This window comes from Dasypus novemcinctus, chromosome 9, assembly GCF_030445035.2.
Source record: "Dasypus novemcinctus isolate mDasNov1 chromosome 9, mDasNov1.1.hap2, whole genome shotgun sequence".
In the NCBI taxonomy this organism is placed as follows: Eukaryota; Metazoa; Chordata; class Mammalia; order Cingulata; family Dasypodidae; genus Dasypus; species Dasypus novemcinctus.
In genome coordinates, this window is record NC_080681.1 from 103,337,931 (window position 1) to 103,407,736 (window position 69,806).

The 69,806-nt window shown below is 49.9% G+C and overlaps 3 protein-coding genes across 4 annotated transcripts in view; 1 reads left to right on the forward strand and 2 right to left on the reverse strand.

Annotated features, from left to right (window-relative positions):
• Positions 1-552: 552 nt before the first annotated feature.
• Positions 553-18,068, forward strand: PEF1 (penta-EF-hand domain containing 1). The gene is made up of 5 exons (XM_004471315.5): positions 553-643; positions 10,910-11,222; positions 14,492-14,647; positions 15,178-15,321; positions 17,042-18,068. Exons 1-5 carry the CDS (start codon positions 560-562, stop codon positions 17,269-17,271), a joined length of 927 nt encoding a protein of 308 aa, XP_004471372.2. The 5' UTR covers positions 553-559; the 3' UTR covers positions 17,272-18,068.
• A 308-nt stretch (positions 18,069-18,376) lies between these two features.
• On the reverse strand, positions 18,377-29,970 carry HCRTR1 (hypocretin receptor 1). Its single transcript, XM_012530129.3, has 7 exons — positions 28,281-29,970; positions 27,921-28,099; positions 26,602-26,845; positions 26,104-26,219; positions 24,265-24,491; positions 22,854-22,975; positions 18,377-21,165 (listed from the first exon to the last, which is right to left on the reverse strand). Exons 1-7 carry the CDS (start codon positions 28,684-28,686, stop codon positions 20,975-20,977), a joined length of 1,485 nt encoding a protein of 494 aa, XP_012385583.1. The 5' UTR covers positions 28,687-29,970; the 3' UTR covers positions 18,377-20,974.
• Positions 29,971-63,701: 33,731 nt separating this feature from the next.
• Positions 63,702-69,806, reverse strand: part of TINAGL1 (tubulointerstitial nephritis antigen like 1) — a 9,583-nt gene continuing 3,478 nt past the window's right edge. For both annotated transcript variants that reach the window (XM_004471313.5, XM_004471314.5), the window contains 9 exons: positions 67,447-67,539; positions 67,079-67,193; positions 65,887-66,010; positions 65,646-65,796; positions 65,358-65,547; positions 65,195-65,240; positions 64,811-64,934; positions 64,098-64,143; positions 63,702-63,990 (listed from right to left, as the gene is read on the reverse strand). In XM_004471313.5, coding sequence (XP_004471370.1) covers positions 63,850-63,990; positions 64,098-64,143; positions 64,811-64,934; positions 65,195-65,240; positions 65,358-65,547; positions 65,646-65,796; positions 65,887-66,010; positions 67,079-67,193; positions 67,447-67,539 — 1,030 coding nt within the window. In that variant the 3' untranslated portion in view covers positions 63,702-63,849. The remainder of the gene's footprint in view (positions 63,991-64,097; positions 64,144-64,810; positions 64,935-65,194; positions 65,241-65,357; positions 65,548-65,645; positions 65,797-65,886; positions 66,011-67,078; positions 67,194-67,446; positions 67,540-69,806) is intronic.

Below are 69,806 nucleotides of genomic sequence, written 5' to 3' on the forward strand. Positions count from 1 at the left end.
AGGGCAAGTCATTGCCTCTCCAGACCTGTTTGCCCACTTATGAAAGATGAGGCACTAGATGATCTCATTTTCCTCCCAGTCTGACAGTTTGGTGGTTTTTTCCTCCGAAGTCCGTGGGACTGTACTCCAACCCAAGAACTCGAGTGTCTCATCATTAGAGTGTACAACGCCACCCACCTCCATCCTTTTCGGGACCTGTCAGGCGATTGCTCGTCGTCATGGCAAACGCCCGGGCCCTCCTCGGGCTGAAACTTGGAGTGACAACAGCAACTACGTCACTATCACGCGTCGCATTTGCCAGGTATAATATGGCCCCTGCAGTTCCACCTCCCAGGCTTCTCACTAGGCCTGATTAGCCCTGGGGCTTAAGCCAGGTTGGAAAAGGAAGGAGCGAGCGAGCCATTTCGGCATCGCAGTTTCCGGAATCCCCCACCCGCTTACGAGCTCCTCAGGCCTCTCCGGGAAGTACGCGACTGCCACCGTGTTGCGTCATACCCGCCGGCTGCACCCAGGATTGACAGTCGCGGAGGGCCAATCAGAAGGGCTTCCAGGCCACGCGATGGGCGGATTTGGGGACGGGAAGCCCCGCCCCTCGCCGACGTGTGACATCAGAGTCGCCATGGCCAGCTATCCGTACGGGCAGGTGAGTTGTGTGAGGGGCCTGCGAACCCAGGTAGGGGCTGCGCCAAGGCAAGGCCTGGGGCACCCTGCTCTTCTCTCTCTCCCTGCTTTCTCCACGCCTTCCTAACGCGGAGTTTCCTTTCTGCGAGACCTCGCGCGGGAGAGAAGGAAAAACTGACGGGCGGTCGCATCCGTCTCACGTCACTCAGTACCGTGCGTCCCAGAGGTCGCGTCGCGCCCCTTCTGACGTCTCACACGCGAAGCTTCGGGGACCTTGGACCCCAGGGATCCAGGCTGGACCCGGTCTGGACCCCACACTCTTCCAGGCTCCCTCTGGGGCTCTGGGCAGGGTCATCACCACTGACAGGACACTGGCTCTGTCGGTATCATTTGGGGCGTGGGATAAAAATACAGGATTCCGAATCCACCCCAGACAGAACTGCATTAGAATATGCAGGAGAGACTGTGGTTTTCGCAGCCTCCACAAGTGAGCTGGTTTGAGCTTAGTCCAGCACCTCCATTACACTCATAGGAAACGTGAAGCACAGAGAAGACACAATTTATCTTACGTCTCCGGCATTAAACAGCATAAGCAGTTAAACGGGTAAGAACCTGGGGCGGCCTGCAAATGCCGTTTCCCCGCTTGCCAGGCCATCATGATCCAGCCGAGAATACCACAGGAGGTGACTCTGGCCAGAGTTCTATGGTGGGTGACAGTGCAGTGTGGTGGTGAAGTGCAGTTTGGAGTCAGACCTAGATTCCAGTCTTGGCTCCACCACTGAAATAGTTTTGAGCCCTTGAGCAAGTTATTTTGCCCTTTTGAGCTCAAGTTTTTTTTAAAAAATAGGATCATATAAAGGTCTACCTTATAGAGCCGTTGTCAAGAGTAATGAGATGATGCTTGCAAAGCATTTCGTGCAACAAGTGTTACCCTTTGGTACTGAGATTTTTACTAGATTCCTAGAAGATCAGTGCTCGGAGGGCCCTCAAATATGATTTATTTCTGTCATTTTACAGAGAAGGAAAGTGAAGCCCAGAAAGGGGTCCTGAGTTGCCCTCGATCACACAGTAATTTAGGACATGAAACATATGCAGGAAATTTTGGAAACCAAGAACAGATGGGGTATTATAAAGCACTCAACTATGTATGGTTACTCTGCCAGAAGATGTGGCAAGAACCCTTCAAGGGAGCGCTGCCCCATCCAGTTTTCACAACATTCCACATGAAGTCCCCATGGGCATGCTAACAGGGTTGATTACCCCAGTTTACAGCTGAGAAACAAGCCCCAAAAAGTTAAGGGGCCTGTCCAAACTGATACAAAGCAAGTGAGGGTGAGGCCAGTGCTTAGAACTCCTTTCATTGTACACACAGGAAAGAGGCCAGCACCCGTGGGGGTTAGGGGGGAGTATAATCCTGTGCTGTTTCTCAAGCTCCGTTCCATTTTCCAAGTCTTGTGAGATGTTCATAGGTATTAATAGGGGAAGGATTCTGTGGTTAAATAAGTTTGCGAAACAAGAGGGTAAACAGTTAAATACAGCTGAATATGTTTGTTCACTACAGGACATGCCGGAATTCTTGATTTACTCATGTGCATTATAAATCTTCCAGACATGGGTAAAATATACAGTATTTCTCCAAATTATTTAACCATGGATCCCCACTCCCCCCCGTAGCTGTTAACTGTTTGTGACACTAGACTTCCTAAGGAACACAGTGTGAGAAAACACTGCCACAGTAAGTTGTTTCTGAGTATGATTTTCTGCATCAGAATCACCTGGAAGCGTGTTTAAAAAGCACACTTTTGGGTCCCACCTCAGACCTGTTAATGCACAGAAAGGGTCCAAGAACCTGCATTTTAATAAGCTTTTTGGGTAATTTTTCTGCATCCTAGAAGCAGTGGCAGAATTTAAGAGCCTGAGCCTTCAGGTTACACAGAAGTTGGATAGAATCCTAACCCCGCCACTTAATAATTGTATGCCCTTGTACAACCATCTAAGGATACTGAGCTTCAGTTCCTTGCTGTAAAAAAGGATGAAATAATACTTCATAGGACTGAAATGAGGAAGAAATGAGATTGTGCTTATAGGGAGCTTCACACATTGCTCATATATAGTATGTGCTGGTGCTTGGTGGCAACTCTTGCTATTGTGATTGCTGTTATCATGCCATGCTGCCCGGGCTTATGCTCAGGATGTATAATTCAAAAGGAACACTAAGAGAAAGTGTCTGGAATAGAAGAAAAAATAACTCCCCCCTCCTCCCCTCCCACCCCAGCAGACCTTGTCCATCTTTCTAGCTCCTGGTTGAAGGTGTTCCAAGAGGGAAATGGCTTGTTTTAAAGCACCAAAAGCCCAGGCAGTGTTCCCCCTTCCTCTTCAAGACACACACAGTACACAGCCCTAGAAGATTCCAGACAATTATTAGGAGTCAAAAGTCCTGTAACTGTAACTTTCCGCTGCTTCCAGCCCTGGGGCACTCAAGCATAGACTGGGGAAGCCAGATTGGTGGATTTCAATTCTTAAGAGTTTTCTTAAGATTTGGCTTCACATCCCATCTCTGACACTTCTTTGCAGAATGTTCTTGCAAAAAAAGCCTGAGGCTTGGTTTCCCCTTCTTTAAAATGGGTTCATAACAGTATCTATCTCAGAGGTTACTGTAAAATTAAATGGGGTATTAAAGTGCTCTGCTTGGTGTTTGGCATATAGTAAACACTCCAAATGGAAGAGCCATACACATATGTAAATTGTAGAATCAGAGTAAGTATAAAATGGGGGTAAGTGTAAAGAACTAGGAAAGCACGGGAGGGATAGTTAACTCAGTCTAGGGGTGCACAAAAGCTTCTTAAAAGAGACAATGTTTAAACTCAAACCAGAATCATCAGTAGGAGTTACTTGGATGAATAAAGGCATGGTATTCCGGGGAGAAGGAGCAGCGTGCTCAAAGGCCAGAAAGCAAGTAAGAGCCCAATTCTTTGGAGAAACTTTAAGGCAGGGGTCCTTAACCTTTTTTGTTCCATGGACCCCTTTGCCAGTCAGGTGAAAACCACAGACCCCTTACTAAGTCCACACTATACTGTGTATTATTTAATAAATATATTACATCGGCACTAACACGTCCCCACGAGAATAATGCTTTTTTGAATTTCAATTCAAGCTCACTGACCCCTTGTTAAGAACCCCTGCTTTAAGAAGACCAGTCTAGTTAAAGCAAAGAGGGGAAAGGGGGCAAGAAATAAGACGAGAGAGGTAAGCAAGGGCCAGATCTCAAAGGACCGTGTATGCCTTTCCAGGGAGTGTGGACTTCACCCTAAGACTAGTGGGGGAGTTGGAGGGTTTTGTCCCACGCGTGCTTTGGAGCGTTTCCTGCAGGGTGCTGAGGAGAAAGGGTTGAAGCAGGAGAGAATGGAGGCAGGGGAGAAGTTTCAAAGCTATTGAAGTAATCTGGGCTAGGGAGAGTGGTGACCCTGTGAGAAGGAGAGAAGTGGGTAGACTCGAGAGGCACTCGGGAGGCAGAACCGCGAAAACTAATTGAGGTGGCAGAGGGGAAGAAAGTGGAGGTGCCCAGGAGAACTCTGGGGCATTAGGTTTGGGTGACTGGGTGGAAGGAGGTACTGTTTACTGAGATGGGAACAGGTAGGAATAGTTTTGGAGGGAGGTCCAGGAGATATGTGGGTCTCTGCTCAGGAGAGGTGAAGCTGAAAGAAAGATTTTCTAGTGTCAGCATAGAGGTGGTAATTGAAGTCTTGGGACAGTTTTGGCTCATTGTTTATTGGTTGCTGGTTTCTGGCTGTTAAATATTTTAGGAGGCTGTGTGTGTAAACGCCCAGCCGCTCCTTCTGTCCTCTTGTGATTGTTTAACCTCTCAGCGTAGGCTCCTGCCTCCCCCATGGAGCACTTGGGAAAGGGGTTGCGCTGGGGGCATAGGCTCCTCTCTTCCCCATCAGGACTCAGCGTGGACCCGCCTTTGACATCTCTGAGCTTCACACGGGTCTTGCAGGTAGAAGACTGAGCCCTCAGAGCCAAAACAACAAAAACAGAAAAATAGGACTTTCTGAATGGGCTACTACAAGGGGGGTGAGCGCCCTCCCACTTGCAGGAGTGTAGGGTTTCCAGATGATCCTGTGGAGATTTCAGTGTCCACTGAGAGTTTGAACTGGAGAGGCTCTCAAACTGGGTCTAGATGCTGGAAGGTGGGTGGGGAGGGTGGAAAAGAATAAGATTGTTTTGCATCTCTCTGATTTCTGGGCTTGAAGCCTCTGAAAGATCACCTAATCCAACCCTCCCACTCCACTCCAGTTCACTGTAAAAATCCATCGTATTGGACAAAGGCATTTAGCACAGTCTCTGGCATTGAGTGTGATGGGTACTTATTTATTGAATGAATGAACAGAAGAGGGGTAATGTATTGGGATCATGGAGACCTCATTTTGAATCCCAAACTCTGAGCCTCAATTTCTTCATCTGTAAAATGGGATTTTTACACTTAACCTGTTAGCACTGTGAACCAGTGAGAACCAATTAAAACTGGAAGCACCTGGCAGAGTCTCAGTGTATGTTTACTGCCCCCCTCTCCAAATATATGCAGTGTAGCTTATTTGCAACTAAGGACTCAAGGGTGCTAGGCTTGGTTTTTCTGTGATAATTTTAGAAACCATGGCTACTGAACTCTTCCTGTCTTTTTTATTTTTCACAATCTTGTGTTTATCATCATGATACACTGTTGGAAAAACTCTCAGAAGGATTGACAGCATGGGGTATTACAGAGGAATGTGGAATCAGGGACTCTGGTTTTCATTCCTGGTTCAGACCTTTGTTAACAGCTCCGTGTCCCTGGGAACCATCCCACCATCTTCCCCAAACAATCCTCTCCCTGCCCCTCAGCCTGGATTTGACTCCACCGCCTTTATTTTCTTGTGAAAGCTAGAAACCTGAGTCATTCTGAACACTTCCCTCCCCTCCCTCCCCCCTCTACCTCTTCCCCAATCTAATTAGTTGCCAAGTCATGTCTAGTCTACCTCTGAAATAGCTTCAGAATCCACCCCCTTCTCTTCCTTCTCCAAGCCTGCTGTCTGGTCCAAGCCCTTCCTGTCCAGCCCTGGGCTCCTGCCTCCCCAGCTAGCTCCTCCACTCGGCTGCTGGTTTCCTCTCTAAACAAGGTTCTGATTACGTTCCTCCCCTCATGGAAACCCTTCCATGGTGCATTGTGTCCTCTGGCATAAGGGCTTTCAAGTGGTGTTCACGTATTCAAATATTTATGGAGGCTTGCGGGTGCCAGGCACGTGCCGGGCCGTGGGGTACCATGCTGAATGGCTGCCCCTGCGGAGCTCGCTGTCTGGTGGGGAAGATGGATGGACAGACAGAAACTACTGGAAGGCACCGGCAGCTCCCAGCTAACTAGTGTACAGTGGGAGAGGGGTTGGTTGAGATGTGTAGCGGGCCTGCCTTTCTGGCGTCACAGTGGGGGTTCTTCTTGCCCCTGCCCCTCAGCCCGTTCCCTGACTTCTCCATGCCCCCTCACAGGTCTGCGCCTTTGTCTCTCTTCTCCCCTGTCCAGAATGTCCTTCCCTGCCTGCCTTTTGCTTATGCATCTTTCAAGATCCAGCTCCTATATTACTGCTACCTCCTCCAGCAAGCCTTCCTTGACCCACTCATGCATTTGTTCATTTGTTTGCTCCTTTATTCATCCAACAAACAGAACAAATTCCTCTATGCTACTCTCCTAGCATTTGAAGAGGTTTTTCTGATGGCACTGTCCGGATTGTATCTTTTTTTTTTTTAAGATTTATTCCCCCCCGCCCTGTTGTCTGCTTTCTTGTGTCCTTTCGCTGTGTGTTCTTCTCTGTCTGCTTGCATTCTTAGTGGCACCAGGAATCTGTGTCTCTTTTTGTTTGTGTCAGCTCTTCATGTGTGTGGCACCACACCTGGGTGGGCTGTGCTTTTTCCGCGTGGGGCGCCTCTCCTTGCAGGGCACACTCCTTGTGTGTGGGGCTCCCCTACGCGGGGGACACCCCTGCGTGGCATGGCACTCCTTGCACACGGCAGCAGTGCACGTGAGCCAGCTTACCGCACGGGCCAGAAGGCGCTGAGTTCAAACCCTGGTCCTCCTATATGGTAGGCATGTGCTCTATTGGTTGAGCCACACTCGCTTCCCAGATTGTATCATAATTATCTGTCAGCTGCTCAAGGGAAGGGCCCCGTTTAGTTCCTACCCCCCACAAGATGACTCCCTTGTCTGCTCATTTTTTTTCTTGTTTTTGCGCCTTGTTTGCACTCGTTGTCTGCTTGTTGTTTTTCTCATTGTCTGCTTGTTTGTTTTTTTTTTAAGGAGGTCCTGGGAACTGAATCTTGGACCTCTTGTGTGGGAGGCTGGTACTCAGCTGCTTGAGCTACATTCACTCCCCCATTTAGTTTTGTCCCCATGGCTAGCCCAGAGCCTAGCAAGATGTTGTTGCTCTGTAAATGCTTGCTGAATAAAGTAATTTAACAGCTATGAAGTTTAGTTCCCTCACCTGAAAAATGGACTTACTAAATCTTCCTTTTCTCCATTAGCGGATTATTGGCAGGATTCTGCGAGTAGTGTTTGTGTATGTCAAAGTCCTTTGTAAACTGCACAAGTGAGGACTTTAATGCAGGGCGAAAAGGAAAGTGTTTAATTGCTGCCAGACTGTGCCAGACCCAGCAGGCCCCTGGAAAGTGGGAATAGGAAGGTCAGAAGACCTGCCTGGCAGCACCTGTTTTGCTGACCTGGGAGCGTTCGTTTCTCAGGTGGAAGGGCTGGGCCTTGGGTGCCTTTGGCCAGGTGCAGTTTATGGCTTTGCACCTGAGACTTAAGGTGGCACCTCTACTTCCTGGCTTGGTGTCCAGCTTGTTCTCTGGGTGTGCCCGACCTGCAGGATCCCCGCCTAGTTTCCAGCCTACACTGGAATCCTGTGCCCTGTTGCGTATGGAAAGAGCACTGGAGCAGGAGGCAGTGGGAGTTGCTGTGTGCTAGGCTGAGGGGTGGTTTAGCCCGTGTGCCTCTAACTCACAGTGTGACTTGGACAAGTCCTTTCCCCTATCCGGCCCTTAGTTCCCCTTCTATAAAACGAGGGGGTTAGGTTAGGGGCCTGGCCTCCTGAGTACCTCTCCTGTCCTGCCTCTCCAACCCCCCTGGGAATCTTGCTCATTCTTCAAGTGCCAAGCTAAATGTCATGTGCTTGTGGAAACCCTCCCTGGTTCACCCTCTTTCCTTTGCAGTCCCACAGCACACAGCTCATACGTCTATTTTAAACCCCTGTTTCCTTATGCTCTTTTGTTAGATGTTACAGAGAGCGCTTCCAGGCCTCTCATTAACCATGTGTGCCTTCAGGGCTGACCTGATGCCTCACTGGCCCTTATACCTCCAAAGAGTCTACCTGGCCCTGGGCTTTGCTGATAATACTGAATACAGTAACCATAACAGCAGCTAGGATTTTTTTTAATCGTTTGCTTTATGCCATGCTATTTATGTGATTTTTTAAATCTTAGTGATTTTCAGATTGTCTTTATTTATTTTTCTCTATTATTTTTTAAATATTACATTCAAAAAATATAAGAGGACCCCATATACCCCCCACCCCCCTCACCCCACTCCTCCCACATCAACAACCTCTTTCATCATCGTGGGACAGTCATTGCATTTGGTAAATACATTTTGGAGCACTGCTGCTCCACATGGATGATGGTTTACATTGTAGTTTACACTCTCCTCCCGTCCACGCAGTGGGCCATGGCAGGATATACAGTGTCCAGCATCTGTCCCTGCAGTACCACCCAGGACAACTCTAAGTCCTGAAAATGCCCCCATGTCATATCCCCTCATCCCTCTCCCTACCCTCAGCAGCTACCATGGCCACTTTCTCCACATCAATGCTACAATTTCTTCCATCACTAATCACAATAGTCCATAGTAGAATATCAGTAAGTCCACTCTAGTCTATACTCTATTCCTGCATCCTGTGGACCCTGGGATGGTGATGTCCACTCCATCTCTATATCGAGAGGGGGCTTAGATTCCACATAGATGATGGATGTCATTCTCCTGCTTGCAGTTGTAGGCACTCTTGGTTCCCTGGTGTGGTGGTTGACCTTCTTCACCTCCCTGTTAGCTGACTGGGGTAAGTCCAATAAACTAGAGGGTAGGAGTTGCAAGTCTGCTGAGGCTCAGGGCCTGGCTGTCACAGGGACAGTCCAGAGATTCAGGTCTCCTGAGTATACACCAACCCCAGCGCCAACCACAGGTCCAGTAAAAGTAACAGAAGAGGCATAGAGTCATTTTGAGGGTTCTATAGAACTCCCTTGGAATCCAGCAAGGGAGGGGCCCCACATTGGCACCAGGGATCTGGGCCCCTGCTACCTTGCTTCAGCCAGAGCAACTTTCCATTATCATTTTATTTATTTTGTTTGATCAAAGGGTTCTTTAGCTAAAAATTAAACTAACAAGTCTGCAGCATTTATTTTCTGTAATTCACAGTATAATCCAGGGAGGTAGAGATTCTTATATTTTGCTCGTGAGGAAACAGGCTCAGAGAGATTAAGCCACTGGCCCAAGGTCATGCAGTCTGCTGGTGAGAGCAGTTTTGGATCAAGATCTCTCTGTGATTTCATTATCTGTGAAGGAGTTTTGCTACTAGCTATGGCAGTTTCCAGGGAGGTAGCACTCCCATGATGCTGAGAAGCTTCTGGCTAGCCAGCCCCCTTTCCATGAAGTATGCATTTGGCCCTGCTGTTGAGAAGAACTATCCTACAACCTATCAAAAACAATAAAAAGGGAAACAGATGTGACTCAAGTAGTCGGGCACCCACCTACCACTTGCAAGGTCCCAGGTTTGGTTCCAAGTGCCTCCTAGAGAAGATGAGCAAGACAGCAAGCTGACATGATGGGGTGATGCAGCGTGGTGACTCAATGAAGAGATACAGTGAGGAAACATAATGAGAGACACAACAAGTAGGGAGTGGAGGTGGCTCAAGTGATTGGGTGCCTCCCTCTCACATGGGAGGGCCCAGGTTCGGTTCCCAGTACCTCGTAAAAAGAAGACAGAGAGCAGAGAGTGAGCACAAACAACTGGGGGGGGGGGATGTGGAGAAATAAATCTTTTTTTAAAAAAAACAATAATAAAAAGAGAAAGCCCAGTGTGCCTTACAGTTTGAACTAAAACATGTCTAGACGGTACCCCTTGAGCTTAGCTGAACTGTGGGTATGTGGGGGCTGTGCTCCTCCAGGCCCTGGGCTGGCCATTTAGAGAGATGGGGCTGGACACTCAGAGCCCCAGGGATCCCTGGCTGGGGGTGTGGAGAGGGAAGAAGGGAGGGCATGCCCCGACGTATGCGCTAATGCACAGATGCTCTGGACTTAGCAGCTTGGACACTTGCGTTCTGGTCCCAGCTTCTCCACATGGTCTGTGCGTGACTTTTCTGGACCTGAGTTTCCTCCTCATAGAAGGGGTTTAATATCAATAGTTAACATATATTGAAAGTTTCCTCTGTGCCTGGGCCTGTGATAAAGTACTTCACGTGACTGGTCTCATTTCATTCATATCCCAACCTAAGGTAGGCACTATTATTAGTCCTGCTTTATAGCAAAGGATACTGAGACTTAGACAGGGTAAGTCATTACTCCAGTCAGTAAGTGGCAGGGCCTGAACTTGAGCTGGGTTACTTTGATTCTTATCCACTGTACTTAACACCTGAGGAATAGGCTCTCTCCTGCTGCCTCCCAGAGTGGTGAGTGCAGATTGGGAGCTGTTTTTGCACCATGAGCTGGAGGAGGGTAAGAAAGACAGGCTGTCTAATGAATCCATGCTGTGGAGACTGAACAGAGTCAGGGGCTGTGTGGCGAAGACCATGTTTGTATTGTAGATCCTGCAGATAGAGATGGGGGACCCATAGGCTGAGAATTTGGAATTCTGTTTTGTTCATGTACCTGATCATTCATACAGTAAATATTTACTAAGCATCCATGCTGCACAGGGGACTGGGAATGAAGTAGCAAACACACTCCAGTCCTTGCAGAGCCCCTTGGTATGTAGGAAAAGGGAGTCAAGGGGGCAGGACTGGAGCCCTGATTGCAGGTCACTGGCAGTGTGGCCTTGAGTAAGTCACATCTCTAGGAGCCTCAGGTTTCCCAGCTGAGCAATGGGGATCATGATTTCAGCCCTGCCTACATGGTTAGTTGAAAAGATGTAGCAGCAGTGCTTTTTATCAGTAAAGTGCCATGCCATGGTCAGCTTCTGATCTCATCATTCTTTCCAATATCTTGCTCTACCTACAGGCCTGCCCAGGAGCTGGAGGACAAGCGCCTGGAGCCCCTCCAGGTGGCTACTACCCTGGACCCCCCCACGGTGGAGGGCAGTATGGCAGCAGACTACCTGCTGGTGGCAGTTACGGGGGTCCTGCCCCTGGTGGGCCTTATGGACCACCAGCTGGTGGAGGGCCTTATGGACACCCCAACCCTGGGGGGCTCCCTTCTGGAACTCCAGGAGGACCGTACGGCGGTGCGGCCCCAGGGGGCCCCTATGGTCAGCCACCTCCGAGTGCCTACAATGCCCAGCAGCCTGGGCCTTATGGGCAGGGGCCTGCTCCAGGTAAGTAGGGATCTTGGACTTTGGGCGTTTCAGCCTGGTTCTGAGATATCCCGGGCTCATCCTTGCCCTCCCTGTAGGTATGCAGGCAGTCTGGTCTCTGGCATCTGAGCATCTTGCCCCCAGCTTCAGCTTGTCCATCAGCAGAATGAGAAGTCTCTTAGTTTTACTGAGTGCCCAGCCCACTCGGTCCCCTCATGCTCACTTGAGTTAGCCCCTCACAGAATGACTGTTCTTGGGAGATCAAGCCACCAGCAAGGCAGCTTGGAAGCACTAAGGTGAACCCAAAGGGCCTCTGGGGAATGACACTGCAGCAAAACTAGCCACATCTTAGCATATATACCCAGGCAGGTGGCCCCGGGGGAGATGCTTAAACCTTGGGAAATCTGAGCCAGCTGCATTTATCTTGTCAGAGCCCAGAGCTTCTGGCTGTTTACATTTGGCTGAGTGGCTTCATGGTGGGTATCTTTGTCTTTTAAAATCTTGTTTGTAATGCCATCTGAGGTCACTACAGGGAAAGGGGTCCCTGGCTCTGAGGTTAACTTCTGGGACTTCTTACCCTCTGCAGCTTCCTCTTGCTTGGCTGCCACCGCCTCTGCTCCAGTGCAGCCAGTGAGCCCACCCCTGCTACTCTACCCGCCTACCCCACCCCAAGCGCTGCTGCTTAAAGCATGACCCAGGTGCATCAGTCACCTGTGAGGCCCCGCCTCAGATCCACCAAATCCAGGATCTGAAGTGTGAGAACCATGCTTTGGAAGACAAGTCTAACCAGGTGCCTTCCTGCTTAAAAGCCACCAAAGGTCCCCCACCGCCCACAGGAAAGCTCTTAAAGGTACTCAAGACCCACAGGGCCTTTCCTTCCTCCTCACTTGCCAGTGCTCCTTCCCTCACATCAGCCCAGGACTCCTTGGAGTGCTCTGAAATGCCCTCTGCCTTCACCACATGCTTTTCTTCTCTACCTCGAGTCCCTATCATCCTTTCAGACCCAATTTACATATCCCTTCCTCTGTGAAAATACCTGCATTTATGCCAGGCCCTTTGCCAAGAACTTCTTTATTCTCTTATTTAATCACAACTACCCTGGGGAGTGGGCTCATTTTAGAAATGGGGAAATCCATACTCAAAATTAAAGACATTCTGCCTAAAGTCACATAGGCTAATGGGAATCAGAGCCAGGATTTGAATCAAGATTGCTTTGATTCCAAAGCCTGAGCTCTTAACTTCTACACAAACCATGTAGACCCTACTGTTTTAAAAACTGCCTGTGCTCAGGCCTGTGGCCCCTGCTTCCCCAGGACCCAGCTGCTGTTCTAGCAAGGTGGGTGGGGCCTGCCTGGATTTCCCATCTAAGGAGGTCACACTAGTCCATTGGTCAGGCAAATCTCTTTCCTCTGGCCTCATCATTCGGGACTGGGCAGTGGTTTTTGTGCTTCACAACTGCCACTGGCCATCTCTGATATTTTCTTGTGGGAAGGTGGCCCTTTTGTGGCCAGTAGGCTTACCAGTAGGTAAGTTCAGTAGGTTTACCAATCCCATGTAACTCTGATTTTTTCCGAAGATAGACAGACTTCTCTTCTTCTCTATTTTCATTTACCATCTCCTGCCCCATGCCCCTCCACACTCCTTTACTTCTTTCCATAGGAATGATCCCTTTGTCTATCTCCCTTCATCCATGCAAAACTACATTAACTATGACAACAAGGATAATCAGCAGTTGTCTAGAATTTAAAGTGTGCCAGGTGCTGGTTTACGGGATTTTGTATACCAACTCATTTAATCTTCACAATGACCTGAAGCAGCTGCTATTGCTGATCTCATTTTACAGATAAGAACACTGAGGCACAGAGAGTTTTAAGTAGCTTAAACAAGGGCACAAATGGGAGGAACTGGGATTTGAACCAGGAGGCTGACTCCAGAGTCGGTGCTCAGATATTCAGTATGTATGAATCAGGCACCTTCCCTATCTGTGCCCAGTTCTGTGCTAGGCTCTGGGAACTCAGAGATGAATCAGGCTGAGTTCCTGCCCACAAGTTGCAGTGAGTCTAGCCTAGAAGAGGTTGGAAAGAGCATGTCTGCAGTGGAGCGTGATTAGGGCCATGGCGGGGTGGAATTGCAAAGGAGAGAGGAAGGAGGTCTGCCTAGGAAGGGAAGGATAGCGAAGGCTTTATGGAAGGAAGGGTATTTTATTTGGGTTTTGAAGGATGGACAGAAAATGTGTCCAAAGAGATAAGAGAAAAGGGGTTCAAGGGAGAGGGAATAGGGAGCAGAGGCTCTGGGGTGGGAAAATGCAGAGTGGCATGGGTAAGGTCAAGGCTAGTACTTCATCGGGCAGCAGCAAAGATGTGAGGGGGCTGTGCTGGGAGTAGAGGGGGAGGGAAGCTGGAGGGGTAGACATGACCCAGTGAGTGCCATTCTAAGGATGATGGCCTTTATTGTGAGGCAGTGGGGAGCCTTTGAAGAGTTTTCAGTGGGGGCAAGTGGATGAGAACAGTGGAATTGGATGGAGGAGAGTTGCTGCACAGATGATTTGATGAGGATTGGGGGTTTGTTACAGGTGAGCATATCTGAACCAGGGCAGATGCAGTGGGAACAGAAAGAGGAGGGGAGCTCTGTGTATGGAGCTGACAGAGCTGGGCATCTGGTTGGATGGTGGGACAAAGGAAGTGTCAGAGATGTCTACTGGGAGGCTTGGAGATGAGGGCATCCACCTGAGGTGACAGGGAAGGAGGACAGTGCCACCCACAATCTGGCAGCTCCTCATAGAACATGTCAGATATCCACCAGGTCAGGCCCGTATTGAACACAGGAATCAGAGATGGCTCCTGTGTGGTTCCCATTCCAGAGAGCTCCCAGCTGCTGTGACTCTCTGAATACTTTTCTCTGGGCTGTGCATGTTAGGTGCTTATTTCTCATTTTTGGCCCCCAGTCTGTGGAGAATATATAATCTCCTTTTCAGAGAATTCTTCATCTGCTAGGGTGGTGGGAGGGTGGGGGGAGGAACAGACAAACTCCCTATTCCTTAGATACTTAAAATCAAATAGAGAAAGTGGCTGGAGCATTGTCAGAAGAGCCTACAGGATTCACGGCTAGAAATCAACTGCAAACACCTGCGAGTCTGTGCCAGCCCTCTTCCTTCAGAGCAGGAACGCTGGCTTGGTGGAAGGCAGAGGGAGATGGGCTTGTGGGCTTTGTGGGTGGGGAAACCTGTAGCCCAGGGGGGCACTCAGTCCTGGCTCTGACCCCACCCCACCCCGACTGCACCCCTCCCCTAGGTGGCGCCCCTCCCAGTGTGGATCCTGAGGCCTACTCCTGGTTCCAGTCAGTGGACTCTGATCACAGTGGCTACATCTCTATCAAGGAGCTGAAGCAGGCTCTGGTCAACTCCAACTGGTCCTCATTCAATGATGAGACGTGCCTCATGATGATAAGTGAGTCCCATGGGCTTGAGCTGGGGCAGAGCCACCTGGGATCTGCCAGTAGGCGGGTAGGCAGCCATTCTGTGGAGAAGGATTGTCTTTGGTCAGGAAAGGTTTCAGGGAGGAAGCGGGGTTCAAGGCGAGAGTTCCTAGGCTGAGAGCTCTTGCCCTTAAAGCTTTTTTCAAGTTCTGGACCTGGCTGTGTCACAGACTAAGTCAGTTAACGTTTTGCAGAAAGGGATTCCAGACCCTCCTGGAGATGGCAGGGAAAGGGTCAGTGTAGGTCAGAGTTTGGGGGCTCAGCTGCCCAGCCTGCAGAGAAAATGGGGTTCTGGATGGAGCAGGGCTGAGGCATAGCCAGGGGTAGGAAGTGGGTGGCACTTGAGGAGGGTATATCTCAGGTACAGGGCAGCTGGGTGTAAGGTTTGGGGTTCCATCATGTCTCCTGCTCTAGCTCTGGGGAGAAGGTTGTCTCAGTAGTACCTAAGAACCCTGGATCCTCAGTCACAAAGCCTTCCTCGCCCCCTCTCTCCTTCCCGCAGACATGTTTGACAAGACCAAGTCAGGCCGCATTGATGTCTATGGTTTCTCGGCCCTTTGGAAATTCATCCAGCAGTGGAAGAACCTCTTCCAGCAGTATGACCGGGACCATTCAGGCTCCATTAGCTACACGGAGCTACAGCAAGGTGAGGGCTGTGGCAGGGGCAGGTGGGCAGGGCACAGCAAAGATAGACCTCTGTCTTCACTTCCTAAGACAAAAGAAAGGGCTTTTTTTCTAGCTTCTAGCCAAATGTCCAAGCTGTGCTACAAAGCGCCACCCTCAGTGCAGGCCTGCTGCCCACCCCTTCTGTGACCTGGCTTGGGCACTGAACCAAGATCTCAGGGCGATGAAATGCCTGTGTCAGAATCAGGGCTGGACCCACAGGTGATGGGATTCTGGCAGTGCTAGATGAGACAGCCTTGCTTGGCAGGATGCCTTAGGGATAGAAACTCGACGCCCCCGGGTTCTTTGAGCCCAGGGTGTGCGGCTTGTGTGGTTTGTTCCTAACATGTTCCTCAGTTTCTAACATGTAGAATGGAAAGACTCCTGCACAGGGGCTCAGAAAGAGGGTTTTGTTGCCAGCTCTGCTAGAAGGGAGTTTCTTCCCAGCTCTGGACCCAAACCACTCTAAATAGTTGCAGTTGGGTAAGATGACCTGAGGTCACAGCTCCAGGTCTGGCTCCAATTCTGGGCTCTTTGGGGCTGGAGCCTGCCGGCTGGGCTTGGGCTAGTCCAGTGAGTGGATGGGTGGCTTATGGGGTTGTGACATGTGGGGGAGAGAAGGGGCTCCCCAGAGAACCCCCAGCACCTTTACTCTGGTCATGGATTTCAGTCAGTCTAAGGAGGCCATATCTGCCCCTGGTAGAAGGGAAAGGAGAGGAAAGAGAGGTCCTTTACTGGTCACCTCCTCTTTTGTCATATCTTTCCATGGAATGCTGAGGGTGATAGTAACAACAGAAAAATAATATTTACTGAAGGCTTGCTACATGCCAGGTACTGAAATAAGCACTTAGAGTATATTATTATAGCACTCATTCTTTCTTTGTGCTAGGTACTATTTATTTTTCTTTAGCCTTAGATAAAGGAGCCCTTACTATCACCCTTTCACAGATGAGAAGACTGAGGCTTAGTATGGGTAATTTGCCCAAGGGCCCACATAGCAAATGGGGAGTTGAAATGTTTACCTGGTAAGTGAAGCAGAGAGGAAGAAAGGAAGCATCCCAGAGGGAACGAGAGAGGGAGCAGCAGTGGGCTGTGACCGTGGGACTGCCCAGTAGCCTTGCCAAGGAAGATGGTAGTGATTTTATTATTTTTAACAAGTAACACTTACTGAGTGCTTATTATGTGCCAGGCACTATGCCAGGTGCTTTACAAGATCATCTCCTGTAATCCTTACAGAGATTCCAGGGTAAGTAATATCCCCATTTTAGAGATGATATGACAGAGGCCTAGTGAAGTTGACCACCTTTCCCTGGGGCTGTCTGACTCTAGAGTAGGCCCTTGTAATGTCGATGTTGCACTGCCTCTGTTATCTGTCCTAGGCAGATCTGTATCCTTCTAGAATACAGATAAGTCAGACATGAGTGTGGATAGACTAGTGTCAAAACTGGAGCCCCACGAGCCCTTGATTGAACAGAAAATAATGGAGATAAGGAGAAAGAGGGATGGGGCCTGCCAGGTATGGGGAGCTCCATACAGAGCCCTTGTGCTCCTGACATCTTAGATATATCCTTGGGACTTCTGTCCTCTTTATGCTTCTGTGTCAATATCTTGATGTCCCTGAACTGCTGTGGTTTGGCAGAGCTGGCTGACAGAGGTGCTCACTGCAGGTTTTTGTGTGTCTGCTTTGTGTGCCCCCCATCCAGCTCTGTCCCAAATGGGCTACAACCTGAGTCCCCAGTTCACCCAGCTCCTGGTTTCTCGCTATTGCCCGCGCTCCACCAATCCTGCCATGCAGCTGGACCGCTTCATCCAGGTGTGCACCCAGCTGCAGGTGCTGACTGAGGCCTTCCGGGAGAAGGACACAGCTGTGCAGGGCAACATTCGGCTGAGCTTCGAGGACTTCGTCACCATGACAGCCTCTCGGATGCTTTGACCCAGCCCATCTGTAGAGACTGGAGTGCACCAGGGACCTCTCCTAGCTCCCTAAAATGGGAGAAGCATGTGGGCCTCTCTTCTTTTCCTGCCCCCCAACCTTCCCCCAAAAAAGATTCACCCTTGGTGATGCAACATTCTTCCCAAAGGGACTGGGAGTCTTGTGTCATAGCCACCGTGTAGTGAGGACCTGGGCTGAGTCACTCCAGTAGGGGCCAGACCTGAGGAGAGGACTGGAAGCCGAATGTCCTTACTGCCCTGAGGATCTAAATGGCACAGCTTTGCCACCAGGAGTGGGAGGCACCAGTCATTACAGTGGATTAGTGTCCGATCAGCTGGGCTCAGGCCTCTAGCGGTCCCTTCTAGTTCCAAGTGTTTATTGAACTCGTATTGTTGGTACCTGTGTTTCCTGACCCATGCTGTTTGGTCAAGTGAGCCCAGTTTCTCCCAAGTGGAATCTGACCAAGCACGGGAGATATTTGCCACCCAGGCCAGTGGCTTTGATTCTGCCACCACCAGTCCTTGTGTGTTAACTTCCAGCTGCCTGGCGGCTGTCCCTGCTTAGGGAGCTTGGATAATCTGCTCTCTGGCTATCTTGGCCAGGCAACTCCCCTCCTGAGCATGGACCCCTCACTTGCCCACTCTGCTCTCCTTGGCCTCCATTCCCAGAGGATAGTTGCCATCTCCCACCGCCAATGCTTTTTATTATTATTATTATTATTTGCCATTCTTTCATATGGGGCCAAAAGTCCAGTGAAACTGTAAGCTTCAATAAAAAAATGAAACTCTGGCGTTCCACATTTCGTACCATGCCTTCCCATTTACCTGTTAATTTGCTTGTGATTCATTCACTCATTTACTCTCATTCAGTGAATGTTTAAGTTCATACTGTATACCAACCCACATGGAAAGAAGCAGCTCAAAAGGGACATGGGCTATATGAGGTGCTCTCACTTGCCAGGGTGAAGCTGAAATGTAGGGCAGCTGGCTGCGGGGTCTGCCAGGTTCCGCTCAGTACAGCCTAGGCATCAGCTCAAGCAGCAGACTGGTTCATAGCCATTTTATGGCTGGCATTCTGGGCTGGAAGTACATGAGTAGCCATCCCAAACTTTTCACAGCAGGGCCTTTTTATTGTTTCCAGCCCTAGTTTTATCTTTCAGACAGCCCCCATTTATTAAGTCATAAGTGTTCCCCCATTTTTTAAATTAAGCACAGACATCTGTACAGTTGGGTCTTCAGATGAGCTTGATAACCAGTCTACATTGAGTGCCCTGCAAGCTGACATAATTTCAATCAAAAACCAAGACACCAGACATCCTTGTTTGCCAGGGGGGCCTTATCATTGGTTGAGGTTTTGATTATCCTTTGGCTTTTTGAAATGAAGATAAGAGCACAAAGCCCTGAGCAGTGCTCTCCCTGCAAGTAGGTGGTTGGCAGCAGGGGGTGGTAGCTTGGCTGTTTTGCCGCTCAGTGAGACCCAGCAGTATCTCAGGCTCAGCCAGTTCAGCTCCATTCTCTTCTGGGCTTCTGCAGGGTTAGAATCTCAGCTTGAGGAGGACTCCAGTCCCCAGAAGCAGCTGCCCGCATCCAGAGCTAGGATCTCCTCCATGCCTCCCCTCTGTGAGTCCAGCTCTGTTTGCCAACCTCCAATGACAGAGAACTCGGTGCCTTTCCAGACAGCTCATTTCCTCCTTGACTGGGAGAACGGTTTTCCTGATGTGGATGCCAAGTCCTACCACCTTTAGCCCTGGTTTTCTCTCTGGGGCCACCCAGAACATCACCCCTTTCCGCATGCCAACCCTCTAGCTATCTGGTGACTCACCCATTTCCCCAAGTCCTTCCTCCCTTCTCTAGGCTGGAGAGCCCCGCAGGCTCTTAAGCAGCTCTTCACTGAGCAAGCCTTTAGTTCCCCTTGGCATCCTAGTCACCACCCCTGAATTTTCTCCATCTGATCAGAGTCCCCACAGTGGATGCCCGAGGGCCACCATGGCATTACGTTCAACCAGCAGAGAGTGCGGTGGAACTGCAGCCATTAGGCGACGCTTCTGCTGCTGCTTTGCTTCCCCTGAGCCAAGTATCAGTGGAAACCTGCCTTTGGAGTCGTGCTGAACAGTCTCTCTCCTTGCCCTTGTGCTCAGCTGGGGCCCAGGAGCCCAGACCTGGGTTCGTCCTTGTGAGCAAGAGGCATTCTGAGCTTGGGGGCCAGCCCCCACACCCCACCCTGCACATTGCATCTCCAAGCCTGGCTACAGACTGCCAAAGGCTCTGGACCCTGAGGCCAAGCAGAAGGGGCAAGGCAGCCCGTCCCCACTGGCAATGATGGCAGGGGGGCTGGCACGTCATTGGGCCAACCGGGTGGCATACTTGGTCCACACCTCTGGGGTGGGGGCCTGAACCCTCCCACCCATGCTGGGTAAAGTGCAGTGCCGAAGAAGAGGGGTTGCCCCACTTCTGGGTGAAGTCTACGGGAGACCACAGCTCCATTAATCAAGTTAAGCAGACGTGGTGGTGCACGTGACCCAGGCGGCTTCTGCCAGATGGTTCCGTCCCTCTCAGCAGAGCAGCACTTCAGATCGCGAGCCATGGCCTGCTCGGGCATGAGGATCAGAGCTTCCGACAGCCCTCTAATCATCTTGGTGGCAGAGAGAGCACGCCTGGCTGAGTCTGTGTGGCTTTCTCTTTTTATTCCGAGTTCATAGAGAATAAATGCAAACCCTGATTTCCAAGAAGGTGAAGATGACAGTAAATCATCTGCCCACCAATTTACCTTCCACCAGCCATTGGGCTGGCAAGCAGACTGATGTGCCAACAAGTCCTGGGTGCCAGAGGATGCACTGCATGAGGAGGCGGCACCTCGTGCGCTCCAAGGCCCAGCTCTGAGCCTCTTGGGTCCAGTGGGGTTGGGGGTGGGGGGTGAAGAGCAGAGAACAGCATTTCAGTGCCTGCTGGTCCTCTCCCCTCCCCCTAGTTTCCCTTCCCTTCTTCCGCTCCTAACCTAAGCAGCAGCACAAATTTTGTGCAATGACAAGGAAAGGGAACATTCAGTGCCAGGCTTTTAATTACAATGGCTTTGGGCTGCTGGCCTCCATGCCAAATGGCCACGCAGAGAGTCGTTTTATCACACCACAAAGCCAACAGGCTCCAGGCTGTGGTGGTGCCCTTGGGCGGCTGGGGAGGGTGGGGCTGTGCTGTGTCCCCACTGAAGAGGGGCTGGGCCCAGGTGAGCTCACCCGGGCATCAGAGTGGCTGAGCAAGCGCAGCCGTGGGTTGTAAGAGAGCCACTGGACCAGATGGAAATGCCTGCTGAGTCCTTTAGAGCAGACTCCAGGAAGTCTGCCTATAATTGGACAGAAGAGGGGTTTTTGGGAAGAAGGCCAACTTCTGGAAAGATGATACTGTGGCCAGGTAAGAGGACTCAATAATCACGTCCATAGCACTTTACAAGGAGCTTTCCACTTTCTCGAATGTGCTCGATCCTCATCAGCGCTGCTTAGGACACAAGCGCAGAGAGGGAAAGTGACTTGCCCAGAGTCACACAGGCAGAAAACCAAGACTGGAGCCCATGCCTCTTAACTCCATCCAGCAGTCTTCCCACCAGCACACAGCTGCCTGCCCCACGGGGGTGGGGTAGATCCCCCAGGAGCCTGAGGAGCAGTTAGGTAGGGCCTGGGGTACACCTCTTGGAGCTCTACGGCAGCCCTTGCTCAGGGGAGCACTGTGGTGACGCTGGTGAGCACCACGTGTTCCGAGATTTTGGAGACGGAGCATCGGCTCTGCAAGGACAAGGACTTGTGGCTGGCGGAGGAACGGGGGCTGGGGGCCTTCAGATTGCTGCAGGGACCCAGGCCAGGCAGGCAACAGGAGAAGGCGGCCTTAAACTGCTCCCGGAACTTGCCTTAGGAGACAAAAGACACAGCTGTAATGAGACAGACACAGCAGCGAAGGGGCCTTGGGCCCAGGGACACCCACACGGCTCCAGCCAAGCAGTCTGCGGGGAGATGGGGGAGGGGCAGGGGGCTAGGTGGCAGATCTGGAATAGAGAGAGCCTGAGGCCACCTCCTCACTGCCAGGGAGAGTGAGGACAGAGGCTCCGAGGCAGGTTCCCAGGGAGAAATGCAATTTTTATCTGATTCCTTGACTGCGCTCTGGCTCAGAGCCTGGCTCAAAACGTGGTGTCTGGCTCAGGGGCCTCAAATCACCTCTGCCCTCCTTGGGGTGTGCACGGAGGGGACTCAGAGCTCATTATTTGTTGATCGGGTTTCCCCTTCTCTGCCTGTTAATAAGAACGCCGGCCGCAGCAGCCCTCGCTTAGGGCATTTACACTCTGTGCCGGGGCAGTGTGCTGGGGGCCATGTGGCCTCTGTCCCCCTCAATCATCCCAGCGTCCTGAGAGTTTGGAGCCCTTTATCCTCACTTCCCAGTTGAGATGGAGGGGCAGTGGTTTGCCCCAGGTCACCAAACCAGAAGTCAAAGCTATCCAATTCTAAAGCCCTTGTCCTTAAATGAGAAGGAGGGACTCCCACAGTCACCTCATTCAGGCAAAGCATCCCATGGGAATCATTCTGGCTTTTTGGTGGTTGTTTTTTCCCTGGAATTGAAACCTCCTTGATCATGTTTCATCATCCTGTAAGTCTCTCCAGTTCCCTGCGCAGGGCCAAGCACACAGTAGGTGCTCAGGAAATGTAGGCAAAACAGAGGGGCACATGGCAGGAAGTTCTGTTGGACATTTCTTCCGCTGCAAGATTCATCTCGCCTCTGAGCTGGAAACCAGCCAGCCAGCCTTTGTTGAGTCTCATTGAGGATTATCTTGACCTCTTCTTTAGAGACACTTTGTGTCCAGGCTTGAATCGTCATCTGGACCAGTTCTTTAGAAGAATCAGAGGTCTGGTGGTTGCACCTCTGCTGGGCTGGAAAGTGGGAGCTGGGGAGTGGAAACTGTGGGACAGAGGGGAGAGAAGGCCTAGGGGCAGTAGGGGGATTGGGCTCCCAGAAGGGAGAGCAAGAGGGCCAGCGCTGGAAGTCGGTGGATCCAGGGATAGTCCCCAAGATTCTGGCCACTCTGCCAGTATGCTTCTAGCCCTTTCCTGGCCCTGGGCTGCCCCTGCTGGCATCCCGCCCTCACCCCTGACAGCTCCATAGCGCCTGGTCCCTTCTGGCAGGTGCCTTCGGGTCATCTTCTCACAGGCCTGCTCCCTCTGGGGAAGATGGACTCATCCATCTGTGTTGGCCAGGGAGGTGCTGATTGGAGTCCTACTGTGTGTGCACACAGCGAGGGTGGAGGCGAGCTGGCCTAGTCCCTGTCCTTTCCACTCACTCGTCTGCATCATCTGCACAACTGGATCCTGGGTGCCGCTTGGCTTTCTGTGGCCACTTTTGGGGCGGTGGCCTGTCTCCCACTCAGACCAGGGCTCCAGGCAAGGCTAGGTAGGTCTTTCTCCTGCTGCGGGTTCCAGAGCAGGGCCACCAGCCTCGGAGGGAGATGGTATATCCTTCCCTCACCCAACCCTGCCCCTCATCCAGCTATGGCTTGGGGGCGGCTGGCTGCCCCCACCCCCTGGCGCTCCACCTCCCCAGCCCACTCACCACTGAGGAAGTTGTAGATGATGGGGTTGGCGGCGCTGTTGGCATACACCAGCCAGTGGGAGAAGGTGAAGCAGGCATAGACAGCTTCTCGGTCGCTGGCTTGGCGGAACATCCCGAACACCCTAGGGCCGGGTGCAGGGCAGTCAGAAGTGGGATCGGTGGGGGCGGGAGGTGGGGGCGCGGCTGCACACAAGCTCAAGCTGCAAGGCTGTCAAGTGTTAGAACTCCCACTGTCCACTGCCGCCCACCAGGTGGCCCCTGCCAGGGCCTCTGTGTCTGGGGTCTTGACCACAGGTGTGGGTTCTCTGGCACAGAGAGGATCGTGACCAGGGCAAGCTGGGGGACAGGGACCAGGGTACGTCTTCTCAGTCACTAGTCGTCCATCCCCTTGCCCTATCCCCATCTGCTTTCTCATCCCCACATCAATATGAGTCATAGACAACAACCTTTTTTTCAAGTGAGGAAACTGAGGTTCAGAGAGGTAAAGGGACCCGCCCAAGATCACACAGCCCGGAAGTGACCAACCACAAACTCAAACTGAGGTGGTCTCCTGTCAAGTTGCCCATGTTCTTTCCCCAGCACTGTGGTCTCTCACTTGCTGTGCCCCTGGGCAGGTCACTTCACCCTTCTGGGCTTCAGCGGCCTCTTCTGGAACTCTTCCTGAGACGAGTGATGTCAAAGTGCTTTGCAGAGAGGGCTCAGCTACTGCACCCATTGAGAGTTGCCGCTGAAGTGGTTTGCAGGAGGAGGAGAGCGGGCTCCTCCCGGGCCCGGGCTCTGGGCTGAGTACCAGTGGGAGCTCATTTAATACTGCCACTCACCTAAGTTTGCTGTCCCTTGATCAGGCCAAGCTGTCCCCAAACTGTCGTCCCCCCTCCCCCCCAAAGTGCTGTCCCTGCAGCTTGGTCCCTCGCTTCCTTCAGGCCTCTGCTCAAATATCACTTCCTCAGAGAGGCGCTTTTTTTCCCCAACCGTTACATCTAAAAATAAAAAAAACCAGAAAAACCAACCCTGTCACTCTCTAGTCCCAGCCACATTGGCTTCCCTGAGTTTTGTTTTGTTTTTCCCATTTGTTTTGCTTGTTGGTTTTCATCCAAGCAGCACTGGGAACCGAACCCTGGGACCTCCCCTATGGGAGGCGGGTGCTCAACTGCTTGAGCCTCATCTGCACCTCAGGAAGGGACTTTGACGATTAGATTTTGACAACTGAGGGAGTGAACGAACGAATTTTCAGAATCGCCGTAGGAGGCAATAGCCCCATTTTACTGGTGAGGAGATTGAGAAAGAGCAAAGAGAAATGACCTGCCCGGAGGCCACGCTGTGGACGTTGAGCCAGGCCTTTCCCCAAAGCAGGGGGCGCGCCTTGCCGTGGCCTCAGCACTCCCAGCCCCCCACCTCTCCCTGCCGGCACCTCTTGAGGACGTTGAGGACACTGATGGGCAGGTAGCAGAGGGCAAAGACCAGCAGCACCACCATCAGCATTTTGGCCGTCTTCCTGCGCGCTCGCATCTGCTTTGCCTCCGCCAGGAAGGCCCGGGCCCGCAGCGGGGGCTCCGCGCTCGGGCCCTGCCCGCCGTCCTCCGCCTGCTCCGAGGGCCGCTTCCAGTTCCTGACGAGGGCCGAGGTGGTGCCAGGGATCTGTCCAGCACACAGAGACAGCAGGGTGGGCGGCGCTCCCGCGGCCGGTCCTCTCTTGCTGCCCCCCGCTCTGGCTGGAGGTGGAGGTGGGCGAAGGGAACAAACCCTTGCAAGAGGAAGGAACCTGATATCATGGTAAAGGCTAGGTTTCGGGGAGTGGGTGTAGCTCAGTGGTTGAGCACCTGCTTCCCACGTAAGGTCCCGGGTTCAATGCTCGGTACTGCTTCAAAAAAGAAAAAGACTAAGCTTCTTCTAGATTCGCTGGGGAACAATGTACTTCCATCTTCCATCAGCTCGTGGTGAAACCATCTCACAAGCCTGTTCCACAGGGCAACTGAGACTCAGAGAGTGGGGGGACACACGCCAGGTCCCTCAGCTGATAAGGGGCCTCCTGGCTGCCCATCTCTCCTCTTTAAAGCTCCACCCCCAGCTTTGGGGGTGGGGGTGAGTTGTGCTGTGAGGACACTTGGGCCTAGGTGGCCTGAGCAGGTGAGCAGCATGGAATGGCCCAGGTCCCAGCCTAGGTCGCTGCCTGCAAGCCTAGGATGATTCTGGGCTCCTGGAGCAGCCACAGACAACCTGGATGCCTCTCCCACCACTGGGTCTGAGTTCAGCACATGGGGTGTAGGCCCAGCTCAGCCATTCACGCGCTAGGGGACTGTGGTTTGTGCACTTTCCTTTCCTGAGCCTCGGTTTCCCTGTCTGGGAGATAAGGATAGAGCCCTATCTGACTGGGGCTGTGAGGGGCAGATGCGCAAGTATTTGCTAGACTGCAAGGCTAGGTAGCTGGGGGCGGGGGAACCACCCGACTGGGCATTCCTAAAAGGCAGGGCCTGGGCCTGAGCCAGTCTGTGTCTCCATCGGGGCCACCCCGCGTGGCCTGGATTAGTACTGCCGGAGCAAAGGAGACAATGTCCCCGAGTATGTCATACTCTGGCCTGTAGCCCTCTCACTGCCCAGGCACTGACCCAGGACTCACTCCTGCTAGTACCAAGGGCCTTGAGCAAATGCCCCCTCTCCCCCCGCAGAAAAAAAAAAATCCACCACTGTGGGTCAGATTGTGATGGAGAAAAGAAGACAGGCACTGGGAGCAGCAAGGCTCTGCCCCTCATTAGCTCTGGCAGGCCGGGAGCCCCTACTCAGCATTTGCCAAGTGGGTAATACTGTTCTCTTGTTAGATAGTTGTGCTGATTTGGCAGAGTGCCTGATTGGGCAGGCAACGCAGAGCTGCTGTTATCATCATTGTTGTGGCACTCAGCTGAGCACTGGAATCCCAGATCTGGGTTTGAATCCCCGATCTACTCACTAGCCGAATGCTTTGGGGGATGTTACTTCACCTCTCTAGGTCTCAGTTTCCTCACATGTTAAAGGAGGATAAAAATAGTGTCTACTTCAGAAGAGGATGCATGATCAGCTGGGCATGGATGGTCCAATAAAGACAGCTATTAATAGGAGAAAGATTTGGTTGCCGGGAGGCACCAGCACTTTCCTGTCCCTGGGTCTTGCCACTCTGACCGCAGCCAGGATGGGCACAGAGCACGGGACTGTGTACTCCCTTGACCAGTGCCCCATTCCTTCCCAGCCCAGAGAGTAACACCAGAGTCAGCCTTACCTGGCGGCCCCACAGCTTGCGAAAGATCTGGAAATAGGCCATGGCCATGAGGCCCAGTGGGGCCAGGTAGGTGACAATGAAGAAGCAACTGTGGTAGATCTTGGGGTAGAGCTCATCTGCAGAGGCCAAGAGATGCAAGGGAGAGGCCAATCGGGCAGCCCCTAGCTTGCCCTGTAAGCAATGCTACCCTCCCCCACGAGGGCCAAAGCAAGGCCTGGGAGCAGCTGGGCCCTGTCCAGGTACTATGACAGAAGACCCTGGAGTTGGCCAACCTGGGGGCGTCCATCCTGGAGCAGATGTCTACACTAGAGGAATCACCCAGGAAGCACTCACCTTGAAGGTATTCCTGGCAGATATCTGCCACAGGGTGATCTCTTGGAAGATACCCACCCAGGGGGTACCTGCCCTGGAAGCATCCTCTGCTAGATGCCTACTGTAGGGGTTGATGGCCCAGAGATGCCCATCTCAGGGATGCCTGCCAAAGGCTTCTGCCATTACCTGCCCAGCGTTCGTCACAGACAGAGAAGAGCCGGGTGCGGTTGGCTAATTCAGGCAGCACGCTGCTGCATTCCATGACGGCAGCTTGGGGCACCATGATGGCCAGGGACACGGCCCAGATGCCCAGGATGGAGCCACGGGCGCGCCGGGCGGTGCTCTTGAACAGCAGTGGGTGGCAGATAGCATACCAGCGGTCCAGGGCGATGAAGCTGAGAGTCAGTACTGCCACTGACACGGACACCGCCTGGCCCGTGGGGACACGACATCAGTCTTCTTGGGGGACCACCCAGAGATGTGGGACTGGGTGAGTGAGGGGACTCACATCCCAGAGATGTACAGCAGCTGAGCGCTATGGGAATCCCCACTCCACACAGGCTCACACTGGCTGTGTGCATTAGGGCAAATCCCTCGCCCTTCCTGAGCCTCGTCTGCAGAATGGGGATATACCAGCTAGCTGCTGGGATTCTTGTGAGATTAAATGAAACATGCATGGGAAATGCCCAGCCTGAAACCTGGCACATAGTAGGTGCTCCCCTGCTATGAATAACCATAACTAACTGTTGGAACTTACTGTGGGCCGAGCACTGTTCTCATTATCTGAGATGGGCTATTCTTACTCCCATACTACGGATGAGGAAACTGAGACACAAAAAGGGTAAATCACTCCACCCAGGTGATTTCCCTCACCTGGCTGTCTCTGTTCTCAGGGTCAAGAGAATGAGTCAGTTGTAGGAAAACCTCAAAACAGTGGGAAGTTCAAGAGGCATCCTCTCTGCCCTGGGATGCAATCCCTTCTCCAGTCTGTTAGGAAAAGGAATCCTCATTCTGGGAGACAAGAGTTGTAAGTGGGCATTGCCTCCAAGGATGCTCTCTAGCCTCTGGGGTGCAGGGAATGGGTCAAAGGCTGCAACTGAGAGGCCCCCCCCTCCCCCAGCCTCTAGCCAGCCCTCCTTCCACCCCACTAATCCCATCCCACACACCCCAGAGTCCACCACTGGGGGAAGGAGGACCAGGGCCGGTGACCGGAGGAGAGGGGAGACTTTCCATGAGGCCCTCTCAAATCTTCCTCCCTGGGGAAGGGTGTGTGTGTCTGTCCACCACTGAGCACGCATGTTCCGGGATGCGACCGCCCGTGTCTGCTGTGGTCGTGTGTAAGCCTGTGGGCCTTTCCAGAAGGGCCCCTCTGTGTGAGTGTAGGATGGGGCCTCCCCTTACCCGCAGCAGGGATGGCACTGCAGAGGCCCTGAGCCACCGTGTCCTGTCTGAAAGGAGAGCCTATGACAGGGTGTTGGCGAGGGCAGCCCCTGGGCTGAGCTCACCTGTAGATAGGGGATGACCTTGCAAAGGGCGTGGCCGAAGAGCCAGGACTCGGTGATGTCCACCAGCAGGCTGGCTGGCAGGCAGATGGCTGTCACCAGCACGTCGGCCAGGGACAGGTTGACAATGAAGTAGTTGGTGACCGTCCTCATGTGGTGGTTCCGCCACACGGCCAGGCAAACTGCAGGCGGGAGGGGGCGCGGTGAACCCGGCGGCAGAGCCCCGCCCCCACCAGCCCCGCCCCCACCAAGCCCCTCCCGCCCCTGCCAGGAGAGCGAGGTACCGGGGAGGCAGGCGAGGCCCAGGCCCCCTCCGGTCCCCAGGGGAAGCCCGCGGCGGCACAGAGCCAGACCTAGACCTACCCAGCGTGTTGCCCACGAGGGCCACGAGGAACACAGCCACGTAGGCTGCGATGAGGACCCACTCGTACTGCTTGGGGTACAGATAATCGCGCCACAGGTAGCGGAGAAACTCGTCCTCGTAGTCGGGGGGCGCGGAGGACGGCTCCCCGCTGCCAGTGGGGACCCCTGTCTGGGCCCCTGGGGTGGTGGGCATCCTAGACTCTGCGGAGGGAGGGGGCTGGAATCTTGCACCCAGATCTTTAGGATCCGAGCCCCAAACCTCCTGAAGGCAGGCAGGCAGGGAGGAAAGGAGGAAGGTTTCTTCAGGGAGCGTGCAGGCACTGCGCAGAAGCTTCCGCTTAGTTCTCCTGTCGTGCGGGCTGAGGGTGAGCCCGAGATCCGTGGAGGAGGGCAGCCTGGGCGCCATCCCAATTCCGCGCACGTCAGCCGTGCTGCCCTTGGATGACTTACCTCGCCTCTTTCCGTTCAGTTTCCCCACCTCTCCAATGGAGTCCTAAAGGTACCTACCTCCCAGGGCGGGAGGAGCCGCGCGCTCTAACGCCTGCTAAGTGCTCCCCCCAGAACCTGGCTCTGGAAACGGGCTTCCAGGGCGCTGCAGGTCACCGTACTGGGGAGCCCCGCTTTGCGGAAGAGGAGATGGCAGCTCAGAGGTTGAGCCCCTTCCACTAAGGGGCTTACTACTAAGCCAGGTCTGTCTGAATCCAGCAAACACCTTAGATTTGGGAGGGAAAGCCATCCCGATTGAAAATATTCTCTCCTGAGTCGGTTCAAGACCTGGATTTAATAAGAAAGTCAAAGGGGGCGTGAGCGACCCGGGCCCTGCCCGCCAGACCTACCAGCCCCTCCCCGGTGGGGATGAACGCGCGCGCGCATACACACACACTACACACGCACACGCACGCACGGGCAGGGACCGACCACCTCCCGGAGGAAGAGGAGACTCGCGCAGCGGCGGACCCCTCGGGCGGCCCTTCCATAGTGCCCCCTGGAAGCCTGGGGCCGCGATGCGCCCGGGCGGTCGCCAGGGGTCGCTGGGCCGGCGCGCAGGCCGCGTTCCATTCATAAATCCAGCCGCGCTCCTCGCCCCTCCCTCCTCCAGACCCCTCCTTCCCCCGCCCAGCAGGGACGACCCGGACGAGTGTGGGAGGGTTGCCGGTCCCTGGAGACCCCGGCGGAGGGGAAGAAGACCCTTTCATGCGCCACCCTGCGCCGATGGACCTGCAGCCTCAGCGGGACATCCCAGCATCGCGGAGGCTGCGGGTGTCTGGGGGTAGGGAGGGCGCTAGGGTTTTCGCGGGAGCCCGCCGGGCAGAGAGCAGAGCCTGCGGGGGACCCAGCCTCTCAGTACCCAGGTACTCCCCGGGGACCCTTGGCCTCCTCCCATCCCCCGCCCCGAGTCCTTTGGAATCCCTACCCCGGGCCTGGGGTCCCCCCGCGCTCCGCACCTGTTGGGTCCGGGACCCCGAGTCCTCTGCGGCTGTCCCGGACCTCGTACTGGGGACTTCGCCTCCTTGCCGCGAGCAGCCAGGCGCCTGGGGGACGGCGCTAGGGGAGGGGGCCGGGGGAGCCCCCTCCCAAGGCTGCGCTGCCTCGCCTCGCTGGGCTGGGCGCGAGCCCCGGCTCCGGCGCGGGCTGTGGCTCTGCGCGGGCTCCGCCGGGCTGCGTGCCGCGGGGAGGGGGCGCTCGTGGCGGGAGGGGCAGGGCGGGGAGGGGAGGGGAGCCCCAGTCGGTCTCCGCTTCTTGTCTCAGCCCCGAAACTGCGAGGGCGGAAGGAGATGCTCTTCCTCCTGGCTTCCCACTTCCCGCTTCCATCCCACCTCCATTCACAGTTGAATCCGTTCATTCATATGGTCCTCATTCACTCAGCCTTACATCTCGGTCCACTTGGCATTCAGAGCGCACCTACTGTGTGCCCGCGGACCTTGGGCCGCTTCACAGGGTCACAGTGCAGAAGTCGACCCCAGCTCCACCCCTCCTCGCTGCCTCACCCGGCTGAGGAGGATGCAGGCACAGGTGGGTGGCAGGGGTGAGCCTCCAGCCGAGCTCGGCTGCTGCCGGAGGCCCAGCACGCCCATCTACCAGCGCCCGGGTTCTTTCTGTCCCTGTGTCCTTCCTTTTGTTCGTTCTGTTTTTCCCCTCCGAAGTCAGGATGGGAGGTGGGGACGGTGGGGCAGGGATGCGGGGAGAGGGACTCATTAATTCAACAAGTATTTACTAAGCAGTGTGCCAGGCAATGAGCTGTAAGGAGACAGTTGCCCCTTATATAGTCCACCTGAGGCATTATTTCATTTCATCAGTCCGGCAGTTGTTATTGTCCTCATTTTACAGATAAGGACACACAGCAGAGGCAGAGCTGGGATTCGAGCCTTTGCTCCTTCCAGATCCACCCAGCCTCTCTCATCAGAGAGAAGCTCCTGGGCTGGCTGGAGGCGGGCAGGCACTGAGCAGGAGATTATCCTGTGGTGTGATGAGAGCTGGGGTGGAGGGTGTGTGTCACAGAAGGGCTTGTCGGCTCAGTGCTGGGACAGCTTCCTAGAGCACCCATGTCTCCACAGAGACCTGAAGAATAAGGCGTTAGCCCTGCAAGGGGACTGTGGTGGCCGCAGAGGTACTGAAGGCAGAGGAAACAGCAGATGCGAAGGTCTGGCCTCGTGGGAACCACAGATGAGTGAAGGCTGCCCTTCTGGGCCTCATGTGGTCGTCTTGCCACCCTCTGCCTCAGGACAGGACCTTCCCACACATCAGCCCCATCCTCTTCCCTCACCCTCTGAGACTCCTGGGACGTGGCTCCTGAGGTGGAGCCTCCACCTTCCGTGTTGCAGCCCAGGCCCTTCCCACCGAAGAGCTGGAGACTGGCCACAAGCCGCTGGGCATAAAATAGGTGGGAGGGGGGCTGGGCAGGGGAAGGGGTCCAGGACCTCCTTCACCTCTGCAGAGCAAAAGCGTCATCTTCCCAGGAAGGACGTCATTCACCGAAGGCAGAGCTTTGTCCTTGGGCAGCCGCGTCATCTGTGCAGTGGGTGGTGGGTCCTAGCAGCCCTCAGAGCAGAATGCCTGGTCCTGCCTGGCCTAGGTGCTGGCAGAAGTCAGGGATGGATGAGGTGACTGGAGAGCAGCGGCTGGCCAGTGTGTGTGTGTGTGTCCAAGTCAGGGTTGTGAGTGTGTCTGGGGAATCCAGAGTGTGACTGTGTGTTTGTCTCTGAGTGTGTGTGGGTAGGTGACAGGTTCTGGGTTGATGACTGGGAGTCACCATGGATGTATCCGGATGTGTCTTAATTTGTCCCTGTGTCTGTTGGCATTTGTGTCTGGAGGGAACGTGTGTGTGCGCTTCTGTGTTTGTGTCTATGGAGAATGTGTGTGTGTGTCTGAACGTGTGACTTTGGCTTTGACTAGCGCCACAATGTGTTTCCCTGTGCGTGTGGGAATGTGAGTGTGGGCGTGCCTTTGTGTCCATGGCTCTGTGAGTGTGTGTGTGTAACTTGGCACATCTGCCCCCACGGTGATGACTCATCCTCTCCCCCCACATTAGCCTCCCCATCCTAGAGCTGCCACTGTTTGCTCTGTGGGGGCAGGGGAGGGGGCTTCAGCACGTGGGCGCTGGGAGGCAGATCATGTGGGGACACGCAGATGACAGCTGCAGGAAGCTAGGTGCAGCTGGACACAAAAGGTATCCGCTGAGGCCAGGAAAGCCCAGGGTCCAGGGTCTGGCTGAGAACCCAGCCCAGAGCCCAGGGCCCAGACCCTGTAACGCAGGGCCTCCAAGGCACCATGGGTTGGAGTGGGACAAGGGGTGCCCAGGTTCCCCCAGATCACTATACCTGGGGGGCATATGTCTCTGTGTGGGACAACACAGCTGGGAATCCCCCATCCCACATTCACAATGTATGACTCACAAAGCCAGCCCCTTCTCCCCTTAAGAGAGTTCCCTAATTGTTAACGCCCTCTTTGTACCCTTCATACTCAGAGAACGCCGTATCCCAGGACAAGGGAGCCTGAGTGATTCCTTCCACCACAAGGTAGCAGATCTCTCTTCTTCCTCAACAGACCCTGACGAGGAGCTCCAGGCCCCCGGCCCTGTGGTCCTCAGTCTGGCTCCCCCAGCCACGGCCTGAGGGAGGGAGAGACCAGTATTCAGCCCGGACATCTCTCTGCTGCTGTGGGCAAGTGAGGGCTGGGTGGGCACAAGGGAGAGTTCCTGGGGTGTGTGCCCAGAGGAAATCCTGGGGTCCACGGCGTTCAGGGGTGCTTTGGAAGACCCCTGAGGAGCCCGGGGAGGGGCCCTGGAACCTTGTGCCCTCCATCCCTGGGCTGGGCACTCAACCTTGGCACCCCCTCTGCCCATGGAGGTCTGCCTCAAGCCTTGGCTTTGCCGGAGCTGTCTGTCAACTGGTGCCCACATGACCTCTTTCCTGGAACCAGCCGGCCCCAGCCTTGCTGATCTAATCCTGAGCCTCTGAGCCGCAGGTCCCTGTCACATCCATCATCAAGCGTCAGCCTGGGCCCTGGCCCCAGGTGCTACCTCCCCCTCCCTTCCAATTCCAGTGCGACTTACAATAACCTCTGTCTGGCTAGGACTAGAGTAATCGAAATGTAATTGGGTTTTCAACTTGCTAATGCTGCACAGACCTGGGAATGTGGGTGGGAACGCTCTGGTAGGGCAGAGGAGCTTTTTAGAAAAACAGAGATCAAGAAACAAGCATAGTTGGGCAGACGGAGGGGAAGCCGTGACTGGGGTGTGCTCCAGGAAAGGGGATTTTGGGGGCTGAGTCTAAGGAGGCCACTGAGACAGCTGTGGTTGTTCAGTCCTAGGGCCACAGCACTGGCCTTTGGGAGCTCCTGGCAACATGTCCAGGCTCAGGGGAGGGGCTTGAGGTCAGACACCAGCCATGATGTCCCCGCTTGGGGAAAGCTGGCCCTCTTGGAGGGTGTATTAGTCAGCCAAAGGGGTGCTGATGCAAAATACCAGAAATCGATTGGTTTTTATAAAGGGTGTTCATTGAGGGTAGGAGCTTACAGATGCCAGGCCATAAAGCATAAGTTACTTCCCTCAGCAAAGTCTATTTCCACGTGGTGGAGCAAGATGGCTGCTGACATCTGCAAGGGTTCAGGCTGCCTGGGTTCTTCTCTTCTGGGGTCTTACTTCACTCTGGGCTCAGGGTTCCTCTCTTCCTGGGACTGGTTTCTGCTTCCTCTGTGTGCTTACGTCCCAGTGCTCTAACTTACAACTTCATTATCAAACTCCAACATCAAAACTCCAACATCAAAAACCTCCAGGACCAAAAACCCCCAACTCTGTCCCTCACCATGCCTTTTATCTGAGTCCTCACCCACCAAGAGGCGGGGACTCAACATCCTACTGATGTGGCCCAATCAAAGCCCTAATCATAATTTAATCACACCCAGGTACAGACCAGTTTACAAACATAATCCAATATCTATTTTTTTTTTTAAGATTTATTTTTATTTATTTAATTCCCCTCCCCTCCCCCCGGTTGTCTGTTTTCTGTGTCTTTTTGCTGCGTCTCGTTTCTTTGTCCACTTCTGTTGTCGTCAGCGGCACGGGAAGTGTGGGCGGCGCCATTCCTGGGCAGGCTGCTCTTTCTTTCACGCTGGGCGGCTCTCCTTACGGGCGCACTCCTTGCGCGTGGGGCTCCCCTACGCGGGGGACACCCTTGCGTGGCACGGCACTCCTTGCGCGCATCAGCACTGCGCTGCGCTTGGGCCAGCTCCACACGGGTCAAGGAGGCCCGGGGCTTGAACAGCGGACCTCCCATGTGGTAGACGGACGCCCTAACCACTGGGCCAAAGTCCGTTTCCCGCAATATCTATTTTTGGAATTCATAATTATATCAAACCGCTACACTCCACCCTCTGAATTCCAAAAAGACATTACAGGATCAAAAAAAAAAACCCTTAAATCAGTAACAATGCAAGTACTAAAACATACTACAATCAATCTAAAGAAATACAGTTTGTCTTGGGGCAAAGTCCCACCTAATGTGGACCTCTGAAATTACAAAACACCTTATCTGCTTCCAATACAAAAATGGACAGAAAAAGGATAAACATTTTCTTTTTTTTTTAAAGATTTACTTTTTATTTCTTTCTCTCCCCCTGCCCCCCCCACCCCCCCCCCCCCCCCCCGGTTGTCTGCTCTCTGTTCATTCTCTGTGTGTTCTTCTGTGACTGCTTCTATCCTTATCAGCGGCACTGGGAATCTGTGTTTCTTTTTGTTGAGTCATCTTGCTGTGTCAGTTCTCCATCTGTGTGGTGCCATTCCTGGACAGGCTGCACTTTCTTTCACGCTGGGCGGCTCTCCTTACAGGGACCACTCCTTGTGTATGGGGCTCCCCTACATGGAGGACACCCTTGCATGGCAGGGCACTCCTTGTGCGCATCAGCACTGCTCATGGGCCAGCTCCACATAGGTCAAGGAGGCCCGGAGTTTGAGCCATGGAATGAGGAGAAATTGGGAGGGAAACCTGAGTTATGGGTCCAGAACAGTTCAGCAAATCTGCAGGGCATCCTCCATTCGATTTCAAAGTCTGGGAGTCATTCTTAAGATGATGGTTTCTTCTCCTTGGTGCCTTATGGGAACCCACCCTTTCCACAGGCTTGCCCAATGGCCATTTTCTTGGTTCCACCCTCATCAAGCATCTGGGTGTTGACCAAGTTCCAAACCTCACCCTCTAAGAGTGTTGGGGTGATTGCCACACTTTACCCAATCTTTGGGTTAGAGTCTTAACCCCCTTATTACAGTGAGGTGAAGACAACATTCCCCCTAACCTTTGGCATACAGGCTCAACCCTCTCAAGAGCAATGAGTTGACAACCTGGCCTTCCATAATCCATGGGGGACAGGTCCACCCCTCTCAGACCTGTGGGGTACTGACCTTAATCACCCTAATCATTGAAGAATGTGTTCCACCCCTTCTGTAGCCTAGAACAGCAAAATTCACTCAGAACATCGGACAGGAACATCTACCCTATTCAACTGCTGGGGCAAACTCACCCTCTCTGTATACATGGGTGGGTTTCCTCTCTTAGCCCAAAGTGGTATCTTAATTCCAGATCTCAGCTTCCATAGTTTTCCTCTTGAAGTCATTTCCCTTCAATCTCTTCTTTCCATGTCTCTTTAATTCCAGGCTGACAGTGGTTTTGTTCATACAGCTCTCCCAAAGTCTGTTGGTTTAGCATGCAAGAAGCAGGGGTCCAAGCCATCAGACAGTAAGACTTTCCACAAGTCTTCAACATAACTGCATCTTAAATCCTGATTTACAAGTTCCAGGCTTAAGTCATCCAATGGGGCTTGATTTCCAGAGGCTTGGAATTTCCAAAATTTCTGTTTGCTGAGATCAGCTGAGCAATAGTTTGGCTTGAAGGGAAGGCGATGCAGAACTTTAGGAAATAAAGGACAGAGAGAATGACACGAGAGAGGAGATACAGGTGGGACTGTTGTGGAAGCTGAGAGATTCAATGATCACGTATGGAAAGCCAGGACTCAGTAATAATTTTGGGAAGGAAAATTTATTAATGACCAGCTGGGCTCAGGAACTCTTGTTGAAAACCCCAAGACCCAAATAAGATTTTTGGGTTCATTTTATACAGAGGATGTAGGAGTGAAGAGTGAAATGGTGCTTTGTTTGAGTGCTAGATAAGTTTGAGTTAACACATATTTCCCACATTCCAAGTAAGCTTGAATTAGCATATTGTGTTTGCATCCTCCCTGAATATTCAAAGTCTATAGAGCCTATATCACTTAATTGGCTTTCCGGGAGTGGAGTGGTTGGCATGGTTATGAAAGGTGGGGCTGCAGTTTTTACTGTTTTACCCACACAGCCCAGGTTATTCATGAAGAGATGCACAGCCCCCACTCATAGCCCATGTCAGGACCAGGGGACTCGCAGCTTCTGGAACAACTGCAACATCTACAATAAGGAACAACTGCAACATCTGCAATAAGGAACAGGTCATACAAAGTTCAAATACAGTTTAAACTCTTTTTCCCACATTTCCCCCTTTTTGTTTTTGCTAAGTCTATGCAAATGACATTTCACTGATTAACAAACCTTCCTGCATGATATTTTCACTTTTAGTTTTAAACAATACTCATTAAATTTTTTCTCAATACATTCAGTCCCAGGATGGTCAAACTTACAATAAGAGATTTACATATACATTCAACAAGGTACATTGATATACCACTTAGAGTTTATCAAATCACTTAACTACACAATATGTTACATTATTAAAATTCTAATTAGTATTCAAGCATTTTATACATAATCCATAACTGCAATAACAAACAATAAGACTTCCAACTAGGGAAGCGGACTTGGCCCAGTGGTTAGGGCGTCCATCTACCACATGGAAGGTCTATGGTTCAAACCCCGGGCCTCCTTGACCCATGTGGAGCTGGCCCATGCGTAGTGCTGATGCGCGCAAAGAGTGCCCTGCCACGCAGGGGTGTCCCCCGTGTAGGGGAGCCATGGGCAAGGAATGCGCCCTGTGAGGAGAGCCGCCCAGCGTGAAAGAAATTTAAACCTGCCCAGGAATGGTGCCGCACACATGGAGACGCAGCAAGATGATGTAACAACAACAAAAAAAGACTTCCAACTAGCAGACATTTAATAAATAGACTTTCATTTCTCATGGGCTTAATATTCCCAGACAGAAGGGCTATGTAGGCCAGTACTCGATCAAAAACAATCTCAGTATAGTGTTCTTAGCATCCTCACTGGACCTGGGGCCATGACCAATTCACAGGCTAAGTCAATATCCACCTTCTCCCTCTTTTTTTTATTTTTTAAAACAGCCTGCTGGAGGTCCTCCTACTCCCATGGTCCTCCTACTCCTAATTAACACATCTCAGTGAGGGATAAAAGATTTTTAGTATTCCAGCAATATTACAAATTCCATTAACATGAGAAAGCATTGTACTTTATCAATTATAGCTGATGATGTAGTTTCGTTTTATCCAACCAAACAACATTTAATAATTTGATAGAGTAGCAGGGACCTTACAGCTTGTCCCACTTGTTGGCCTATTCCAGGCCCTTAAAATACCATTGTCTCTGATGTTTCTTAGTGTCACTGCCACAGATTTCTTCTTTGCAGCCAGATTCATTGCCATCAGGCCAGGGCAGAAAGCCTTGAAGAACTGCAAAAAGTCTGTTTTTTACCTTTTCACACAGTTTTTGCACTTTTTGTATTCATTCAGGCTTGTTTTACTTTCACAAAACATTATCTCACTGAATGCTACCACAATACTTTTACAACTTGCTATATGCATACTAGTTTTGTCCTGCATATCTCCATACTAACCATTTTATTTTAGGACAAAGTACACCTTATAACATTTCAGTTAGCATTCCCACAAACGTTTTACCTTTTTCAATATTCACTTAACTTTTACATCTTTCATTTTATACTTATTAGTTCTGCCATTTCTAATTTTATAAAACTAACCATTCTAAGACAAAATATACCTTATTACATATCAGTTAGCATTCCCACAAACTTTTTACCTTTTTCAATATTTGCTTAACTTTTACATCTTTCATTTTATCATTCCTTTCTCTCTTTTTTCTCCTTCTTCCTTTTTCTATCTCTCTTTTTTCCTTTTTTCTTTCTTTCTTTTTCTTCCTTTTTCTATCTCTTTTTCTTTTTTCTTCCTTTCTCTTTTTCTTGCTTTTTTGAACAATCACACACACTGAAACAATTACAACACACACACTGACATTGAACAAACAAACACAAAAGCAGTTCCAAATCTATTAATCTAGAATTTCTTCATTGCTTTCTTTTATAATTCAATGTATCTTTTCCAGTTTTCCTCCTCTCAATTTCTTTCTTAATCTCTTTCTGTCCCAAGCCATACTTGCTTTATTATGTCATGCTTGAACAAGTTCTATAGTTTAGATACTTTGATGTAAAGCCATTCTAGTCTTTGGAATGAGACCCAGCCATGCAGTTTCCAGCATCTGTCTCTCCATCTGCACGACTGGAGGTTCTGAGTTCCATAGGAACTTTAGTTGTCTCTTGGCGTTCATGCTATGGCTTTAGCCAATGAGCTGGTACCCACACAGGACGTTCTCCATCTCCTGGGGAAATACGAGCAAACCCTTGAGGACTTTGAAGGCTTTCCAAACCACTCAGGGCTCTGCGCTCTTATACCAACTTTCATTTCACTCAAGGCGATCTTTCTTCCCTTCGGGCTCCTGTTCGGGCGCCAGTTGCTGAGCTTCCCTTCAGGCCCCACGTTGGGTGCCTGTTGCTGAGATCAGCTCAGCGATAGGTTGGTTTGAAGGGAAGGCAATGCAGAACTTTATGAAATAAAGAACAGAGAGAAAGACACAAGAGAGGAGAAAAGGTGGGATCAGGGGACTCACAGCTTCTGGGACTGAGAACCTAGACCCTAGTTTCCACATCGTATTTATTGGAAACTACCATGCAGCTGTTTGCTATCAGAACTGCAACATCATCTACGATAATAGGGAACAACTGCATAAGGAACAACTGCAACATCTACAATAAGGAACAGGTCATAAAAAGTTCTCATCCAGCATGTTGCTATAAGTTGCAAGCAGAAGCCAAGCTGCATTCTGTGTTTACTTTGGAAATTTCTTCAGCTAAATGCACAGGCTTGCCATTTTCAAATTCTGCCTTCCATAAAACACCAGAAGTTAATCTTGATATGTTCTCTGCAACTTTGAAACATGGATTGCCTCTCCTCCTTTTTCCAATAATAGTTTCATTATTGACTTCTAAGGCATCATAAAAGGTCTCTATAGGATCCATATTACTGTCAATAGTCTCTTCAAAGCACTAAGTCTTTTCTTACAAGTGTCTCACAATTCCTCCAAAAAGTACCCCTTACCCATTTATAAAACCATTCCAGCATTTTGGTAATTGCAAAAAGCGCTACCCCACTCCTGGTACCAAATTCTGTGTTAGTCAACCAAAGGGATGCTGATGCAAAATACCAGAAATTGGTTGGTTTTTATAAAGGGTGTTTATTTGGGGTAGGAGCTTACAGATACCAGGCCATAAAGCATAAGTTACTTCCCTCAGCAAAGTCTATTTCCACATGTTGGAGCAAGATGCTTGCTGACATCTGCAAGGGTTCAGGTTTCCTGGGTTCCTCTCTTCCGGGGTCTTGCTTCACTCTGGGCTCAGGGTTTCTCTCTTCCTGGGGCCTGTTTCTCTTTCCTCTGTGAGTTTACTTCCTGGTGCTCCAGCTTAAGACTTCAGCATCAAACTCCAACATCAAAAACCTCCAGCATCAAAAAAGTCTCCCACTCTGTCTTTTGCCATGCCTTTTATCTGTGAGTCTCCATCCACCAACAGGCGGGGACTCAACACTCTTTAATCTGTTAATGAGGTGACTTAAAATGACAGACTTTTATAATGTTGAGATATTCTTACATTCCTGGGATAAAGCCAGCTTGGTCATTTATGAATTTTTAAAACTATTGTGCCGAATTTAGTTTGATAATATTGTATTTAGGATATATGCATCTATTTCCATAACTGAGGTTGACCTAAAAACCTTCCTTCCTCATATGGTCCTTGTCCAGGTTGGGGATCAAGTTATACCAGCCACACAAAATGCAGTGGGTAGTTTTTCTCTTTTTCTATTTTGTGGAGCAGTTTATACAAGATATGGGTTGTCTGCATCCTGAGTAGGTACTCGAATAGGTACCTGAGCCCAAGGTACTTGATTGTCATAGCCACATGCAGTTCCCTAGAGCACACTCCCTTCTAATGGTGGGGCTTTGTGACTGGGTCAAGTTCACGGTGTCCTGCTCCTTAGTCCTTGGGAGGAATCCCCTCTCCTAGGGGATTCCTCAGCCTCTGCACCCACTGACCATTCCACAGCATGGCCAGATACTCTGGGACACCCAGAATGGACAGGAGAGGCATGAGTGAGGCCGAGAGCTCGCTCGTTACATGTGAAGTGGCTCCAACTGTCTACTTCATGGCTGTGATGACCGAGGACTGAGGCTCACCCTGGCTTTCACCCTGAACTAAGGCCTGCCCCTTCACAACATCGATATAAAGGTGATATATTGTCTTTTATAATTATTTCATATCCCATCATGTTCAGAATCTGGGTGAGGAGTAGAGGGACTATTTAAAGAAGACTCCGAGAGGCCCATACAGGCAGGCACAGAGAGAAGTTTCAGGCAGTTAATTAGAAGGTGATCAATCAGAATAATTAATTAGAGGCAGTATGGTACCCCGAAGTATAGTACATGCACCACTCTACTTCTGTAGATGATATTTGGTGGTGGATGAATAAATCTGTTATTTTAGTAGTTGTGTGTTCATTTTAATGTAGAATAGAAAAGATATAGCTATGGAATGATGAACTATAAAATATACAACTATAACAAACTTACAATTTTATAGATACAGTGTAAGATTGAGATAGTCAATTAAAAATAATACCATCAATACATAATAGTTGAGTAGTAGGCAGATGTGGCAATAATCAAAGACAGTAGCATGAGAATAGCCAAACTTTTTCCAATAACTATTTCCCAATAACTTGGGAAATATTCAAGTAAAGGCTTTGTATTAGTTAGCCAAAGGGGTGCTGAGGCAAAATACCAGAAATGGATTGGTTTCTACACAGCGTATTTATTTGGGGTAGGAGCTTACAGATATCAGGCCATAAGGCATAGGTTACTACCCTCACCAAAGTCTACTTCCACATGTTGGAGCAAGATGGCTGCCGACACCTGCCAAGATTCAGGCTTCCTGCGTTCCTCTCCTCCCAGGGCTGGCTTCTCTTTCCTCTGTGTGCTTACTTCCCGAGGCTCCATCTTAAGAGTTCAGCACCAAACTCCAACATCAAAACTCCAGCATCAAAAAGCCTCCAACTCTGTCCTTTTCTGTGCCTTTTATCTGTGAGTCCCCACCCACACTCAGCGCCCTACTGATGTGGCCCAATCAAAGCCCTAATCATAACTTATCATGCCCAGGTTTACAAACATAATTCAATATCTATTTTTGAAATTCGTAACTATATCAAACAGCCTCAGGTTTGTTTAGTGAATAACAAGCCAATGCCAGTCCTTCTCATCAACTTCTCCCACCCCACAGGGAGCAGGACAGATTAAGAAATGAGAGAGAGCTACGTTCTAAAAGCTACGTTCTTAACTAGGGGTCTGTGAGCTTGAACTGAATTTCAAAAAAATATTATTCTTGTGGGGACATGTTGGTGTGGGTGTGATATGTTTATTAAATAATGTACAGTATAGTGTGGACTAGGCAAGGGGTCTATGGAACCAAAAAGGTTAAGAACTTCTGTTCTAAAGTAGCTGAGTGCTCTTTCTCTAAAGTTCTCGGACTCCTGCTGGGAGCATTGGGATCTAGAGGAAATCCCTCTTCATCTTGGCCCAGGGTGGGGCCTGCCTAGTGTACCCTTAAAGGGAAGCCTTTCCTTCTATACACACTCCTAAAAAATGTCGTTTGAAGGTATATTCCAACAAAGCAGGGACATAATCCAAGAAAGAGAGAGAACAGATTCATAAAGCTGGAATTAATCCAAGACTGATGAATAGGAGCACCAGAGGGCCATGAAACCTTCAGTCACAATTAGAACAGGAGGTCAGAGGGCTCCAAGAAGAACATCTTTAAGAAGAAAATGAACTTTATTCAACAAATAATGTTATTAAGAAGCTGGACGATTTTAATGATTTGATTTTAAAAGCTTATGTTTCTTCTCTCAAGAAGAAAAGAGAACAGCAATTAGAAACTCCAGGAGAATAAAAAGGTGTATAAGGAAGTCATAGTCCAAATGTGAAGTGAATGAAAATGTACCGTGACTATGAGTACCTGCGGGAGTGCAGGAGAAGACATTTGAACTGGAAGCTGGGAACATTCCTCTTCAAGAAGGGTTTTACATGCAGAGATTTTTTTTTTTAAAGATATTTTTTATTTATTTCTCTCCCCTCCCCACTCCAGTTGTCTGCTCTCTGTCCATTCACTGTGTATTCTTGTGTCCGCTTTTATCCTTATCAGTGGCACTGGGAACCTGTGTTTCTTTTTGTTGCATCGTCTTGTGTAAGCTCTCCATGTGTGCAGCGCCACTTTCTTTCCTGCTGGGCAGCTCTCCTTACAGGGCGCACTCCTTGTGTGTGGGGCTCCCCTATGCAGGGGACACCCCTGTGTGGCAGGGCACTCCTTGCGTGCATCAGCATTGCACATGGGCCAGCTCCACATGTACACCCTAAGATAATAGTTCTTTTTCTATGGGTCCTAGTATGCTACTTGCCTCTAAAGAGAATAGTGTTTACATAATTACAGTATTTTAAAAAACACACACACTTGATTTTCAAATTTAGAAAATCAGAGCTAGACAACACATAAAACGAGAACATTTTATTTATAGATAGTGAACTAAATGTAAAGGCAAATGCAGTGCTTTAGCAAGAGGAGTTAGGAGGAAGGAGGGCAAAAATGATAAAGGATGTCTCATCTTACGCAGTGGGGAGGCAGGAGGCACTGTGTAAAATTGATGGAACGAGAAAGAAGAGCTGGAAGAATGAGGATCCAACCAAATTCTAGAGGGGAGATATATTTGCTACATTTCTCATTCTTTCATAGTAGGAATTGTGGCAGACACTGTTAGTTCTTCAAAACCCACCTTCCTTCATTGTTTAGTCTTAGAACCCTTAACATTTCAGCTGGACACATGGACACCCAGAGAAAAATTGTATTTACACAGCTACATGTGACCAGGTGACCAAATTCATGTCAGCTGGAGGTAAGCAGAAGTAATGTGCTCTTAAAAGGAAAAGCCAGGTTCCCTCTCCCTTCCACCCCTCCTGCAGCTGGAAGCAGATGTGACCGCCAGGTCAGACCCAGGCCCCGGGTTTGGCACCGGTAGTAACAGTGAACACCATGTGCTAGCTATGTCGGCCTCTTCTCTAAGAGCTTGGAATATACTAATTCACTCAACCTAATGAAGTTGTGCTCCCTACTGCTGCTGCAACAGATTACCACACACTTAGTGACTTAAAGCAATACAAATTTATCATCTGTCAATTCTGAAGATCAGAAGCCTAACATCACAGCGTGGGCAGGGCTGGTTCCTTCCGGAAGCCTTAGAGAAGAATTTGTTTCCTTGTCCTTTTCAGCTTCTCGTGGCTGCCGGTATTTCTTGACTCAAGGCCCTTTCCTCACTTCACTCCCATCTCTTGCTTCCGTCATCACTTCTCCTCCTGCTCCTCTGATTTCCTGCCTCCCTCTTATAAGGACCAGGCCCACACAGAGGATCCAGGACAATCTCCCCATCTCAAGATCCTTAACTTAAGCATGTCTGCAAAGTCTTTTTGGCCTTAAATGTAGCATTCAAAGGTTTTGGGGATTAGGACCCTGGCCTCTTTGTGGGGAGGGGGAGAACATTATTCTCTATACCACAGAGGTGAAGTGACTGGTCCAAGACCTCACAGTAGGAAGCAGCAGAGCTGGGGTTCTTATACCCCAGGTGCTTCTGGCTCCCGTGCTTTTAACCTCCTCTCCACACTAGACTTATCATCCAGCAGGCGTGGGTTTTGCTTTTTTTTCCTTTCGGTTCATGTGCACTCTCACTGTTAGTCCCCATTCTGCACCCCTCCCCCCCGCCTCCACACCCCCCCCAACCCCCCTCGCCCCACTCTAATCTAATCTCTTAGTTTGCCTGTGGGTCTCCCCAGCCTAAACAAGAAAGGCCCCTCTCTGCGTCCTCCGTGGCCACTGGTGTTGGTGGCGGAGTATGTGAGTGACCAGACAGCACAGTGTCGCCAGTCCTTCTCGCTGGGCCCAGCCCCTGCTTGATGATACTCTCTAGCTTTCTCTTTTTCAATCTTTTTTTCTAACTTTAAAGTTACATCAAAAATCTAGGGCATTTTCAGGATTTGGAGTTGTCCTGGGTGGTGCTGCAGGGACAGATGCTGGACATTGTGTATCCTGCCACGGCCCACTGGGTGGACTGGGGGAGAGTGTAGACTACAATGTAGACCACTGCCCATGTGGTGCAGCAGTGCTCCAAAGTGTATTCACCAGGTGCAGTGAATGTGCCACGATGATGGAAGAGGTTGTTGATGTGGCAGGAGTGGGGTGAAGGGGGTGGGGGGTATATGGTGACCTCATATTTTTTTAATGTAACGTTTGAAAGAAAATAAAGAAACAAAAAAAACAAAAACAAAAACAAAAAAAGAAAATATAGGAGATTCCCATATATGGAATTCCAAGTTCCTACCCCCTACCCCTCTTATATTTTTCCCTATTAATAACATCTTTCATTAGCGTGGTACATTTGTTACAGTTGATGAACACATATTGAAGCATGTTCTATATAGTTTACACTATAATTTACACTTTACTCCAGACAATTTTAAAGGTTTGACAAAATGTATCCATCACCGTATATCATGCGGAACAATTTCAATGTCCCCAAAATGCCCCATGCTGGGAAGCAGAATTGGCCCAGTGGTTGGGGCGTCCGTCTACCACATGGGAGGTCTGCTGTTCAAGCCCTGGGCCTCCTTGACCCGTGTGGAGCTGGCCCACGCGCAGCGCTGATGCACACAGGGAGTGCTGTGCCACGCTGGGGTGTTTCCTGCATAGGGGAGCCCCACGCGCGGGAAGTGCGCCATGTAAGGAGAGCTGCCCAGCAGGAAAGAAAGTGCAGCCTGCCCAGGAATGCGCCACACACACGGAGAGCTGATGCAGCAAGATGACACAACAAAAAGACACACAGATTCCCGTGCCGCTGGCAACAACAGAAGCGGACAAAGAAGAAGATGCAGCGGAAAGACAGAGACAGGCGACTGGGGTGGGTGGGTGGGGGAGGGAGGGGAGAGAAATAAATAAATAGATAACTCTTTTTTTTAATCCCCATGTTACACCTAGTGCTCCCTCTCCCTCCGCTCAGAACCTCTGGTGACCACTGGCTTTATATGAGTGACACAAGCTCTTCCATTCCTACACTCTGGGCCCCGGGACACCTGCTCTCCCCAGTGGCAGCTGCTCTCCTTCAAGCCTCCCAAGCCCTCTGTAGCAATTTGATATAGTTACGCATTTCAAAAATAGATATTGGATTATGTTTGTAAACTGGTCTGTACCTGGGCGTGATTAAGTTATGATTAGGGCTTTGACTGGGCCACATCAGTAGGGCGCTGAGTGTGGGTGGGGACTCACAGATAAAAGGCACAGAAAAGGATAGAGTTGGAGGCTTTTTGATGCTGGAGTTTTGATGTTGGAGTTTGGTGCTGAACTCTTAAGATGGAGCCTCGGGAAGTAAGCACACAGGGGAAAGAGAAGCCAGCCCTGGGAGGAGAGGAACGCAGGAAGCCTGAACCTTGGCAGACGTTGGCAGCCATCTTGCTCCAACATGTGGAAGTAGACTTTGGTGAGGGTAGTAACCTATGCCTTGTGGCCTGGTATCTGTAAGCTCCTACCCCAAATAAATACGCTGTATAGAAACCAACCCATTTCTGGTATTTTGCCTCAGCATCCCTTTGGCTAACTAATACAAAGCCTTTACTTGAATATTTCCCAAGTTATTGGGAAATAGTTATTGGAAAAAGTTTGGCTATTCTCATGCTACTGTCTTTGATTATTGCCACATCTGCCTACTACTCAACTATTATGTATTGATGGTATTATTTTTAATTGACTATCTCAATCTTACACTGTATCTATAAAATTGTAAGTTTGTTATAGTTGTATATTTTATAGTTCATCATTCCATAGCTATATTTTTTCTATTCTACATTAAAATAAACACACAACTACTAAAATAACAGATTTATTCATCCACCACCAAATATCATCTACAGAAGTAGAGTGGTGCATGTACTATACTTCGGGGTACCATACTGCCTCTAATTAATTATTCTGATTGATCACCTTCTAATTAACTGCCTGAAACTTCTCTCTGTGCCTGCCTGTATGGGCCTCTCGGAGTCTTCTTTAAATAGTCCCTCTACTCCTCACCCAGATTCTGAACATGATGGGATATGAAATAATTATAAAAGACAATATATCACCTTTATATCGATGTTGTGAAGGGGCAGGCCTTAGTTCAGGGTGAAAGCCAGGGTGAGCCTCAGTCCTCGGTCATCAAAGCCATGAAGTAGACAGTTGGAGCCACTTCACATGTAACGAGCGAGCTCTCGGCCTCACTCATGCCTCTCCTGTCCATTCTGGGTGTCCCAGAGTATCTGGCCATGCTGTGGAATGATCAGTGGGTGCAGACCAAGGACCAAGGAGCAGGACACTGTGAACTTGACGCAGTCACAAAGCCCCACCATTAGAAGGGAGTGTGCTCTAGGGAACTGCATGTGGCTATGACAATCAAGTACCTTGGGCTCAGGTACCTATTCGAGTACCTACTCAGGATGCAGACAACCCATATCTTGTATAAACTGCTCCACAAAATAGAAAAAGAGAAAAACTACTCACTGCCTTTTGTGTGGCTGGTATAACTTGATCCCCAACCTGGACAAGGATCATATGAGGAAGGAAGATTTTTAGGTCAACCTCAGTTATGGAAATAGATGCATATATCCTAAATACAATATTATCAAACTAAATTCGGCACAATAGTTTTAAAAATTCATAATGACCAAGCTGGCTTTATCCCAGGAATGTAAGAATATCTCAACATTACAAAAGTCTGTCATTTTAAGCCTCCTCATTAACAGATTAAAAGATGAAAGTCCTCTGATCATATAAAACAGATGGGGAAAAAGCATTTGATAAAATTAAGCAGTCTTTGAAAAATCTTAGGAAGCTAGGAGTCTTAATCTGATAAACGATATCGTTTAAAGCCTACAGTAAACATACTGCTTAATGGTAAAAACTTAAAAGCATCTAACGACAGGGACCAAAGAAGGGTGTTAATTATCACTGTTTATGTTCAAGGTTGTACTGGGTTCTCTAGCCTGTGCAATAACAAAAGAAAATAAATGTCATAAACCACTGGAAAGAAAAGAATAAAATGGTCATTATATATTTATAGATCATATGATTGTCTATCTAGAAAATCTAAGCAATTCTAGAGCCAAACTATTGAAAGAATTCATCCTGAAAGATAGTTCTCTGTGGGTGTGCTGCATTTCTAGATGCATTGCAGAGACACTAACTGCCCCTTCATTCTGGACTACCTTTTCAAGGATGTTTGTGCAGCAGCCATCCTTGGAAAATAGAATTAATGTCTCCCTGTGGTGGTTTGAAGTTGTATGTACCCTAGAAGAGTATGTTCTTAAAGTTAATTTATTCCTGGGGGTGTGGACCCATTGTTAAGTAGGAACTTTTGATGAGTAAGATCTTAAGATGTGACTCACATGATGTCCTTTATAAGAGAATGAGATTCAGGCAAAGAGAGAGAAAGCCACAGAAGCAAGAAGCTGAAAACAGTGAAACCCAGAAGAGAAGGGAGAGACCAGCAGACACAACCAGGTGCCTTGCAGAGGAATACAGGATCGTTTGCAGCTGGTCTTTAGAAAGAAACTATTGCCTTGATGATGCCTTGATTTGGACATTTTTCTCAGCCTCAAAACTGTAAGCTTGTAAGCTAATAAATTCCCATTATTAAGATCCAACCCATTTTATGGTGTCTGCTGTGAGCAGCTTTAGCAAACTGAAACACTCCCTGTGGAGCAGAAGACAGGTTTGCTTATTATCCAGTGTAAAAAAAGATAATGTCTCCCTCTACAGCAAAGGTCAGGCATTTGGTTCCCTAAACTCAGGATTCCTCAGCTATTATGCAAACCGATACATGTGTAGCATCCACCTGGGCCCCTACACATCACAACCCTATGGAACTTGAAGGACAAGTGGAATCTCTGACTCAGACTGGACCGTGAGTAGTAAGGTACTTAGTCTCTGACCCAGGAGTCTCATATCTTCTGCTACCATGGTAGCTATAGGTCTGAGTAGGCTGAAAATTCAGATCCTTTACATTCTTGACAGTTCAACCAGCCCACTTCTAATGACTAACAGCAAAAAGAAAATGCTATTTATTGAAGGTACCATTTACAATAGCATAAAACCTGTGAGGTTCCTAGGAACAAATCTAACAGAGGTGTGCAAGATTTTTACAGAGAAAATTATAAAATTTTATTGATGCTCATTTAAGAGGACCCAAATAAATGGAGAATTATACCTTGCTTGTAAAAGGAAAGACTCAGTTGTAAAGATGTCAATTATCCTCAAATCTATTCTATAAATTTATGCCCATTTCAATAAAGCGTTAAATATAGGGTTTTCTTTTAATGTTTTGGGAAACATTTCAAGCTTATTCTAAAGTTATATGAAGGAAAAAAAAAACCAAGAGTAGCCAAGCAATTTTGAAGAAAATGAACAAAGTGAGGAGAAGCACTCTTCAGATATAAAGACTTTTTTTTATAGAACTATATTGGCAGAGACATGTACAAAGCACCTTCTTATATCATAATGGAATGAAACTGGCAGTCAGTAATAGATGGGAAGGGGGGAAATTCACAAATGTGTGGAGGCAGAACAACATATTCTTTTTTTTTTTTAAGATTTATTATTTATTTCTCTCCCCTCCCCCTCCCCCAGTTGTCTGCTCTCTGTGTCCACTCGCTGTGTGTTCTTCTGTGACCACTTCTATCCTTATCAGCGGCACTAGGAATCAGTATTTCTTTTTTGTTGCATCATCTTGCTGTGTCAGCTCTCCCTATGTGCGGCGCCATTCCAGGGCAGGCTGCACTTTCTTTCACGCTGGGCGGCTCTCCTTACGGGGCGCACTCCTTGCGCATGGGGCTCCCTACGCGGGGGACACCCCTGCATGGCAGAGCACTCCTTGCGCGCATCAGCACTGCGCATGGGCCAGCTCCACACGGGTCAAGGAGGCCCGGGGTTTGAACCGCAGACCTCCCACATGGTAAATGGACGCCCTATGCATTGGGTCAAGTCCGCTTCCCAGAACAACATATTCTTAAACAATCAGTGGGTCAAAGAAGAAATTGTAAGTGGAATTAGGAAATATATTGAGACAAATGAAAATAAGAAACACACCATATCAAAACTTATGGGATACAGTGAAGGCAGTGCTGAGAGGGAAATTTATAGCACTAAACACCTGCATTAAAAAAGAAGAAAGCTAAAATCAAACATTTAACTGAACAACTGGAGAAACTGGAAAAAGAATAGCAAACCATTCCCAAAGCAAGTAGAAGGGGAAAAAAACAAGGATTAAAGCAGAAATAAATGAAATTGAGAACAAAGAAAACAATAGAGAAAATCAGCAAAACAAAAAGTAGGTTCTTCAGGAAGGAAGGAGGGCCCAACAGTGGGCTCCTGATACTAATGGCTATGCTTTTGAGCCTATGCACCTGCAATAAGAACAAGGCCTAGAGTAGCACTGTGCCTGGGAGTTTCCTCCTGACAGCCTTCATGTTACTCAAATGTAGCCACTCTCACAGCCAAACTCAGCATGTAGATGCAGTGCATTCCCCCCAGCGTGGGACATGACACCCGGGGATGAGCCTCCCTGGCACTGAGGGATCACTACCACATACCAGCTGAAGATGCAACTAGAAAATGACCTTGAATTAAAGGTTCAATGTGGACCAGCAGAATATCCCTGTCTACATATAATAACATGACTTCAAAATGCTGTTTGACCTAATGTAAGGGGGAAATGGAAAGGAGAAATGAGATTATAAGGCTATGAGTCTCTAAAAAAGAGTCTGGAGGTTGTCAGAAGGAATGCCCTTATGCACAACTGAGCAGAGTCTAAGAGACAGATAAAGTAGATACAACCCCAGGTATTGGTTCTTTTGAGGGATAAAGAGACCCACGGGTTCTATGGTCATGGCAGATGGGGTTCACTGCCATGGCAGATGGCCCTTCTTTGGAGCTGGTGTTTCTGCATGATGGAATTGGACTCGGAGGGGATCTCTTCTCACAAGACTTGCATGCTACATTATTGGAATTGTAGTTGGTGCTGGGGTTTAAGATATATTTAGGGGATTTGAATCTCTGGACTGATAATAAGACACCCAGGCCCAGAGCCTCAACAGACTTCAGCTCCTACACTTTGATTTATTGGACTTACCCCACTCAGCTAACATGGAGTTGAAGAAGGTCAACCACCACACCATGGAGCCTAGAGTGTCTACAACTGAAAGCAGGAGGAGTGCATCCAGTATCCATGTGGAATCTAAGCCCCCACTTGACATAGATGTGCAATGAACACAACCAATCCAATGTCCACAGAGAAAATGTGGAATGGGTGTGGGAAGGGTAGCCATGGTGGCTGCTGGGTTTGGGGAATGGGAGGAAGAGATGAGATGTGGAGGTGTTTTCGGGACGTGGAGTTGTCCTGGGTGGTGCTTCACGGACAATTACGGGACATTGTAGATCCCCCCAGGGCCCACTGGATGGAACGTGGGAGAGTGTGGGCTATGATGTGGACCATTGACTACGGGGTGCAGTGATGTTCAGAGATGTACTTACCGGGTGCAATGGATGTGTCACGATGATGGGAGAGAGTGTTGCTGTGGGGGTAGTGGGGGGTGGGGGCGGTGGGGTTGATTGGGACCTCATATTTTTTTAATGTAATTTTTAAAAATAAAAAAAAAAAGTAGGTTCTTTGAGAAGATCAATAAAATTGACAAACCCCTAGTTAGACTAACAAATAAAAAAAGGGAGAAGATGCAAATAAAATTAGAAATGAAAGGGGGGAAGTTACAAATGACCCAAAAGAAATAAAAAGGTTCATACAAGGATATGAGAAACTATATGCCAACAAACTAGACAACCTAGATGAAATAGACAAATTTCTATAAACAACCTACACTGATACTACAAGAAATACAATAACTCAATTTATAGAGATTGAATCAGTTATCAAAAATGTGCCAATAAAGAAAAGTTCAGGAGCAGATAGAGTCACAGGTGAATTCTACCAAGTATTTTGAGGAGAATTAACGCCAATCCTATTTAAATGCTTCCAAAAAATTGAAGAAGAGGGAAAATTAGCCAACACATTTTATGACACCAACTTCACCCTAAACCAAAGCCAGATAAAGATACTACAAGAAAAGAAAATTACAGACAAATCTCTCTGATGAACATAGATGCAAAAATTCTCAACAAAATACTTGCTAATAGAATCCAACAGCATTTCAAAATAATTATACACCTCGCCCAAGTGGGATTTATTCCTGGTGTGTAAGGGTGGTTCAACATAATAAAATCAGTTAACATATTACAATACATTGACAAATTGAAGGGAAAAAACCACATGATCATCTCATTCAATGCAGAAGAGGCATTTGACAAAATCCAGTGTCTTTTCTTGATAAAAACACTTTGAAAGACAGGAATTGAAGGAGCATTCCTCAGTATGATAAAGGGCATATATGAAAAACTCATAGCCAACATTGTATTCAGTGAGGAAAGGTTGAAAGCTTTCCCTCTAAGATCAGGAACAAGACAAGGATGCCCACTGTCACCACTGTTATTCAACATTGTGCTAGAGATTTTAGCTAGAGAAATTAGACAAGAAAAAAAAAAAAGACATCACAATAGGAAAAGATGAAGTAAAATTCTCACTATTCACAGATGACATGATCTTATATTTAGAAAATTCTGAAATGTCTACAAAAAAGCTACTTGAACTAATAAACAAGTTCAGCAAAGTGGTAGGATACAAGATCAATATGCAAAAATCATTAATGTTTCAGTATTGAATAATCTGAGGAGGAAATTAGGGAAATAATTCCATTTACAACAGCAACAAAAAGACTCAAATACCTAGGACTCATCTTAACCAAGGTAGTACAGGACCTATATTCAGAAAACTACAAAACAATGTTAAAAGAAATCAATGACAACCTAAACAAATGGAAAAGACATTCCATGTTCATGTTTTGGAAGACTCGGTATTGTGAAGATGTCAATTTATAGATTCAATACACTACAAGTCGAAATTCCAACAGCCTATTTCACAGAAATAGAAAAGGCAATTACCAAGTTCATTTGGAAGGGAACATGCACCAGAATAGTAAAAATCATTCTAAAAAAAGAAGAGCTATATGAGAGGAATTTCATTGCCTGACCTTGAAATATCTTATAAAGCTACAGTGGTCAAAACAACATGGTATTGGCATAAAGATAGACACATCAATCACTGGAATAGAACTGAGAGTCCAGAAATAAACCCTTAAACCTCTATGGCCAACTGATTTTCCACAAACCTACCAAGTCCATTTTAACAGGACAGTCTCTTCAACAAATGTTGCCAGGAGAACTGGATATCCATAACCAAAACAGTGAAAGAGGATCACAAACTCACTCCCTACACAAGAATCAATCCAAATGGATCAAAGACCTAAATATAAAAGTCAGGACCATAAAATTTCTAAAAGAAAATGTCAGGAAACATCTTAAAGACCTTGTGGTAGGCAGTGATTTCTTGGATTGTACACCCAAAGCAGCACAACAAAGGAAAAAAAATAGATAAAATGGAACCTCCTCAAAATCAAACACTTTTGTGCCTTACAGGACTTTGTCAAAAGGGTGAAAGGCAGCTGACTCAATGGGAGAAATATTTGGAAATCACGTGTCTGGTTTAATGTCTGTGATATATAAAGAGATGTTACAATACAACAATAAAAAGACAATGGGGAAGCAGATGTGGCTCAACTGACAGAGCATCTGCCTACCATATAGGAGGTCCAGGGTTCAAGCCCAGAGCCTCCTGGCCTGTGTGGTGAGCTGGCCTACGCACAGTGCTGCCGCACACCAGGAGTGCCATGCCACACAGGGATGTCCCCCACGTAGAGGAACCCCACATGCAAGGAGAGTGCCGTGCAAGGTGTATGCCACACAAGGAGAGCCGCCTGGCACGAAAAAAGTGAAGCCGGCCCAGGAGTGGTGCCGCACACATGGAAAGATAATGCAACAAAAAGAGACACAGTTTCCCGGTGCCACCAAGAATGCAAGTGGACACAGAAGAACACACAGCAATGGACACAAGACAACAGACAATGGGGGGGGGGGGGGCGGGGAGCGAAGGGAAGAGAAATAAAATAAATCTTTAAGAAAAAAGAGACAATGACCCAATTTAAAAATGGACAAAAGACTTGAATAGACATTTTCCAAAGAAGAAATCCAAATGACAAAAAACACATGAAAAAAATGTTCAACATCACTAGTAAATAGGGAAATGCAAATCAAAGCCATAATGAAATATCATTCCTCACCTATTAGAACGGCCACTATTAAAAAGACAGAGAACTACAAGTGCTGGAGAGGATGTAGAGAGATAGAAACACTTATTCACTGTTGGTGAGAATGCAGAATGGTACAGTGATTGTGGAGTACTGTTCGGCTGTACCTAAAGAAGTTGAATACAGGTTTGTCACGTGACTCGGTAATTCCACTACTGGGTATATACCCAGAAGAACTGAGAGCATGAACAGACATCTACACACCAATGTTCATAGTGGCATTATTCATGATTGCCAAAAGATGGAAATAAACCAGGTGTTTATCAACCATTAAATGGATAAACGTGGTGTAAACACATGATGGAATATCATGTAGCTGTAAGAAGAAATGAAGTTGTAAAGCATATGACAACATGGTTGAACCTGGAGGACATCATGTTGAGTGAAGCAAGCCAGATACAAAAGGACAAATATGGTATGATTGTGCTATTTAAACTAAATATATTGTGTAATCTTGGAGTTAATAACTTGGATATGGCTTACCAGAAAATAGAATAAGTTTAGAGAATGGAAAGCTGAGGGTTAACTAGGACAGCCTGGTAAAAAGGATGTGTGTTAATCTTTGGAAATAAATGGAAAAGGTGAAAGCATATCATAGTGTTAGTAACTAGCCATGCTGTTATACAGGTATGACAGTGGTTGAAAGGGAAAGTCTAAGGTCATGTAAATTACTAAAAGGAAAGCCAAAAAATGTAGGATGGGACTTTAAAGCATAGTAAAACCTCACGTGAAATATTAGTATAGGTACTATTGCATTTATAAGACCGTTTTTCTTTGAAACTGAACAAATGTATGTTAATGTTACAAGATATAATATCAGACCAAAAAAACATTATGCTAAGTGAAAGAAACCAGACACAAAGTACTATATCGTGTATTATTCCATTTCTTTAATATGTAAATATAAATCAATTTATAAAAATGAAATTAGATTAGTGGTTATGTAGGGTTGTAAAAGGATAGAGGAATTGAGATGACTGTTAAGCAATGTAGAAGTTTTCTTTTCGGAGTAATGAAATTGTTTAAAAATTTTTTTGGTGATGAATGCATAGCATTGTGATTATACTAAAAGCTATTTATTATACACTTTGCATAGATTGTACGGCAGTGACTATATTGCAATAAAACTGCTTTAAGATAAATAAATATGCAAGAATAGCCAGAAATAGCAGCTATGTACAGCAGGAGAAGCAGAGAGAGATTGGAAGGTGATGAATTTTTTGTCTGTCTGTTTTTTATTCATTATTATTTTTGAAATAATGAATTTGCTATAATAAAGATTGAAGTAATGAAACCACAACTATGTGATTACGCCAAATACCACTGATTGTGTATTTTGGATGGATTGTGTGCTTCACTAATATGTATCAATAAAATTGATTTGTTTGAAAAATTATTCATTGCTTATTTGAAATTTAAATTTGATTGACACCCTGTATTTTATCTGTTAACCCTATTTCTAAACTTATCTTGGAAGTAGACTACCTACATAATTTGTGGGGCCCTTAGTTTAAAAATTATTAAGAATTTCAAGTCAACAAGAGCAAAAGAGTTAACCCAGCTTGGATTCTTTCTGAGAACAGCACCCTGTTTGACCGCACAGGTTGTACTTTCATAAAGCCAGTCCTGCTTGAAAGTGACATACCATCACTTCTTCGGTATTTGATTGGTTAGAAACCAGTCACTAATTAAGTCTAGCCTACACATTATGGGAAAGGACTACACAAGGGTGTGAATTCTAAAATTTCTTTCTCAGCACTGCCTTTGCTGTATCCCATAAGTTTTGATAAGCTGTGTTCTTATTTTCATTCATCCCAATATATTTACTAATTTACACCAGGTTAAGTTTTTTCTTTTCTTCTTTTATTTGTCATTTTCTGGCTGGTGGTGGATTGATTGGGTTTTTTCTCCACTCCTTTTTTTTCCCCGCTACTGCTTTGGAAAACATTCTATTTCTATATCTTTATTAGTCATCCTTAAAATTTTAACATTTTAACTTCAGTTGACAAAGCCTAAAGTTAATATCATCTAGGACAATCAAGAACCTTAGAATGTTTTTAAATTCTGATCACTGCCTCTTGCCCGCCATTTTATTGTTTTCTAGTTTTTTAGTCCCACTTTTGTATTTTTATCACCCAAATCAGCCTTTACAACTTTTTAATAAAGCCACCTTCTTTTTTTTTTAACTTTTTATTTTGAAATAATTTCAAACTTACAGGAAATTTTCAAAAATAATACAGAAACAATCCATAGAACTCTAATGCACTCCCATGCAGAGACCCAGATTTACCAACTATAGCATTCTGCTACATTTGGTATGTCATTTGATTTAATTATATCTACCTATCATCTATATCTTTCTATATCTATTTGATCCATCATCTGTCTATCTTCTAAAGATTTGAGAGTAAGCTGTATACGTCATTTTCCTCTAATACTTAGCACTGCCATGTATATTTCTGTGAATAGGAACACTTATTTATGTAACCACTTTAAGTATACCTATCAAGTTGAAGAAATTTATCATTGATATAAAGCTTACAGTTCATAGCCCAGTTTTTTCACTTGTCCCAGTAATGTCCTTTCGGGCATTTCTCCTCAATTAGTAGATTCAATCCAGGATTGTATATTGCATTTAATTGTCATTGTGTCACTCTGTCTCTTTTTTAACCTCCTTAGACTACCCCTTTCAGCCACATTCACACTTAGAGATCCATAATGTTCGTTATACTCACTATAACGTGTTATCATCAACGCTGTCCATTTCCACACACTTACAAGCCCCTTCTTGTTTGAATTTCCCATGTGTTAAATATTTTTGCTCTCCATTTCTTGCAGGCTGCCCCTTCTTTTTGGACTTTTTTCTTGGATTTTTCTTATTATCTTAGACTGATAACTTGTCAGAATATAAGAGCCCATGGTATTTTCTAGTGACTTTTTTTTCACTTTCTTTTTTTTTTTTTTAAGTTACATAGATCACACAAAATGTTACACTAAAAAATGTAAGAAGTTCCCATATACCCCCACACCCCCGTCCCACTCCTCTCACATCAACCATCTCTTTCATCAGTGTGGCATATTCATTGCATTTGATGACATTTTGGAGCACTGCTACACAGCATGGATTATAGTTTACGTTGTAGTTTACACTCTCTTCCAGGCCATTCAGTGGGTTATGGCAGGATATATAATGTCCTGCATCTGTCCCTGCACTATCATTTAGGACACCTCCATGTCCCGAAAATGCTCCCATATCACACCTCTTCTTCCCTCTCCCTGCCCTCAGCAACTCAGTGGCCACTGTCTCCACATCAATGATACAGTTTCTTCCATTGCTAGACTCACAATAGTTCTATGGTAGAACACCCGTAAATCTACTCTAATCCTTTGCATCCCTAGTTATAACCTTTTTCTTTGTTCCCATTATTGTGCATTCTGTGTCAAAGACTTGTTTATTTTCTTAAGTCCTTTAAAAGACTCAGCTCAACTTTTTATTGTTTTCTATATCACTACTTTCTACTTTATATTTATTCCTTCCTTCTACTCTCTTTGTGTTTTCTGTTTTCTCTTCCTGGAGACATGAGTTGGATGCTTAATTCATTTGTTGCCAGTCCTTCCTGTTTTTAACAAATATATTTAAAGGTATAATTTTTCCTTTAATTTCCACTTTAGCTTATTGTTCCTCAGTTCTAAATATCTTGTAATTTTCATTATTATTTTCTCCTTACTCTATGAATTATTTAGTTATTTAATGAGTTTTTAAGTCATCAAATGTATTGGATTTCCTTAGCCAGTTGTTTATTGTTGATTTATAATTTTATAAATAATAAAATAATTGTTGATTAGAGAATGTGACTGAATGATATGGATTTGAAAAATTTTTAGACTTCCTTTATAACTAAGCATGTGATGTTTTTTAAAAAAGGCTTGAAAATCATGAGCTTGAAAATCATGGGTATTCTGTGTTTGTGGGATGTAAGACTTATGTTTATCTAGTAGATTAGCATCTTGATTATATTGTTCAAATTTCTGTATCCTTTCAACTTTTGGCCTCTTGATCCATTAGTTTTAAGAAACTTGAATTAAAATCTCCTGTTGTTTATAGAGTTGTGAATCTCTCTTTACAGACCTGTGAGATTTGTTTTGTAATTTTTGCCAAAATAACTATGTTGCCAGATGCGCACAAATTCAGGATTGTCATACCTCCTCAGCCCAGGTTTCTTTCTGGGAGGCACTGGTTAGGTTATGGGTTAAACAACTGTTAGAAAAGATCCTAAAAGGCTGGGGTTGGTTTAAATAAAAAAGTTTATCTCTTATTCATGTGAAAAGCCCACAGCCACAGTTGGGTGGTGAGTGAGGGGCCCAGCAGGAGAGGAGTGGGAGCGGATGGGTGAGGGCCGGGATTTATTCCTGCAAAGTCACTCTCTGTCAGAGGTCGGGCTACCTCTCCCTCCCCTGTGTCTGCAGGTCTGGGGAGGTGAAAGCCTGCTGCTGCTGGCCTTGGATTCATGCACTCTCTCTTGTGACTCCCCTACACCCTGCTGTGTAATTAGTCCTTTTGAAAATAAACTCTACCCCAATTCTCCTAATTAGAGTGCGCCATCTGTTTCCTGTGGGGACCCTGACTGTTGCAGGCTGGCATCATGTTTTTAAGAGTCTCTGACTCTGAAAGCCTTGAGGCACATGTACCGGCCATAGGCCCCAGCACTGCCTGCTCTCCGACACCTGGGCTCCGGTCTCTCGGTCTCTCGTCTAGCTGCCTAGTTTCAAAGGCGTGGAGCCTGTGTTTATGGCCCCAGGCCAAGAGGTCTTTTCACCTGCAAGTCTCAGGGGCGGTCTGGCCTGGCTGGGAAAGGAGCTGCTCAAAGTTCATCAGTCACACCCTCTCTGCCCACCTCCACACAAGACTCAGCTTGGCACCAGTCGGATGGGGCCACAGCTTATGCAGGACCCAGACTCAGCCTGGCCCTTTAAGGTGACTGTACGTTTCTACTCTGGTCCATTAGGCAAGCTCATTCCCCTCATTTCCTTATTCTGAGGGGAATCCTCAATCTGGGGAAGCTCCCGTGCAGAGATAACAAGGATAATTATCCCCATTTTATAGACTGGAAAACTAAGCCTCAGAGTGGAAAGTAAGCTTCAGGGGGTCCGGTAGAATGGGATTTGAACCTGGGACCTGGATCTGCCTGGCTCTGTGTTAGAGCTGGTCTCTGGAGTCCAACGGCCTGAGATCCATTCCCAGCTCTGCCGCTTCCCGCTTTGTGCCCTTGTACCAGTCTTTGGGCCTTGAAGAGCAATAATGAGGACTCAATCAGAGAATATATGTAAAACATCCAGTACATAAGAAGTGCTCAGTCTTGGGGACCTCCTGGTCCCTGGCACTTCTCTCTGCTGCAGGAGGGTGAGATGTGAATGAAGCCACCAGGGGGCACTGCTGCCAAGGTCGACACTGACTCTGGGCTCTGTTTGTCCATCCATCAGTCCATCTATCCATCCATCCATCCATCCATCCATCCATCCATCCATCCATCCATCCATCCATCCATCTTTCCCCCCTCCCACCCTCCCATTCTCCCGACAACAGCATCTGTATCTCTTCCGTGCCCAGTGCTACTTTGGCAACACTGAGAGCACAGAGCAGGGGAGGCACAGCCCCGTTCTCCAGAAGCCCACTGTCTGAAAGGGGTTAATACAATTGTTAATGCAAGTGCATGCGCTGCTGTGATGAAGAAAGTGGGGTGAGCATGGGGGCTCAGGGGATGGACCATGACTGTCTGGGGAAGTCAGGAAAGTTTCTCAGAACAGTAAGCTTTTGAACTTGACTTTGTAGACTATGCAGGAATTTGGTTCCTACTCTGTAGATCCTGACACCTGCTTACAGCCCAGGCCAAGCCTACCTGAGTATTACATACCCCAGCCCCCACTCCGCCCCGTCACTACCTCCTTACAGGTGCACCCTAATCATCAGCTTCTGGGAGTCCCGAACTCCAAGTCCTGGCTGCCTGGGCAAAGAGTTGGGGGGTCAAAGCGCCTGCTTGGGTTCAAGGTGAAAAAGACCTTGTGTGTGCACCTGGACACAGCTGAAGGAAAGCTCAGGTTTTGGATCCTGACAAGTGAGGTTCCCCACCACTTCCTAGCTGTATGGCCTTGGATGAGATATTTCACGCCTTCCCATGCCCTCCCCAGCCTCAGTTCACTCCCTGTAAAATGGTGGTAAAAGCAGCTCTTACCTATAGAGCATGTCTTAAGTATGGCTCACCCAGCACGCCCTCTCTGATCTATAGAGCCTGGCATATTCTGATTCTGCTAACCATCTCACCGCCTCCCGCCCTGGGGACATGCTGGGGTCGTCCCCCACCAAACCTAACTGGATGTTCTCCTGGAAGACTTGCTCAGACTCAGCCCTGTCTCACTTTGGGAGGAGATTGCTCCTGGGTATTAGTCTAGGCCACTGAATTTTCATGAGGTGAGTGGAATTCTAGAAAAGATATGCCCCAGGGTCCGGAAATGAGTCACCAGGGAAAAGCAGGGGGTAGGAGAATCCCTCACTCCTTGACCAGCTAAGGGTATTCCTCTGGCTTGCTCTACAAATTCAATGGAAGGCAGCATGGTCTGTAGCCAGCTCCCCCATTTATGAGCTGTGCGACCTGGACAACTCATCCCCCTCCCGGAGATTCCATCTCCTTATCTGTAACATGGAGGTAAGAGGAGTCCCTGCCTGGTGTAGACATATTTCTATGCTCTGGGTGTAGACATATTTCCATGCTCTGCCCTGCCTTCCTCCTTTCTCCTGAAACAGCAACCTTCTATGGGGATCTCCATCTCCTGTGATCATAGGTGACTGGCCCACAGATGGACACCTGACTAGAGTCAGGCCAATCAGAAGCCTTCCCTGTTTTGTTTGTTTGTTTGTTGTTTGTTTTTAACCAGAGCTGGGAAAATGTCTGTGGCTGGGAGGATGCGGGAGTTGTCATTGGCCACACATTCTTCCTCATGGCAGAATTAGTCTGTAGAGAGAAAGGCAAAAAAGAGAGCTGCAGAGAGAGAAAGTCCAAGGAGTCCTAGGGTCCCTGGTTCCAGCTGTTCCTGGGTCCACTAGCTCACCCCTGAGTTTGGAGGTTCGTCCCTCCCTTACGTTCTGGGAGTCACCTCTTTGGTTGGCACTGGGGTTCCAACTATACATTTCCTGAGAGGGACGTGGGCGGGATTAAACGAGCATAAGTGTGAAGCGCTCAGCCCCAGCCCGGCCCACTGCAGGCTCAGTAGGCATGAATTCTTTTCCCTTAATGGGCATCAGGCAGAGGCAGGAGGTTGGCAAGACACCAGGGAGATGTGAGGCATTGGCACTGGTGAAGTGAGGGTAGTGCAGCAGCTCCTGGGAGACTGGAGTCACGTGCCCGGGGACCCTGCAAAGCCTCATGGGAGACCAGTGAGGCCCAAGAGGAACACTGGGTGGGAGAGGGTGGGGCTAAGAAAACCCTGCTCCATTTCTTTGTGAGGGAAGACGTTGTCAACAGGCACCTACTCTGTGTGTGGGATTAATGGTGGGGTTGCTGGGAGTATAGAGGATCAGTGCCAGGGAAGGCTTTCCAGAGGTGGGACATTGGCACTGGGTTTTGAAAGGGGAATACAGGCTTGCCAGACAGGGAATGGGCAGGGAGGGACACTGGACCATGGCTACCGATCTTAACCACACCATTAGCACAGAGCTCAAGAGGACTCTAGAGTCAGACAGCCTGCCCCTGCCACTCCTTAGCTCTATGACCTTCAGCAAGTTAACTTCTTCATGCTTTTCTGTTTCCTTAAACGTAAAATAAATAGGTGTGTTTTTGTTGTTGCTGTTTTTGAAGATTAAGTGAGATAATATATGTAAATCACTTAGAACAATGTGTTGGAGGAAACCTGTGGTTAAGCACTTAGCAAATTTTGGCTCGCTATGAAAGCCTTTAAGTTATGAAATCCAATCCCCTTAAAATGATCCTAGCTGTTGCCACGTTGCCGTTTTGTGAGCCCTTAATAAATTCCAAGCATTGGGTTTAGATGCCTCGCCAATAATCCCACGAGGTGAATGAGCATATCATCCCACTAAAGATGGAAAATCGGAGGCTGTGAACCAGCAAACAACCTGTCCAGGATTACACATAGCCACTGGGTCAGGTCAGGGGTTCTAAGCCCGGTTCACGTCAAGACCCATGCCCTTGGCCGGGAGAGAGGAAGGGACTTGCCCCAGCACGCACAGCAAGGGGCAGGTGCTGGCATTTATTTACAGAGCCATTCAAGGTCAGAGATCGGACTCAAGGTCAGGGATCGGCTGGCGCGGGAGGTCTGCTCTTTTCCCAGCACGTCCACGATCATTGTCAGGGTAGCTGAGCCTTCCCCCGCCCTCACCTTCTGCCGCTCCAGGCGGGGCCGCGCGCGGGGAGGCGGCGGGGGAACTGCCGCGACCCCCGCCGTGCCTGCGCGGGAAGCCGGGGGCGCGCCGCCTGCCTCCCCGCGGGGCGGGCGCCTCGAGACGGGCCGCGCCCCTGTTCCCCTCCCGCCTCTCAGCTTCCGCCAAAGGGCCTTGCAGAAAATTCCAGCGGCGCCGGGCCGAGCGGCCCCGGGCCGGGGGTTTTTCCAGCGGGGCGCGCGGCAGGGCGCGTCCCCTCAGGGATCCCGCCGCCGAGGTCCCCGGGGGCCTCGCCGCCCGTGGCTCCCCGGGGACGGGCGGGCCTGCCGGAGCAGCCGGGCTCGGGACGTCCCGGCCGACAGGAAACGAGACAAAGGCCCGGCTTATCGCCTCCCGCATTCCTTTCAGGTGATGCCCTCGAGGACGCGGGGCGGAGGGGCTGCTGCGCGGCGGGAAGCGTCGGGGGGGGGGGCCCTCTGTCCTCCCCTCGGGGCCTCGGGCTGCCCCGCCTTCCCCCTCTGCGGGAATTGGGTGCGTGCGGAGGATTCTCGCGCTTGGATGGCCCCCTCCTCAGGCTCAGCCCCCTGGGCTCCAGGAAAGGGAGGGGCTGAGGTGGGCGCCGGCTGGCATCTGTGCCTGGAGGGGTGGGGCAGGGTGGGAGTCTCAGGAAGGGGGAGAACGGGTCTCGTCCACCCTGTCATTCAGCCGCCGCGTGCCGCCGCGGCCCCACCGAAGAGCCAGACCCAAGGCACTTCCAGGTCCCGGGACGGGGTGCAGGCGCCCAGATGCCTGAAGTGGGACAGGTGCAGAGGGGTTCAGGGAGGGCGTGGCCGGGAAGCACCTCGCCCTGGCTCGGCCCTCCCTTCGCACCTCAGTGGCCTCAGAAGATACTGCCTGAATGGAGGAACCCTGGAGGTGGCTTTGAAACGGGCGCGTGGGGTGGTTGGCACTCTGGGCAGAGGGCACAGCCAATGCCTGGTGGCCCACGCGTGTCCTGCACCTCCGCGGAGCCCCGAGGACCCGGAGTTGCCTGGAGAGGAACCTGGCTGGGCAGATCCTGGTGGCCTGGAAAGCCAGGCCGAGGCCTGGGCTTGTTTGCTGGCCCTGGGCTACTGGGGAGGCAGGGGGAGGGGAGGGGACTTCTTCGCCTCGGTGGCTTGAGAGGCTGATCTGCAGAGACAGAGGCCGAGACCCCCTTGCCTGCTGGGCACTGGCGCTGGTTCTGCTAACTGGTGGGTTGCCCCCCCCATCCTCGACTGGCACTGGCTCGGTCTAAAAGGTGGTTCCCATAGGCCCACTCTCCTCCCGGGGCCAAAGGCCAAGCAGTCCCTGCCGCCTGCAAGTGGGTGAGTGCCCAGGGCCCCTGACAGTTGGTGCTGAATGGAGTGCTAAGAATGCCAGTCCACACTCCTACAGACCAGCAACACCTCAGGCAGTCCTTTCTGTTGGCTTCCCACCTGCCTACCTCAACTCTAGCCTGGCTTCCCACCCCCAGAGGCTCCAAGTTCCTTAGTTTTTCAATACTATGGTTTTATTTAAAAACTGTGAAAAGAAAAATAAATATCTTTGGAGAATAAGAGTATGGGTAGGGTGGGGTTAGTGGGGCTGGAGACTTGGGGGTGTCCTGGCTTAAGTGGTCTTGGGTGGGAGTGCCTGGGGTCTGGGATCTGCAGGCCCCAGCTCCTCTGCAGGCCAGGCCCTGCCCCGTCCCCGCTGGGAGGTCTGGGGGCTCCGCCAGCCTCGCCTGCCCACGGCTCCCAGGCTGGGCGCTGCATCAGCGGAACCTGCTGTGCCCGGAGTAGCCCCACAGCGTCCGCCTGCCCTGGCAGCTCCGTCGGGCAGGGCTGGAGCGCAGCTCTCCCGCCGGCTGCCCATCAGCTGGGACCCTGGGCCGGCCCGGCGTGGTGCTTGCGGCTTCAGTGGTGACCCATGTCCTCCATGCCTACGCGGCCCCAGACACCCAGCACGAAGCTCTCAATGTCACACTCGTTGGTGCCGCGCAAAATGCGGAAGTGTCCCCTCTCGCCCCAGTCTGGGCCCCATGAGTTGGCCGCCGTCTGGGGATGAGGGGGCTCGTAAGGTGGGGAATGGATGTGGGGCGAGGGAAAGAGGTGGGCAGGGGGAAGGAGAGAGCGGTCGCGGGGCACGCTGTGACGGGACTCACCCAGTATCTGAGCGTCCTTCCATCAGGCAGTGTCTCCTCTCCCCACCTGTGGGGTACGGGGGACAGGAGGTGGGAGAAGGGCGCTAGTTCCATCTGCTCTCAGAGACGCCCTTAAGACCTGGGCAAGTCTGTCCCTCTGTCCCTCCCAGTGTCCACCTCTGTTCAGTGGGTGTATTCCAGCCCAGCATGGGGGAAGGCACCGAGAGAGAGTGGGGTCAGGTTGGCAGAAAAAGAGGGAGCTTGGGCCCTGGCCCTCTAGGGACTGCCAGGGACCAAAAGGAAGAGACAGAGAATAGGGGAACCTTGAAGGCCCCAGACATCTACTGCCAGGTACTTTTCACTGATTGATTGAAATCAGTTAGTCTAACATCTCCTGTTGTATCGGAGGGGAAAACTGGGGCTGGGGCATGACCTGCCCAGTCACTCAGTGAGTTGGAGAGTTGGGGCAGGTGCTGTCACGGGGAGCAGTTGAGCTCCTCTTGAGGTCTTGTCTCTATTTCTATCCTAGTGGGTAAGGAAGGACAGAGCCTAGACAAACTTTGAAGGGCCGCTACTCTCAGTGGGCCCCAGAGCAAGCGCCCTCTTCTTTCTGAGTCTCGGTTTCGTCCTCTTTGAAATGGGGAGAGCAGCCCTGGCTTTGCAGAGAGACTGAAGGATTCAAGGCAGGCTCCCGAGACCCCAGTGCCACCCCTGCTGCCCACCAAGCCCCTCACCCTGTGATCTTGACCGAGTGGGTCCCATGCCGGCGGTATGGTTCCGGCCTCCCAAGGCTCACTGGCGTGTGGCTGTAGATGCCACCCTGGTACAGGAAGAAGTCCTCGTGGACCTCCATGAGGGCTGTGGGCAGAGGTCAAAGTGGGAGCCCACCCATCGACATGGCGCTGATGCCTAAGCCTGAAGATGCTTGCCAGGCTTCTCGGTACCAAGACTTCATTCCCCCTCCAGGTGCTGCCCGTGGGGAGGGGACACGCACCCCCCCCACACACACACTCCCAGTCCCACTAGCCTTACTGTTTAACATTACACAGACCACTTGTGCCTTCTGAGCCCAGTCTCAAGCACGCACAAAATTCTGGGGCAGGGCGAGGGGCATTTACCTTGGACAGGGCCATTCTCCATCAGCTCTTTCATGATTTCCTCCTCCTGGAGGGCAGGGGACAAGGGTTGGGTAGGAGAGAATTCATTAGGGGCCGAGGCTCTAGCTTTGGCCACTCCCCATCACTCTTTGGCCTCTGCCCCCTCATCCAAGTGCAGACTTACGCTGGAGCCGAGGCGGTAGGCAGGAGTGACCTGGTAGATGTCATTGGCGTGGCCATGGCCATTGGGACAGCGGGCAGTGGCCTGGCGCTTTCCCCGACCCATGGCCCGGCTGTGCATCATGCAGCGGGGGGCAGGGCCGGCCTTGTCCCGCCCATAGCCTGAGAACGGGTAGCAGTGGTCAGACACGACCCTGGAGGGCAGTAGAAGGCAAGGCCGAGTGGGCATGGTGCAGCAAGGCTAAGGCCCTGGCCTCATGCCCGCTCCTTGTCCACATTCCCTGCTGCTCACCCTCGATGTCGCAGGAACCACCAGGCGCCGTCAAGACGCCCCCCGCGACAGCCCTGCTGGTTGTGGGTGTCACAAGACAGCAGGTGCTGGGGCGACAGGACCGGCCTCATGTGGCCCAGAGAATGGATTGAGACACGATCGGATGCCACCGCTGGGGAGAGGGGGAAGGCAGAGGGGCTGTGAGGGGGCTGGGGCCTTGGCCTTCGTTTCCCACCATGCCAGCCCCCGGCCCCGGGCATACCCGCCGTGGAGAAGGCCCAGGAGCCTGCACAGTTGCCCTGGTCGAGAGGCTCTTGGGTCAGGTCGGGCCACTTCTCAGAGGCCTCAAAGGCCACGGGCAGCACCTCCCCTGGGCCCAGCACTGTCTGCAAGGCAAAGATCTGTGCGTCTGCCTCCTGCCTCTGCCCCAGCCTGCCCCTTGGGGGCCTCTTGGTGTGGAGGGCCATAGAGAGGCAGGGCAGTCTGCAGTTTTATCGTGAGCCCTCGTGCTGCTGAGGGATTCCAGCAGCTTCCCACTTGGACTAGAGTGGAACAACCAAGCACCATTTAGTGCCTCCCACTTGCCAGGTGGGGCAGTGACTGATCCTGTTTTACAGATGAGACAACTGAGGCTGGGAAGAGGGAAGTAGACAGACCAGGGCCGGCTAGTTTTCCATTCTCAACCCCTGCCTCTTTCCTCCTCTGCCCCATCCTTCTTCCTTCCAGGACCTTGGGCTGCAGGCCGGAGACCCAAAGAGGAGGGGAGGGGCAGGGTCCCATGACTGGGCAGGCAGCCAAAGCAAACAGCAGCAGGCAGAAAATAACCAGCGGCCCAGGGGAGTGAGGGCAGCGGCAGGGCCGGGCCACCCCAGCCTTGGCTGAGGCTCCTCTGCAGGAAGGCCTGCTCCGGCAGCCCCTGCCTCCTCCCTGCCTGCCACCGATGGGCAGGAGCTCCTGCGGCCTGGGCCTGGGCCCATCCTGCCCATGCTCTCCCTCCCCACATCAGGTGGTTCAGCTCTGGGTCTTGCTTCTCCCCCCGAGGGATCCGCTGGTGGGAAGAGAGGAGCCCCCTCCTCCCCTGGGGTTCTCCTGAGTCAGCACTTGTTCTGGAGAACTGCTGCTCTCTGGCCAGGGCTGGAGGAGTGTCTGTCCTTCCCTTCCCAAAATATCAAGGTGACCTCTTGGCCCCTTGAACCCTGACCCAGGCAGACTGGAACCAACAGCATTTTTCCCAGGCTCCGGAGGCCAGGGAGTGGCTGATGTGGAGGCCACCAAACTCAGAACCTGAGGCTCAGGTCCCCTGGGGAAGACCCAGAGAAGGGGAGTGCCTGGGGACGCAGAGCCCATTGGAGGGGACAGGCCCAGGCCCTTGGAGGGGCAAGGCACAGGGTGCGAGAGTCCCGGGATCCTAGGCCATGGGGAGACAGCAGGCTTGTGGGCAAGGACAGACTCACGTGAATCTCGTTCATGTTCATGACGGAGGAAGGTGGCCGGATGGTGCCCAGGCGGTATCGAATGCCCTCATCCAGGGTCATGCCCCAGAAGGCGCTGTGGTTCCCAGCCTGCCAGCTGAGGGAGAGGGGATGGAAGCGGCTCACGGACCTGGCAGGGCTGGGGGCTCCTGGAGGCGTGTGCACGCGAGTGGGAGAGACGCATATGGGCTGAGCGTACACCGAGTAAAATCTGAGATGGGGGTGCTTGTGTGCCAGGACGTGTGTCTTGGGCAGAGTGTGTGTGTGGATGCACTTGTGCAGGGTGCATTCCTCTTGTGCAGGGTGCATTCCTCTAGTGCACACTGGGGGCCTTTCCGGGGCCTTCTCACCCATAGTTGCCCTGGTTGATGGCGTTGATCATGTCTCTGTCCACCAGGCATGGCTCCTGGTCACACTCCCACTGCCCAATCTCCTGGCAGGTGCTGCAGAGAGAGGAGGGAAGAGGTAAGGGGGAGGGGCTTAGCGGACCCTCTGAAGGCATGAGGCCCCAAAGGCCAGCTTAGCCTGGGGTTCTGTGCCAGCAGCTACGAGAGAAGCCCTAGATCAGGGGTTCTTAACCAGGGGGTCCGTGAGCTTGAATTGATGGGGGGAAAATCAACTTATTGCCTTTATTTTCTCTGACTGAAATCTAGCATTTCCTTCACTTATGGGTGTATGCTATAAATAAATTACAGTCTATTCATTTCACCTGACTGGCAAAGGGGTCCGTGGAACAAAAAAGTCAAGAACCCCTGCCCTAGAGGATCCCATCCGGCCCCATGGCTGTTAATGGTAATTGAGTGTTGACAATTCTCTGGACTGTTCCCTGAACTCCAAATTCAAGGATCTCCCTGCCACTCAACATTGCCCCTGGCGTGGCCAACAACGGGTCAGACTTCGCTTATCATGCAGCCCAAACGGAATTCCTGATCCACACCGCTCCCAAGCCTGCTCCTCCCACAGTGCTCCCCATCTCAGAAAAGGGCTACTGCCTGGCGCTCAGGATGAAGACCAGCGTGCCACCCTTGACTCTCCTCTCTCACCCGCTCATCCTCCTGTTGGCGCAACCTTAGAAACGAACCCAGATCCAAACCCAGTCTCCTGGCTTGCCCCACTGCAGCCCCTCGGCCCACCTTTCCCCCCACGGCTGCTGTGAGCCTCCTCACTGCTCTCTCTGCTTCTACCCTACCCCTCCGGTACATTTTTAACACCGCTGCCAGACTGATCTTGATAAACTTAAGTCCTACCTCGTTATTCCTCTGCCCACAACCCGCCTTTGGCTTCACATCGCAGATGCCCAAGTCTTTACCGTGACCACCAGATGCGGCGTGATCTGCCCTCATCCCCTCCATCTCCATGCCCTCTTTGCAGCCCCTCCGCCTCCCCTGCTTTCACAGCTGCAGCCCTGCCAGCCTGCTGCTGTAACACACCGGCCGAGCTCCCGCCTCCCGGCCTTGGAGCTGCTCTTTCCACACCCCATGGCTCCTTTCTTACTCACTCCACGTCTTGATTCAAATGTCATTTTCTCAGAGACACCTGCCCTGGCCACCCTATCTTAAATTTCAACCCAATCCACCCCCACTTCCTATCTCCCTTCCCTGTTTTGAATTTTTTTCTCCTTAGGAGGCCTAAGAAGAAAAACCTATCTGACATATTTATATTGTTATTTATTTTGTTTTACCTACTTACCTATAGATTCTAAATTCCTTGAGGGCAGGTATTTTTTTTTTGTATCTTAAGTGCCTGGGAAAACAAAACCTAGCACATGGTAGGCACCCAAGAAATATCTGTTGAGTGAATGAATGAGGCATTGTAGTAGAGTGACTGGGTGCTTGGGTGCTGGCATTCAAATCGGGTTCCAGTCCTAATTTCCAAGTTAAGCGAGTTCATTAAACTCTCTCTGCCTCAGTATTCTCGTCTGTCAAATGAGGATAACGATAGCCCCACTTTCCAGGACATGAAAGAGACGCGGCTCATCAGACATTTGTGCAGGGCCTGACTCGCTGTAAGTGCTTCACTGCCATCTACTTCTACTGTTCTCCTCGCACGAACCCCAGACCCCCGTCTCTGAAGGTTCAGATTCCGTCCGGCTGGCTCTCGTCATCTCCTCTGGATGTGTAACAGGCATCGCCACCTCAAAATGGCCAAAGCTGCTTTCCCCCATACCTGCTCCTACCCCCAAATCCTCAAGTCAGAATGGAGAATGGAGAAAAAGGCACCTCACCCACCCGTTGTCCAAACCAAACTCTGGGTGGTCTGTGGAGCCCCCTCCTCATCTGTCCACCTCTCGCCCCTCCACTGCCACCGTCCTACCCTGCGTCCCATCCCCTCTTCTTGGACCATGACGATGGCCTCCCCTCCCTTCCTCTGGTCCCTCCTAGACTCCCAGAGGTCCATTCCCAACCCTGAACCCAGAGAGCTGGTGGAAGAGTGTAAATCAGCTCGGGTGCTCTCTGAGGCTTTCCACGGCACTTAGAACGAAATCCAGAATCCTGGGCCCAGCTGCCGAGACCAGGGGACGTCGCCCAGGCCCAGGGGACGTCGCCCAGGCCCAGGGGACGTCGCCCAGGCCCGGCTGCTGAGGCCCAGGGGATGTTGTCCAGGCCCCGCTCTAGGCCCCGTGGGGCTCGGACGCCCCAACCTTTTGCCTGCTTTCCCCACCACTCTGCCTCTTCAGCTCCCTGGTGGTAGCACCTTCCCTGGCTCCCTC

What these genes read in the sequence shown, in the direction of transcription:
- HCRTR1 (XM_012530129.3), bottom strand. Translation starts at nt 28,686, where the DNA reads ATGGCGCCCAGGCTGCCCTCCTCCACGGATCTCGGGCTCACCCTCAGC. An exon ending in GTCCTCAACGTCCTCAAGAG is followed by an intron (nt 22,976 to 24,264) that starts GTGCCGGCAGGG and finishes ACCCGGCCCTAG; the next exon opens with GGTGTTCGGGATGTTCCGCC. An exon ending in CATCTACAACTTCCTCAGTG is followed by an intron (nt 21,166 to 22,853) that starts GTGAGTGGGCTG and finishes TTGTCTCCTAAG; the next exon opens with GCAAGTTCCGGGAGCAGTTT.
- PEF1 (XM_004471315.5), top strand. Translation starts at nt 560, where the DNA reads ATGGGCGGATTTGGGGACGGGAAGCCCCGCCCCTCGCCGACGTGTGAC. An exon ending in CCAGCTATCCGTACGGGCAG is followed by an intron (nt 644 to 10,909) that starts GTGAGTTGTGTG and finishes CTCTACCTACAG; the next exon opens with GCCTGCCCAGGAGCTGGAGG. An exon ending in TGGGCAGGGGCCTGCTCCAG is followed by an intron (nt 11,223 to 14,491) that starts GTAAGTAGGGAT and finishes CCCCTCCCCTAG; the next exon opens with GTGGCGCCCCTCCCAGTGTG.